Source organism: Pelophylax lessonae (genome assembly GCF_965119305.1).
Source record: "Pelophylax lessonae genome assembly, chromosome: 3".
NCBI classification, from domain to species: domain Eukaryota; kingdom Metazoa; phylum Chordata; class Amphibia; order Anura; family Ranidae; genus Pelophylax; species Pelophylax lessonae.
In genome coordinates this window covers 605,278,726-605,350,814 of record NC_138770.1, presented here as the reverse complement: position 1 = coordinate 605,350,814, position 72,089 = coordinate 605,278,726, and positions in this window count along the sequence as shown.

Below are 72,089 nucleotides of genomic sequence, written 5' to 3'. Positions count from 1 at the left end.
ATGTATGGAAAAAGCAAAGCGAATTTAACTAGAAAACAAATAAGAACATTAAATCCTATCTAATGACAGCTTTACAACAATATGAGGGATAAATGCTTGTTTAGGTTTAGGGGGGTCGCAAAAACAATTTTACTTACCTAATCATAAAAAGGAAGGAGGAAGGTACGTACAGTGTAAACCAGCTTGAGACACACGATCTCACTGCGCCTTTCTGACAGGAGAGCCACCTGCTTTGTTTACATAGGCAGGCAGCTCTCCTGTCAGTTTCCCAAAGAACGCGGGAGGCTGGCGGTGATCGAGCCCGCTCCTCCCGCGGTCTTACTCTCGCTATGTCTAATCACAGCGAAATCGCGGCTCCAGTGGCGTGCGCGCACCCCGAGATCTACGTGATTATGCACAGCTGAGCTGCCCTGTCGCAGTAAATCTGCGTAGGGCGGTCGGCAAGTGGTTAATCACTCTGTGTGAACTGTCCCTCAGGGTCCTCACATCCAATCCTGGGCTATGGACATTACATTATACTTGATAACATCAGAGGGCCTGCGACTGCTGGAGCATAGGGGGGTAGAGGCTGCAGGGACTGGTCTAGCAGCTAGAAGGAGCCTGTGGGATCAGGTAAGTGATGGTGGTTTTTTTTTTAGATCCCCGCCTAGACCTTAAGGTTGCAATGGGAAAGTCTGCATATACAAAGTCTTGACATATCACAATATATAACATTATCATTTTTAAAAATAAAACTTCATCTTTTACAATTAAAAAGCCATCCATGAGCCTAGGTGACTTTGCCTAATCTGAAATGATGTTATTAATCTGCTGCAGGCAGCAACAAGCATTTACTCAGTCTCTTTTTCTCCTGTGACCACACTGCATCATTGTAACTTTGTTACATGTCACACGATGAGAGGCTACAGCAGAGACTGCTCTGTGTCAAACATTTGCGAACAACAACTGCACAGGCACCAGGATATATATGAATGTGTCATGTCTGAGCTAGAATCTTATTCCAGAAATGGACATGGTGACCTGCATGCATTTTTATACGCCGCTAGTATTTTTACATGGAATATGTCTTTATATTTACTTTCTATATTTCTCTTTACAGCAATAGTCAGACTAGAAAAGGAAGGGTCAGCAGCGATTTCCACTTAACACTAAGGACTTGCTGAGCGGAGGAGAGTGCAGAGTGAGCATCCTGATGACCTCATAAGTGGCCTCCTGCTCTTTCATCATCCAATACCAAGCTGACCATGCTGTGTTACCTCATTTTAGTGGATACTCTAGAGCAGACTTCTTCAGCCAGGGTGCCCAGGCACCCTGGGGTTAGGGTTGCCACCTTATCCCTTTAAACCAGAACACACATTAATTACACAGGTTCTATGGCTGATTAACCACTTGCCACCCGCCCACCGTCAAAATGACGGCGGAGTGGTGCGGCTCTCATTCTGGGACACCGTTATATGACGGCGCACCAGAACGGCCTCTCTTGCACGCCCACGGGGGCGTGCAGTGCGGCGATCGTGCCGCGCCGTTTTGCTAGGACCAGGGCAGCCATCAGAAATTTTGGGGCCCCTTACACAGTTTTAGGCCTGGGCCCCTCCCATGGATCCGACCGCCTTTATTCCCTAAGGCCCACCTACTATGTCATCATCCTCCTCCAGTCGCATGTCCTCCTTCTCCTCCAGTCCCATTTCCTCCTTCATCCAATGTCCTCCTCCTCCTCCAGTCCCATCTTCTCCATCCCAGGAAAATAAAGGTGAACGGTTCTAGTAAATGCCAACCCTCCTGTCCAAGAGTGAACAGCTGGAGAACAGGGGAGGGCAGGGCCTATAGCTGTGTGTGAGGGCTAGTGGGGGGGGCAGGTTGCAACCCAACCCTGTTTGGGGCCCCTCGGGATTCCTGGGCCCCCTACATGTGTATGGGCTGTACCCCCCTGATGGCGGCCCTGGCTAGGACACACAATCCCGATCTTGGTAAAGAACCAATGACGTGGCTCTTTACCCATGTGATCGGCTGTGTCCAATCACAGCCAGTCACATGTAAATGAGGAAGGGCCGTGATTACTGGGAATTGAATCATCAGTGCCCTGATTAATGGGAAGTCAAAAAATGTGGCCATAAGTCCCCCCAACCAATGCCCATCAGTGCCCACAATCAGTGCCCATAGTGCTGCCAGTCAGTGCCTATCAGTGCCTGCTTATCTGTGCTGCCCATTAGTGTTCATCAGTGCCGCCCATCAGTGCCGCCCGTCAGTGCTGCCTATCAGTGCCCATCAGTGCCACCTCTCAGTGCTCATCAGTGCCGCCTATCAGTGCCACCTATCGGTGCCCATCAGTGCGGCATATTAGTACCTCCTCATCAGTGCCCATAAGTGCCACCTCATCAGTGCCCATTAGTGCAGCCTATCAGTGCCCATCAGTGCTGCCTTATCAGCGCACATCAGTGAAGGAGAATAACTACTTATTTTCAAAATTTACTCACAGAAAATAAGAAAAACTTTTTTTTTTCAAAATTTTCTGTCTTTTTTCTTTTTTTTTGTAATAAATAAAAAACCCAGTGTGGAAAAAAATGATAAAAATGTCATATGGGTACGGTGTAGCATGACCGCGCAATTGTCATTCAAAGTGTGATAGCACTGAAAGCTGAAAATTGGCCTGTGCAGGAAGGGGGTGAAAGGTCCCAGTATTGGGTATTAATAGGGTCCTGTATAAGTGGTTAAGGTGGTAATTAAACTCACTTGGTGCCTTATGTGCATTATATCAGCCTCAGAACCTGTGTAATTAACATGTGTCCTGGATTAAAGGGATGAGGTGGCAACCCTACCTAGGGTGCCTTGAGGTTTCTTCAGGGGTGCCTTGGCAAAATGCCTAAAAATTGCCCCAAAATTGTATACAAGGTGACTTTTAGTTAAACAAAGTCACAGGTTTTCATTGTACACCATTACATCCTTCAAGCTGCCAATCTCCTAATGACCAATGACATCATCAGTTGATAAGGAGGATGCCAGTCATCTGTATATCATTCTTGTTTGACCCTCCCCTGCTCCTCTCCATCAGCTTTTGGGTCTCATTAGCTAAGTGATGGAGAAAAACTGAGGGAGAAGAGAAAGGGAATACTAGTCAGCAGGGCCGCTGATAGGGGGGGACCACCAGCCCTCTTGTAGGGGGCCCGAGCACACAGGGGGGCCCACACAGAGAGGGGGATTAGTGATGGACAACAAATACAGAAATCTTCCTCCAGCACCTGAATCTGATCTGTCCCCCTCACTGCTACCAGCTTTTATCTGTTGAGAAAGTGACATTTGTCCCTCACTAATCCCCTCCCTTGTGTGGGCCCCCCTCCCAGCACTTATCTCAGCTCAGGAGTTTATTTGTAAATTGTAACTTTGTTTCTCTCTCTCTGTCTCTCTGATCACTGAGCTCCAACTGCTCAGCCTGTATATTTTTCGGGACATACTAAAACATTTAATGTGAAAATGGCTTAATGTAGCTTAATGTGTAATAAAGTGCCTAAACCATAACCAATTGCCCTGAAACTTTGCACAGACTAAGTTTTTAACTTTCCTAATATATCCTAGAAGTTTCATGTAGTTTGGTCTTCCAGGAGGCAAACAAGGGACATTAAGCTTGTTTTTTGGGGAGCTTAATGTGGCTTAACGTACAAAAAAGAGCTTAGATGTTAACCAATTTCCCCCAAACTTCACACAATAGAAGACTCTATTGATGCTAAGATAGTCTGAAAATTTCAGATCATTTGGTAAATCACACCAAAAGTTATTCACATTAAGCTCTTTTTGTACAATACTAAAACGTTTAATGTCCTTAGCTTAATGTGAAAAGAGCTTAATGTACCAAAATGTGCCTAAACCTCAACCAATTGTCTTGAAACTTTGCACAGCCCAAGTTCTGCACTTCCCAAAGCTATCCTGGAGGTTTCATCGATTTTGGTCTCCCACACGGAAAACTGGGGACATTAAGCTCTTTTTTTGGGGAGCTTAATGTGGCTTAACGTACAAAAAAGAGCTTAGATGTGAACCAATTTCCCCCAAACTTGGCACAATAGAATAGTTTATCAATTCCAACATATTCTGAAAATTTCAGATCATTTGGTAAATCACACCAAAAGTTATTCACATTAAGCTGTTTTTAGCAATCATAAAAACACGTGGCTTAATGTGAAAAGAGCTTAACGTACCAAAATGTGCCTAAACCTCAATCAATTGTCTTGAAACTTTGCACAGCCCAAGTTCTGCACTTCCATAATCTATCCTGGAGGTTTCATCGATTTAGGTCTCCCACATGGAAAACTGGGGACATTAAGCTCTTTTTTGGGGGAGCTTAATGTGGCTTAACGTACAAAAAAGAGCTTAGATGTGAACCAATTTCCCCCAAACTTGGCACAATAGAAGAGTCTATCTATTCCAACATATTCTGAAAATTCCAGATCATTTGATAAATTACAGTAAAAGTTATTCACATTAAGCTCTATTTTGCAATCATAAAAACGCATAGCTTAATGTGAAAAGAGCTTAACGTACCAAAATGTGCCTAAACCTCAACCAATTGTCTTGAAACTTTGCACAGCCCAAGTTCTGCACTTCCCTCAGCTATCCTGGAGGTTTCATCGATTTAGGTCTCCCACACGGAAAACTGGGGACATTAAGCTCTTTTTTTGGGGAGCTTAATGTGGCTTAACGTACAAAAAAGAGCCTAGATGTGAACCAATTTCCGTGTGGGAGACCAAAATCGATGAAACCTCCAGGATAGCTTTGGGAAGTGCAGAACTTGGGCTCTTTTCACATTAAGCTATGTGTTTTTATGATTGCAAAATAGAGCTTAATGCGAATAACTTTTGGTGTGATTTACCAAATGATCTGAAATTTTTAGAATATGTTGGAATTGATAGGCTCTTTTATTGCGCCAAGTTTGGGGGGAATTGGTTCATATCTAAGCTCTTTTTTGTACGTTAAGCCACATTAAGCTCCCCAAAAAAAGAGCTTAATGTCCCCAGTTTTCCAAGTGGGAGACCAAAATAGATGAAACCTCCAGGATAGCTTTGGGAAGTGCAGAACTTGGGCTGTGCAAAGTTTCAAGACAATTGGTTGAGGTTTAGGCACATTTTGGTACATTAAGCTCTTTTCACATTAAGCCATGCGTTTTTATGATTGCAAAAAAGAGCTTAATGTGAATAACTTTTGGTATGATTTACCAAATGATCTGAAATTTTCAGAATATGTTGGAATTGATAGGCACTTCTATTGTGCCAAGTTTGGGGGAAATTGGTTCACATCTAAGCTCTTTTTTGTACGTTAAGCCACATTAAGTGCCCCAAAAAAAGAGCTTAATGTCCCCAGTTTTCCACGTGGGAGACCAAAATCGATGAAACCTCCAGGATAGCTTTGGGAAGTGCAGAACTTGGGCTGTGCAAAGTTTCAAGACAATTGGTTGAGGTTTAGGCACATTTTGGTACATTAAGCTCTTTTCACATTAAGCCATGCGTTTTTATGATTGCAAAAAAGAGCTTAATGTGAATAACTTTTGGTGTGATTTACCAAATGATGTGAAATTTTCAGAATATGTTGGAATTGATAGACTCTTCTATTGTGCCAAGTTTGGGGGAAATTGGTTCACATCTAAGCTCTTTTTTGTACGTTAAGCCACATTAAGCTCCCCAAAAAAAGAGCTTAATGTCCCCAGTTTTCCACGTGGGAGACCAAAATCGATGAAACCTCCAGGATAGCTTTGGGAAGTGCAGAACTTGGGCTGCGCAAAGTTTCAAGACAATTGGTTGAGGTTTAGGCACATTTTGGTACATTAAGCTCTTTTCACATTAAGCTAAGGACAAATCAAACGTTTTAGTATTGTACAAAAAGAGCTTAATGTGAATAACTTTTGCTGTAATTTATCAAATGATCTGGAATTTTCAGAATATGTTGTAATAGATAGACTCTTCTATTGTGCCAAGTTTGGGGGAAATTGGTTCACATCTAAGCTCTTTTTTGTACGTTAAGCCACATTAAGCTCCCCAAAAAAAGAGCTTAATGTCCCCAGTTTTCCATGTGGGAGACCTAAATCGATGAAACCTCCAGGATAGCTTTGGGAAGTGCAGAACTTGGGCTGTGCAAAGTTTCAAGACAATTGGTTGAGGTTTAGGCACATTTTGGTACGTTAAGCTCTTTTCACATTAAGCCACGTGTTTTTATGATTGCTAAAAACAGCTTAATGTGAATAACTTTTGGTGTGATTTACCAAATGATCTGAAATTTTCAGAATATGTTGGAATTGATAAACTATTCTATTGTGCCAAGTTTGGGGGAAATTGGTTCACATCTAAGCTCTTTTTTGTACGTTAAGCCACATTAAGCTCCCCAAAAAAAGAGCTTAATGTCCCCAGTTTTCCGTGTGGGAGACCAAAATAGATGAAACCTCCAGGATAGCTTTGGGAAGTGCAGAACTTGGGCTGTGCAAAGTTTCAGGACAATTGGTTGAGGTTAAGGCACATTTTGGTACATTAAGCTCTTTTTACATTAAGCCGTGGACATTAAACGTTTTAGTATTGTAAAAAAATAGCTTAATGTGAATAACTTTTGGTGTGATTTACCAAATGAGCTAAAATTTTCAGACTATCTTAGCATCAATAGAGTCTTCTATTGTGTGAAGTTTGGGGGAAATTGGTTAACATCTAAGCTCTTTTTTGTACGTTAAGCCACATTAAGCTCCCCAAAAAACAAGCTTAATGTCCCTTGTTTGCCTCCCGGAAGACCAAACTACATGAAACTTCTAGGATATATTAGGAAAGTTAAAAACTTAGTCTGTGCAAAGTTTCAGGGCAATTGGTTATGGTTTAGGCACTTTATTACACATTAAGCTACATTAAGCCATTTTCACATTAAATGTTTTAGTATGTCCCATATTTTTCTCATCTCATCTTCTTTTTTATTTAACATAGTTTATTTTTTAGATTTAGCAGGAATGTTTTAGATTTAGCAGGAATTATGCGAGTTATGTTATATTTGTGTCTGATAATAGTGATTTTGTTGTAATTTTAGCTAAATATATCATTAATATTTTCTTGGGGGGGCCCTGCCAGGTAGTCTGTACGGGGCCCCGCGATTTCTAACAGCAGCCCTGCTAGTCAGTACCAGTTTGCAAAAGTGTTTTTGCTATGGAAAAATAAATCACCTTTAGAGCCCATTCAGACTAGCGCGACACGACTTTGGGGGGCGACCTGTGAAGTCGTGTGCACCGCTGTGCACCGCGACTTCGGCACGACTTGCAGAGACTTCACATAATGGAAGTCTATGCAAGTCGCCTCCAGGTCGCCCCAAAGTAGTACAGGACCCTTTTTCTAAGTCGGAGCGACTTGTGTCGCTCCTATTAGAACGGGTCCTGTGCTAATCAATGGACCGCGACCAAGCGCGACATGTCAGGCTGACAAGTCGCCTGACAAGTCGCGCTAATGTGAATGGGCTCTCAATGTTTGGTGTTCTACGTGTATTGATGTTGCTGCATTATGGAAAACTATCAGAATAGTTTTTACATTTTTGAATGGGGCGCCTTGAGATTGTCCATAATTTTAAAGTGTGCCTTAACTGACAAAAGGTTGAGAAACACTGATCTAGAGGTCTAGAGCTTCAGGTTCAGTAAAGACAAACTATAATGTTTTTTTTTATTTTTTTATTTAATGCTTCTAAGTTTTTAAATCCGTCATATGTGTGTGGAGAGATTCACTCTCTTTTTTGTCCTGGTGAGGCAGAGTGCTGGGATGTTTTGTGCAAGCCATGTACAGCATTCTGCCAGAGCCTTCCACCAGCCATGCTCTGCCTGCATTGCATAAAGAAGCCCAGAGACAGTGGTGTGTTTGGAATTTGTGCTGCCCTAGGCCTGAATAAACTTGTCCACCCCCTAATTTAAATATGACCCACCCTTTTCCCATAAAAAGCCACACCCTTCCTGTTTATGACCGGTCCGGTCATCTGTAAACCACAGACCACAATCACAGTCTATCAGTGCCCATCAGTGCAGCCTCATTTACTGCCCATCAGTGCAGCCTCAACAGTGAAGCCCCATCAATAGCCACCAATGCAGCCTATCAGTGTCCATTAGTGCAGCCTATCAGTGAATCATATCAATGCCCATCAGTGCTGCCTTATCAGTGTAGCCCCATCAGTGCAGCTTAGCAGTGCCACCTCATCAGTGGCAATCAGCGCAACCTCATCAGTGGCCATCAGTGCCCATTAGTACAGCCTTATGTCACTGGATTAGTAAGATTACTCCTTTCTTTTAGGATGTTTGCTGGCACTGATTGTAATCATAGGATTATTTCACTTATTTGTATAATAAATAGGATGTCCATAGTCATTATGCAAATCCATGAAATCATCCGTGGCAGCAAACACAAGTCCAAATATATTATAAGCTAGGAGTAATCTTACTAACCCAGCAGTGACATATTGCGATAGCAACTATGGAGGTGAGCAGGTCCAAAATATTATTGAAATCAAAATACAATTAAAAGTGTTAATTGTATATGATGCAATTCAATATGTTCGCTCAAGGACAAGGATGTTTAAAGAAATTAAATTACAGTAAAACCTTGGTTTGCGAGTAACTTTGTTTACGAGCGTTTTGAAAGACGAGCAACATTTTTTTTAAAAAATCTGTCTTGATATACGAGCACTGTCTTGATATACGAGCAGTTTAGTACACTATAAGCATGCCATCCCCTCTGTTAATGCCCTCTGTTACATACCATTATGTGTCCCAGTGCTTGTACTGTATATAAAGATGCAGATTTATACTGTTTCAGAGTGTTAAAAATGCAGATTTATACTGTTTCAGAGTGTCTCCCTGCGCTTACTGTATATGACTCCTTGTCCCTCTGTGTCTCTCTCTCGCCTTCTCTCTGCTCTCCCCGGCGGGAGGGGCCGATCACTCCTGCTGACGTCATCTGAGGAGGAGGGGAGGAGAGAAGCAGAGCAGGGCTGAGGAGTCACACAGTGCCAGACACGCTCTAATACAGTATAAATCGGCATCTGTTATATACAATACGGACACAGGGACACATAATGTTATTTAACCACCCCCCATCCGCGCTACAGCCTATATACGGCTGCAGCGCAGACTCACATTTTCGGGAGGCCGTCTTTATACGGCCTCCCAGTAACCCGCTCCCCGCGCGCTCCCGCGAGCGCGCATCGGGGAAAATCTGTGTCGGCCGTGTCCAAGGGACAAGCGGCCATTCACCACGTGATCGGACCATCCAATGAGAGATGATCTCATATGTAAACATATGAGATCATCTCTCATCGCCGGCGCTCCTTCCTCACACAGAGCCTGCAGTGTGAGGAAGGAGGGGGAGCCTCACAGCGCCGGGGACACAGGAGAATGTAATCAGGGCACTGATCACCAGTGCCCTGATTACTAAAGGTAAAAAAAATACGCAAATTGCCCCCCCATCAGTGCCCACAGTGCCCGCCATCAGTGCCCCCCATCAATGCCCACAATCAGTGCCCATAGTGCTGCCAGTCAGTGCCCATCAGTGCCTGCTCATCTAGGCACTGATGAGCACTGACTGACAGCACTATGGGCACTGAGTGTGGGCACTGATGGTGCTGCCCATCAGTGCCGCCCATCAGTGCTCATCAGTGCCACCCGTCAGTGTCCATCAGTGCCATCCGCCAGTGCCCATCAGTGCCGCCTATCAGTGCCCATCAGTGCCGCCCGTCAGTGCCGCCTCTCAGTGCCCAGCAGTGCCACCTCTCAGTGCCACCTCTCAGTGCCCAGCAGTGCCACCTTTCAGTGCCCAGCAGTGCCGCCTATCAGTGCTCATCAGTGCCGCCTATCACTGCCGCCTATCAGTGCCGCCTATCAATGCCGCCTATCAGTGCTCATTAGTGCGGCATATTAGTACCTCCTCATCAGTGCCCATAAGTGCCACCTCATCAGTGCCCATAAGTGCCACCTCATCAGTGCCCATCAGTGCAGCCTATCAGTGCCGCCTCATCAGCGCACATCAGTGAAGGAGAAAAATTTATTTTCAAAATTTACTCGCAGAAAATAAGAAAAATTTTTTTTTTTTCAAAATTTTCTGTCTTTATTCTTTTTTTTTGTAAAAAATAAAAAACCCAGAGGTGATTACATACCGCCAAAAGAAAGCTCTATTTGTGTGAAAAAAATGATAAAAATTTCATATGGGTACAGTGTAGCATGACCGCGCAATTGTCATTCAAAGTGTGACAGCGCTGAAAGCTGAAAATTGGCCTGGATGGGAAGGGGGTTTAAGTGCACAGTAGGCAAGTGGTTAACAGAGGAGATGGCATACTTTTACTGTACAGGAATGTACTTTATATATAATAACAGCATATCTTTATTTATACCATTAAATGCTTGTGGAACGAATCATCTGAGTTTCAATGCTTTCTTATGGGAAAACTTGCTTTGATATACGAGTGTTTTGGATTACAAGCAAGCTGCTGGAGCGAATTATACTCGCAAACCAAGGTATTACTGTATATTATTGACATAATGCCTGCCATACCTGGGGGTCGGAGGAGGGTAGGCGGAGCATTAGGCTGCAGTGCCACACTCATTAGCATTGGCGGCCATCGGGCCAGTTGTATTAGATGTGTTTGGCGGCCTGTGGTCTGTCCGAATGTCCTGACCAGCCGGTATTACCATACCGGCAGGTAGCAGTGTGACTGTTTTATGGAGGTGCCAGACTGATTTGCCTCCTGGACCCTGCCCTCTGGCCCAAATCACCCCATAAGACTGGCACGATACTAAAAGTGTAGCGCAAGCCAGCAGGGACCCTTTTCGTGCGGGAGCCGTGAAGAGGCTGTTTTTTTTTTTGTGTTTGGGTACAGCTTTTTTGCTGCCCCCCTGCAAAGTGCCGCCCTAGGCCTGGGCCTTGTCAGCCTTGGCCAAGATACAGCACTGCCCAGAGACCCAGCGAGCATGAGTATTTTTTTATTGTCCTGTTAAAGCATTTGTAAAGTCAAATCTTTTTTCTTTTAAAATAAGAAACATGTTACACTTACCTGCTCTGTGCAATGATATTACACAGATCGGCCCCAAACGTTCCCTTCTGGAGCCCCCACATGTGCTTCTGGCTCCCGCTTTTCTTGGTGTACCTCCAAAGAAAGCCGCTTCCTATTGTGGCACACCTGCGGGCTCGATCCCAAACCACGCTGCCTGCATCTATAGACACAGACAGCGAGGCTCGACCCTGTCTTCTGCGTCACAGGAGTTGACTGACAGCAGAACGGCTCCCACTGCTCTCAGCAAAGCCTGTTAGATCAGGAAGAAGAGAAGAGAGCCACTAAGGATGGGCACAGCGTTGGATTGAGTGAGGACCTAGGTAAGTATAAGGGGGGTTTGGGGGGGGGGGTGATACACATACTGAAACATTTTTTACCTTAAAGTCTAACTAAAGGCAAAATCTTTTTTCTTTTGGATAGAAACCTGTCAGTTTTTATAGCTGTCTGTGCTCCCGTTTAGGAGATTCACCCTCTCTATTTGTACTGTTTACCATTATCATTAAAAGTGAAAGTAAAAGAAAATCACAAATGTTGGGTTGTCCCTGGAACTGTAATAGAGGCAAATCCCCCAATGAGGACACAAGTTCTGGTGAGCTGGGGGGTCCCTGAAGGAATTTCCTTAATTTGCAGGGATTTCCTCTCACTTCCTGTTTGGCTATGGGACAGGAAGTGAAGGGAAATCTCTGAAATGGGACACAGATGGCGAAAAAAGAAAATCTGACACCGGTAATAACTCTCACTTGCTCTATCCAATATGAAAAAAAAAAATTGCCTATAGTTCTACTTTAACCACTTTACCGCTGAGTACCGTAGTACTACTGCGGCAAAGTGGCTCGTTATCGTCTGACGACATAGACCTACGTCGCCAGACTCCTCCCCCTGTAGGCGGCGCTCGCGCGCCGCCGGAGGCGCGCTCCCGCTGTTTTCATTCACAGCGGGAGTCGGGCCAGGGGAGGAGCGGCGGCGATCGCCGCTGCTCTGCCCCGATCGTCGGGGAATCCAGTTTGGAGATCCGCCCGCCTGTGTAAACAGAGCGGGCGGATCTCCTAAGTGACAGGGAGTGACAGATCGGAGTGTTCAGCATAGCTGGACATCCGATCTGTCCCTGTCTCACACAGTCACCTCCCCCCCCCCCCACACGTCAGTAAGCACCAGGCATACATTAACCCCTCCCTCTCCAATAAAATTAACCCCTTCCCTGCCAGTGTCATTTTTACAGTAACAGTGCATATATATAGCACTGATTACTGCAGTAATGTCACTGGTACCCCCAAAAGTGTCAAAAATGTCAGTCAAGGGTCCGATCTGTCCGCCGCAATGTCGCAGTCCCGCAAAAAAAAATCGCAGATCGCCGCCATTACGCATTAAAAAAAAAAACACCAAAAATGACAGAAATCTTTCTCTTTGTTAGTAAACACAATAACTTTTGCGCAAACCAATCAAAATACGCTTATTGTGATTTTTTTTACCAAACATAGGAAGCAGAAAACAAATTGGCCAAAAATGTAAAAAAATTTTGATTTTTACATTTTTTTGGGGGGAATTTCATATAAAAAAATGTGAAAAATATTGTTGTTTTTTCAAAATTTACGCTTTTTTTTTGTTTATAGCGCAAAAAGTAAAAATCGCACAGGTGATCAAATACCACCAAAGGAAAGCTCTGTTTGTGGGAAAAAAAGGACGTAAATTTCGTTTGGGTACGGCGTCGCACGACCGCGCAATTGTCAGTTAAATTCGCACAGCGCCGAATCGCAAAAAGTGGCCCAGACGTAAGACAGCAAAATGCTCTAGTGGTAAAGTGGTTAACCACTTGCCGACCGCTCACGTTGAGGGTACTGCGGCAAAGTGGCTCGTTATCGTGTGCGCGCCACCGGAGGCTCGCTCCCGCTGTATTCAGACACAGCGGAAGTCTGGCCAGGGGAGGAGAGCCGGTGATCACCGCCGCTCTTCCTCGATCGTCGGGGATCGAGTGAGGAAATCCACCCACTTGTGTTCACAAAGTGGGCGGATCTCCTAAGTGACAGACAGTCACAGATTACAGGATTCAGCATAGCTGAACCTGCGATCTGTGTCTCTGTCACACAGTCCCCTCCTCCCACACATGTCAGTGAGCATGAGGCATACATTTATCCCCTTGAGCACCAATAAAGTTAACCCCTTCCCTGCCAGTGTCATTATTACAATAACAGTGCATATTTAAAGCACTGATTACTGTAGTAATGTCACTGGTACCCCCAAAAGTGTCAAAAATGTCAGTTAGGGGTCCGATCTGTCCGCCGCAATGTCACAGTCCCGCAAAAAAAATCGCAGATTGCCGCCATTACTAGTAAAAAAATAAACAATAAAAATGACAAATCTTTCCCGTAGTTAGTAAACGCGATAACTTTTGCGCAAACCAATCAAAATATGCTTATTGTGATTTTTTTTTTTTACCAAAAATGTGTAGCAGAAAACAAATTGGCCTAAAATGTTACAAAATTTTGATTTTTAAATTTTTTTGGGAATGTTATATATCAGAATGTAAAAAATATTGTTTTTTTTTTTCAAAAGTGTCGCTCTTTTTTTCAAAAATTTTAAATTGTACAGGTGATCAAATACCACCAAAAGAAAGCTCTATTTGTGGGGAAAAAAAGGACATAAATTTAATTTGGGTACAGCATCGCATGACCGCGCAATTGTCCGTTAAAATAACGCAGTGCCGAATCGCAATATATAGCCTGGTCAGGAAGGGGGTAAAATCTTCCGGTCTTAAATCGATTAAAAATACGGTCATTGAGGATTTTTTGTCAAAGACATGTAGCTAAATACATTTTGGCCTAAATATATGACAAAAATTTAATATATTGGATATTTTTCAACTTTCAAGTAGAAAATGTCAATTTTTTTCGCAAAATTTTCGCTCTTTTTTTATTAATATTGCAAAAAATGAAAAGCGCAGAGGTGATCAAATACCACCAAAAAAAAGCTCTGTTTGTGGGAAAAAAAGGACGTAAATTTAGTTTGGGTACAGGGTTGCATGACCGCACAATTGTCAGTTAAATTCGCGCAGTGCCGAGTTGCAAAAAGTGGCCTGGACGTAAAGCAGGAAAATCCTCCGGTGGTAAGGTGGTTAATATAGAGAATGCATTAAGGTAAAAAATATTTAGGCTTTACAACCACTTTAATCAGAAGGGAGAACAAAGGAACCAGGGAAGGCAAAATGTAAGCAGAATAAACTTCAACTGTAACTCTTTTTATACTATATCCAAAATGTTTTTAAAAAATTGTTCCCCAATTAATGATAGTTACAAACTAGGCCATAAACTTCAGCTGTCATTGGTGACACAAATTTACATTCCTAACAGCAAATGGAAGGTCAGCACCGTATGACATGGGGTAATGATATGGCCCCGTAGAATACACTTCAACCCAAACAACATATGGAAAACACAGCAATGTTCATTTTTTCCCCCAGAATTATCTGGACATTATCCATCATTCCTCATCACTAAGGTATATGGGCTCTACGTCAGAAATATAGTGACGGCTTCTCATTACACAGGTAATAAAGCAGACACCACATATGAGAATCATAACCATACAAACAACAGATCCCTTTGAAGATGTAAGGGAATGTGCCAACAGATGTTAAACAGCTTTAGGTGAAAGCCAAAGATCCAGTTTCTCCTAATCATTGACTCTCATAGAGAACACTTGGTTTACAATATCTGCGGGAGAAAGAGTCAAGACAGATCCACTTAATTATCTTGTCAGTGGGAAAGCCGGTATTAGAATGAGAAGAAAAATGAAGCTGCTCAAGCAGGAATTTGCAAAGAGGAAGAGCACAAACCAAAATATAAATGACAAATCTGGTTTAAAGTGATTGTAAAGGTATTTTTTATTTATTTTTTTTATAAATAACAAACATTTTACTTACTACATTTAGTTACTTTTTACTTTAAAGTATAACTAAAGGCAAGATAGGGTGTAGAGGGATTAGAACACCTGTCAGTTTTTTTTTTTTTTTTTTTGCTGTATACTTACTAGCTCTGTGCATTGGTTTTGCACAGAGCAGCCCTGATCCTCCTCTTTTGGGGTCCCCCGCTGGCGCTCCTGGCTCCTTTCCCTTTTTGAGTGCCCCATAGTATGTCAGAGTAAGACTGCATTGCCGCATTCACCCAGAGGCTGCTGCTGTCAAAGAGATCCAGCAAGCTGGAGGAGAGGGGCATCACTGGCTTCGTAAGAGATCGCCACTACAGCGTCCTGGGGTTCGAAGCAGGAAGCACCTCTTGAACGGCCAGGGTTCCAGGTACTAAAGAATGGGAGGAACTTTCAAAATGGACAAAATAGTGGTGAGAGGCTGCTGGCTGTGACTTTACTACATTCCTCTTAAAGAGACAGTGCCATGTTAACTTGGAACTTAGTTTGGGGACTTGCATTCTTTACCATTGGAATTAAACTTTTACTGATCACTCAGGACTCTGGGCCCCAAAGTTTAGGACCACACTGGCCAGTGGGAGGGATTTTGGAGAGACTCTAGGACATTTAATCCTTTAGGAAAGCATTGCCACACTACATTGGGGGGGGGGATTGGGTCCTGAAATTCTTGGTCCTTGCATTGTCTTTTTTGTATTGTACAAACTTGTTTTACTTTGTGACTCTTTATTGTTGTTGCCTTTTTTTGTTGTTTTTGCTTCGATGGGTGTGTAGCCCAAATAAATCTTCCTTCTTCCGCCTTGGTGTGTCATAGGGTGAGGCATTGCCAGAAGGGGCCATTGCTATCCAGAATCAGGTATGCAGTGATCTAAAGAAATTCAAGAAAAAGATGAGAAACAAAGTAACTGACATGTATCAGTCTGGAAAGGGACTCCAACAAACCATGGTGAGAGCCATTATCCAGAAATGAGGAAAACTTAGAACAGTGGTGAACCTTCCCAGGAGTGGCCGGCCTACCAAAATTACTCCATGAGCACGGCAATGACTCATCCAGGAGGTCATAAAAGAACCCAGAACAACATCTAAAGAACTTCAGACCTCACTTGCTCCATTTAAAGTCAGTGTTCATGATTCAACAATAAGAAAGAGACTAGGCAAAAATAGTGTCCATGGGAGATTTCCAAGGCAAAAAGAATACAAAGGCTCATCTCACATTTGCCAAAAAACATCTTGATTATCCAAGACTTTTGGGCAAATATTCTGTCGACCAACAAAATAAGACAAAAGTTGAACTTTTTGGAAGGTGTACATCCCGTTACATCTGGAATAAAACTACAACACAGCATTTCATAAAAAGAACATCATACCAACAAACATGGTGGTGGTAGTGTGATGGTCTGGGGCTTCTTTGCAGCTTCAGAACCTGGATGACTTGCCACAATAGATGGAACCATGAATTCTGCGCTCTACCATAAAATCCTAAAGAAGAATGCCCAGGCCATCAGTTCGGGACCTCAAGCTCCAGCACACATGTTAAGCAGCAGGACAATGATTCGAAACACATCAGCAAGCAAGTTCACCTCTGAATGGCTCAACAAAAAAGCAAAATTAAGGTTTTTGAGTGGCCTAGTCAAAGTCCAGACTTAAATCCGATTGAGATGCTGTGGTATGACCTTAAACAGGCTGTTCATGCTCTAAAACCCTCCAATGTGGCTGAATTTAAACAATTCTGCAAAGAAGAGTGGACCAAGATTCCTCCACAGTGATATAAAAGACTTATTGCCAGTTATCACAAATGCTTGATTGCGGTTGTTGCTGCCAAGAGTGGCGCAACCAGTTATTAGGTGTAGGGGGCAATTATTTTTCTTTATATAGGACCAGGCAGGTTTGGACAGTTTTTTTCCCCTTAATAAATGAAATAATCAATTAAATACTGCATTTTGAATTTACTCAGGTTATCTTTGTGTAATAATAAAATTTGACGATCTAAATCATTTAAGGCTGACAAACATGCAAACAAATAAAAAATTAGGAAGGGGGCAAATACTTTTGCAGAGCACTGTGTATTTTGTGAACTTACAATTGACCAGCTTGGCCCCATGTAAGTATTAATATGTGATACCTAGTTGGCCTCGGTGGAATCTGCAAATCACTGTAGCAGCCTGAGCTACTACAGCAATGACAGCGATTTTCTGGGTGCTGTGCCAAGACCTTGCCCTTCTATCACTGCCCCTCGTCTCCATCTCATCCATTTAGAGAATGCTTTACATTCACTGAGAAAGATTTAAGGTGTTCTCTGAATGGCCATCATGCCATTCAAGAAACCCCCTGTGGTTACTATACGGAAGAGCATCAGCATGACATCCAGACATTTTCGACCATCACTGCACTAGCTCGGGCTACTGCCACGATTTATAGGTTCCATAGTGACCAATCAGGTCTCACAATTGCATACTTACGTTGGGCCAAACTGGTGCTGGATTTATTTGGGAGCAAAAAGGGCAATTGCCCCAGCCCACACCCCCCTCCACCATAGGGAGCCCCAGGCTTACTTAAAAATGTAACTATAAAATTGGTGTTAATGTAGTTCTTAGAATATATTTGAGCATGATGGTCATTAGTTCTGGAGAAAGGTCCTTTATGCAAATCGGCACTAATAAGTATTGTCTGAGAACCACGATGACCCATGAAAGACTAAGTGGTCTGAGCCCACTGGCTGTCGAAAGCAGTGTCTTCAAGACAATAGAGTTTTATGAGTTAGGTAAAGATTTTGCAGGTGCTAGGTGCAGGAAGAAATACTTTTTGTAATTATTGTAGTGTAAAGCATTACTGTGAAGTATGACTTGCCAATTCCAATTACAGTGTACCTGTGTAATGTGTATTCTTACAGTCAATAATTTGTAGAAAAAAAACATCAGACAAGTGTCATCTTTGGAACCTAATGTATATTTTTTTTAGAACAAATGCGGATTATCATTCATTTAAGTTCACTTTGTTATTTGTCATTTAATTTAATTTCTATGTTGAGGGACCCCTGAACTTGAAGTGCCCCTGACCCCCCCAGGTTTAAGTCTGGCACTAGGCTCAATGGAAGTATGCAAAAATCTATCACTGTTCACCTTTAAGTATCTTCCCCCTATTAGCTTACAGAGCAGACACTCCCACTAGAAGCCTGATTACACCTAGTGTGTGGAAATCAGGTGAAGTGCAACCTGAAAACAAGTTCATGACTACTTCACAAGTGAACTAAATGGTGCTTTGTTTTATGGAGTAAAACAAGCCTTGACACTGAGCGGAGGGTCAAAGGTCACACCTGCTATCATTAAATATTTTTGCTTCAAAAAGCGTGTGTAACAATGTGCGTTCACCAAAGGCATTCCAACCGTGTAAGCCACACCACGCAGCTGTTCCCGTGATGTCTTTATTATGCTGCTCAATACGGAATATTATCCCCAGAAACCAATGGCAGAAATTACTTTGCCATGCTACTAAGATGAGAAATGCATAGCCGTCCCGTCTTCCCATTCAATGGGAGAACCGCACGACTGGAGATTAGGAGGGAGCCTCCAGCTCAGCAGAAGTACCGGCACCCGGCAATTAGGACACAGGGCTGTAATTTTGGCATTAGCACCTCTGCGTCGACTTGTTCAGGGAGATCCATTTCAGACACAGCGGAGACGGGAAGACACAGAGACGTTTCAAAGGAATACCAGAAAATGTTTTTTAACAATCAGGAAGGAAATGTATTAGTGGATAAGTCAGTTACTGGAGAGAAAGAAATATTTATTAGATCCAGTACATCTGTGATGTAGAGAGATGTCTATTATCCAGATGGCGGGATTTACAGATTCTAGGAGACAGGAACTTCTGACTACTAAGGACCTCAGGACTTGAGTTTGAGTCATATGACTTACTGTATATACCATGTGATTCATCTAACCATGGCAGCTCAGAAAGGTAGCAGCTGTCCTAATAGATAAGTTCCTATATTGGGAGAAAGGAGATTACAACCATTAAGTAGAGAGGCTGGATTTATACTTCTCACACCATGATGTACTGCACAGTGACGCACACTCTGTGTAAGTGCATAAAGGAGCCATTGGTGCACTGCAACGCACCATCATGCACAAGGTGACACTTAAGGCATGCTAAGGTTATAGCGGAAGAGGCTACAAGAGATGGTCTGCCCACTCTGCGCTAGGACTATCTTTTTCAGCCTTTCCACCCAAGAGGTGGAGCAATGGGTTGGGCAAATAGTTACGCTATTCTGCTAGCATTTTGGCTCAAGGTCTGTGCACCACTCTGCTGTACTGTAAGTACCCAGTACACTATTCCAAAAACAAAAATGCCTCAAAAGAGGAAAGATCTGAACTTTCCATGCAGAAAGATTTCCATTCAAGTAGATCAAAGATGACCAGCTCCAAACAGGTTGGGGACTAACATGCTAAAATTTGCAAACAAAATTTCCAATAAAAAAAAATTTAGTATCAAATTTAATGGGCTATTTACACGTCTCTTTATCTAGATTCAAATAGATATCATCTGACCTCATTACACTCAAGCTTAAGTGTCAGACTTAAAAAAATAAAACAAAAAAAAAAAAATCCAGTTTCATTACATACCTTATTTTAGATCCAGTGACGCATGTGTGTTTTTGCCTTTATTTACGGCATGCTTCGTGCACTGTCAGTCTATTCCTCTTGTGCCATGCCTGCATCATCAGCAGGTAATCTCGCAAGATTATGGACCCATTGAGATATTCTTGATACACCCCATGTGACTAGCTACATCACAGGGGGTGTAACATCGGCGCTCAGCATTATCGGAGCGAGCAGGTCCACTGCACATGCACGAGACACAGAGGAAGGGCGGAGGTATGCTGAGGGCAGGAAGTAGACAGGAGCTAAAATGGCGCAGGCTTCAGCTGGGATACGTAGAAATGAAACTACACTGGAAAAGAAGCAATGGGCATGGTAGATGGTTAAAGCGGATTGAAATGTGTTTTAAAAAGTTAATAAATTGGTGGCCTTATAGTTGCGAATGATTTGTGCACTGAAGTTTAATTCCGCTTTAATATTTTAATCACAATAATTATTTCACTGTCGGATTAATGGTTATTGAATTGTTTATATCACATTTTCAACTAGCGCTGCTTTTTTTTTAGCATAATGGATTTTGAACTGTGGATATATCACATAGTTTAGCCACTGCTGTCACTTTTATATTGAACTTTTATAGTTACCAAAACAGAAAGTGATGGGAAATCCAACATTTTAGAATTGTGTTCCGAACAAGAGATGAGGCAAAATCTTTAAATAGGGACACTTGTTCCAGTGACAGCTAAGTCCCAGTTCACACTGGGGCAACTTGTCAGGCGACTTAGCCGCCTGACAAGTCACGCTCCATTCAGTGCAATGGAACCGTTCTAATCTGAGCAGCTCAAGTCACTCCAACTTAGAAAAAGGTTCCTGCACTACTATGGGGGCAACTTGCATTGACTTCTATTAGAGAACTTGTTTGCAAGCCATGCTGAAGTCATGCTGCACGGGGCGGCTTCAGAGTTGTACGACTTTGAAGCCGCCCCAGTGTGAACCCAGTCTAAGAGTATAGGAGGGGAATTCCTCTAACTTTGGAGAGATATTGTCTCAATTCTGGTTGCATCTCCCAGACAGGCCATAAAGGGAAATAGTGAGTAGAAAATAAACTGAGAGGGCTATAACCCTTCCCTTCTTTATCCAAAACTGAAAATAAAAGTTTTGGCTTTATTAAGACTGAATGTTTACATTCTTGCATGACCCCAGCTGTGACTGGTTCTCTTTAAATAGTCTGCATTTATTTTGTTAATGGACTGTCCATAAATTTGTGGACAATTGGCAAGCCAGTTTCTCTTGACTACTATGTTCCGTTCTCACTCTCCTGTAATTCGGCTTTCTGCATTGTAAGTCCCTTGGAGAGTGAGTAATGGGATGATTTCATATCGGATAATGCACAGCTAGTAGGATAGGAATGATGTCATCTGGGGCTGCAGTGCCAAGTCCCCGCCACCTCCTGTGAAAGATTGCAGTGCGACATCTCACACATTTTTATGAGCTGTGAACGCTCCACATAAACCCAAGTTTTAACATCTCGCATAACATGACATTGTCCCAGAAACTGGAGACTGCTCACACAGTCCTCCACCTGTCCGGACATTTATTAAAGTCATGGGAACGCCTAAGGTTTAGGCTGAACTCCAGGGAAATTTAAAAACTACCCATGAAGAGGATTGTATGTACTGCAAGGGTTAAATAATATTTTTTTATTTAGGAGAGAATTAATGACCTGATCATCATATGGTGGTGCGATAACAGGTAGTAACATATAGTTGGTGCATTGGTGTAATGATGGTAGCACGCAGCAGCATGTGGTTAGTGCATTGGTGCAATGGGGTGCCATTCATTTTGAATGGCATCCCATTGCATTTTGCAGCACACCGCATGTTAGTGCATTGCTGTGTGTTGCGGTACACTTCAGCACACTTCTATCGACAAGGTGCGTTGCCCTGCATCGCTCCAATGCATTTACTGTGCATGGCCACGTGTTGCGGCAAAGTACTTTTTTCCGCAATGCCATAGTGTGTACTGATCCTTTAAAGTAGTTTACCTTACCTTATGGATGCGCCTTTAGCATCCTAACCTACAATGCAGGACTGCTAGTCCTGCACTGTACGCAATGACATCAGAGGGCAACTGCCAGATGGAGCATTGAGGAGAAGTGCCTTCAGGGAACTGATCGCAGGGAAGGAGGAATCTGTGGAAAAAAGGGATAGGGTAAATAAAACAGCTTTTTATGTTTCCCTAGATAAAAAAAAAAAAAGAAACATTTAAACCAGTGCAGTAAGGGGGAGCCTCACTGCAAGGGTAGTATTTAAATGCTATGTATGCTATGTACTGTATTTAAAGAGTTCAGCTTCAACGAGAACTTGTCACAATGTGACTTTTCAAGAATTTAAAAACTTGTTAATTTATTAAAATATTTACCTGCAGGTTTAGGGCCATGTAACACAGGTGATCTTGACGATGGCTGGCGACAATTCACTGGCATCCAGATCACTAAGAGACCTCTTGTCATTCTCTATGGAATTGTCCCTTCACTAGATGGGCCAGTGAGATATTGCTGCCATGCTGGCGCTGCCCCTTATTCGCAAAGGAGATTCAGCAGCATTCGGGGCCAGCAAGGGAGCAGTTCCACAGAGGTAAAAAGAAGGCTGTGCCATATGGCTTTGCTGTAGCAATGACTTCCTAGGGTGCTGCTGGAATGTTGGGTTCTTTTGCCCTTACCAGTGGTGACCCACCCTTAACTGGACCCAATAACTCACCAATACATCAGCATAGCTCCCAACTGTCCCTCATTTGAAGAACTGTTGCTCTTTTGAGACCAAATCCCTCTGTCCCTCATGCAGCCTCAGTTGTCTCTCTTTTTGGTCTGATGTGTAAATCTCTATACAAAATGCATTATTTTACTACCAAAAGTGTTACTCTTTACTAAATGTTTTATCCAACCTTTACATTACTGCATTTGTTATTTTCAAAAGCCAATATAAAGGAAAAATAGAGGGGGTTTAGCCAAACATTTTCTGCATATTAGATTCTTGTATGACAAGAATGACATGCCCATGACATGGACCTTTCCTCTGCCTACATACTACTGTATCTGCTACAAGTTGTCTCTCTTTACCATTATAAAAATGTGAAAGGTATGCACCAGTTATGATACAGTGGGCTTTATTTTTGCAGAAATAAAACATTTAAGGGAAATGCTGATTAAATAGTTTTAACAATGACAGGTTGAAGCTATTAGCAACCACAGACACAGCAAAGTTAAAGTTTTCTAACCTGATAGTAAAGGCCTTCCCATCACGTTGTCTCCAGTATAGGGCAAGTGGTGCCAGTGACTGGTATGGTGGCTTGATGCACTTAGGGCTCATTTACACTTGCTTCAACTTCAAAACACATTAAAGCGCCTACTACTTCAACATGCTTTTTTGATGCTTCAATTATGCTTTTTGAATGATGCTTCAATTATGTTTTTTTAAGCTTTAATGAAGCTTGGCAAATGCCCTGTATTTGTTTTAAAGGGGCCCAGTAGTACCCCCAGTCAGTAGATCCCCATTTTATTAGTACCCCTGTTCAGCAGATCCACAGCCGATTGGTACCCTCGTTTAGCAGACTCACAGCCTATTAGTACCCTTGTTGAGAAGATCACCTGCTCAGCAGTACTCCCAGCTCTACTGATGCCCCACTCAGTAGTAACCCCCAGCTTTACTGATCCCCAGTTCAGTAGTAATCTCCAGCTCTGCCGGTCCCCCCACTCAATAGTAACCCCCAGGTCTGCTGATCCTCTGGTTTGCTGCTCCTCCTCTCTCTCTGGTCCCTGCTAACCTCCTGCTAGATTGCTCCCACTATGCGAAGCACATGTGACATAGTTTCTCCTGCTCTGCTGATCCTCTGGTGCTCAGTCCTCTCTCTCTGGTCCCTGCTCACCTTCTGCTATAGAATTCCCATGTTGCACACCATGTGTGCCACCTGCTCTGCTCTGGTCTGGACCCCGCTCACCTTCGTGCTGCTCCACGTTGCACATCAGATGTGATATCTGCACCAGACACTCCCAGAATATATATACACATGAATACAGGTGACTGCTGATGACATTTTTCTGAGAGCCAGCTATTGTTGTACAATATTAGAAACACTTTAAAATCTCATGGAAAGCCTTCCCAGGAAAATGAAGGCTGTTATAGCCACTAAAAGGAGGGGGGCGGGGGTGGGAGGTGGGACGGATTAGTGGCAACATGCTTAAAATTTTAAATGGGTTGTTTAAAAAGCCCATCTAGTTTTTATAGTCGGGTGTCTACACACCTTTAACTATATAGTATATGAGCTAGAAATAAATGTTATGTTGCTTCTGAAAGCATAACCTGTTATCCAGTGAAAAGGGAGACAGAATAGCCTTTTATATACCATATATAAATATTGCATTTATTTCCAATAACGTTTTTTCCTCAGTAGCACATATATTTTGAAATTAAAAGTCCATCAGTGGCTCTATTAGCTACAAAGCAAAGCATTACAAAGCAAAGCTAAAGCTGAATAAAAGCCTCTCAAAAGCTGTTGGTGCTTCAAGTGAGCTTAGCCATAGACTTCTATGAAGGCTTCGGAGACACTTTGAAGCACCAAAATTATGACACAGGGTATAATTTGTGAAGCAAAGCATAAGCAACATGTAAATGGGACTGTAAGCTTACCATTTTATTTAGTGACAAGGGCTTTGTTCAGCCTTCAGAGCGCTTCAAAAAAGCATGTCTAATGCCACATTTTGAAGCACGTGTGAACAAGCCCTTAAGCAGCAGTGAACCTGTATGTAGTGGTGATAGCTTCTTCTTCAGAGCATTTCACTCTAGAATCTCATGGGTGCTAGAATCAGTTGCTTTACTCTTTGCTCCAGAGACTCAAGTGGTTCTCTAAATAAAGTATGATAGTCAATACACATTCTGATAGAGCTGTTTTTCTTCCAAACCACCATGATTAGAGATGTTTACAGGCTCCAAGACTCCAGTGCTCTTCTGCAATTTCCGCTCTCAGATCTTACAGATCTCCCTGCGGAATTCATCAAGATCTCTCTCTGAAATAGCTGTCTTTCTGTAGGTGTATGAAATTCTGAGTACTTAATGCAGACCCCACGTCAAACTAATTCTTCGAAAACTGTTTTCGCCATCTCAAAAGCTGGTCTTGGAGTTTGTTTTTCCACTCTGGGGATCATCTGGTGATCAGCTGGGTAGAAATGTCCGCATTTTCTGTTCCCCCCACTGAAATAGAGGTAGTTTCACAGGGGAGTCAATGGTGTTCTGAACATTTACTGAACCCCTCCTTATGCTCTTTATAATGCTATAGTCACAATCACTTCAGGGATCAGATTTTTACTGAAGTCTCTCTCTCCTTCCAGATCTGCTTCTAATTTGACATTAGGGTTAGGTTCTTTCCAGCTTAACTCCACTGAGGCCCAATAACAGACCCCGTTTCCTGGCTTTACCACTTTCTATGTCTTCCCTAGCCTTTATAATATTCCCATTCCCACTGTTGGCACCTTCTACTATTGGTCCAAGTGCTGGCACACCAGCTGCAGCATGCTGTGCACACCCTCTAATGAAGACTTATATTTAGAGGTAATGGGAACCAGGACCCACTTTAGCAGATCTGTGTTGGTCCCCACCATTAAATAACGTTTAGACACCAGGGGTTATTATGAACACACAATGGTGAGTGTGTCAATGGTACCTGCAATTAACCATCATATGGGAACTTCTCTGCCTAGAATTACCAAATCTTTAAGTCTTTTAGTCCTCTTAGGGACAGGTGCTTCAGGTGCATATCAGAGAAATTTCAGTACAGCAAAGTTACATGGACACCTGAATTCAGCAGAGCCTCCATGTAAATGCTACATGAACAGGAACTGCAGGAGAGGCTTTCTGGAAGCAGTGAAGGTTGCAGACTTAGCTGACTGGACTTGTACTCTTTTGCAACATTTGTAGCAATGCTGCAGAAAAAAATTTGAGAGGTTGATATACGTTTCCAGGTATTTTTGACTATTGATTTAGGGTAAAATGCATGCCACACCTGAGGCAAGCTGAATACCATATCTTGGGCACCGTGGGACACTTGAAAACAAGATAAGTGGATCAGGTGGCCTGCTCTGCCACCAACTCTGAGAGTGTACTTGGCAACACCCCACCCACTCACCCTGAAGTGCACCATGGACATACCCAGGAAGGTGGCAACACAGCAGGGTTGGTCACAATATACCTATCATATGTCCGCAATAGGTGAATTGCCAACGCCCACTCAGCGCTGTCCAAAACTAACATTAAAAAAAAGTTTTGACTTTAATGGTTATTAAACCCTTTAAAGTCTGACGTCACCTACAAGCAAATATTTTCATTTTACATCTAATTACATTTGAGAATATTAGCTCTTTGGCTTGGATTGCAGTGTTTGAGGTGATAGAAGGCTATGTGTCACTACCTATGAAATTAGATATTCTGTTTTAAACAGTGAGTTGGCAGGACATTTTTTGGCATCTTTTGAAAATCTCCAATTTAAGAGAGTGAATGCTCTGGGATATGCCAAAAATCCCCTGCAATGCAGCAAGCACAATGCCAAGCAAAGGCAAAATCACAATGTGCAGACATTGAATAATGGGTAATATGTTACCACATAACCTGGGCAAATGTAACGCTTTATAGAATGTTTTTAAAGTAGATGGAAACCCTATCAGGATGGCATTTACTTTGCAAGGCACTGTGTAAATACAATCTCAGTTCTTCTCATCATTTTTCTATTTACATGCACCTCATGTAACAATGCAGGATTAGTATTATTTTAACCACTTGCCGACCGCCGCACGACTATTTACTGCGGTGGTCAGCCCCTCACAGGCAAAGCGACGTAGGACTACGTCGCTAGCCTGTGAGGCTCTAGGGAGCGAGCGCGCGCCGCCAGAGGCGCACTCTCGCTCGCTCACGGACCCCCCCACGCGTGTGCCCGGCGGACCCGATGTCCGCCGGGCACTCGCCCGTTACAGCGGGAGAAAGGCAGGCGGCTAATGTAAACAAAGCCGCCTTTCATTCTCCCCTGTGTAAGAATGGAGATCATACGGTTCTGCTATATAGGACCGTTGATCTCTGTTCTTACACCTCAAGCCACATCCAATCACAGTTAGAATCACGCCCCTAGGGACACACTTAACCCCTCCCTCTCAAAAAAAGTTAACCTCTTCACTGCCAGTGTCATTTTTACAGTAACAGTGCATATGTATAGCACTGATTACTGTAATAATGTCACTGGTAACCCCAAAAGTGTCAAAATTGTCAGTCAAGGATCCGATCTGTCCGCCGCAATGTCGCAGTCCCGCAAAAAAAATCGCAGATCGCCGCCATTACTTGTAAAAAAAAAGACAACAAAAATGACAAAAATCTTTCCCTTAGTTAGTAAACGCAATAACTTTTGCGCAAACCAATCAAAATACGCTTTTTGCGATTTTTTTTTACCAAACATATGTATCAGAAAACAAATTGGCCAAAAATGTTAAAAAATTTAGATTTTTACATTTTTTTGGGGAATTTCATATAAAAAAATTTGAAAAATATTGTTATTTTTGCAAAATTGACGCTATTTTTTTTGTTTATAGTGCATGATCAAAACATTGCACAGGTGATCAAATACCACCAAAAGAAAGCTCTGTTTGTGGGAAAAAAAGGACGTCAAAATTCGTTTAGGTACAGCGTCGCACGACCGCGCAATTGTCCATTAAAGTCACACAGTGCCGAATCGCAAAATAGGCCCTGGTCAGGAAGGGGGTAAAATCTTCCCGGGCTTAAGTGGTTAATAGAGTCTTACATGTTTTGGATTCTCCATAAGCGAGGTCTCCTTGCCATCATTAATTTTCCAATAGCTTTTACAGAATTTTTAGAAAAGTGTACAGAGACAACTGAGCAAAATACAACATGGTAGAATCAATGCAGTGGTCCCCCGCAATCAATAGATACATACAAGATAAAGGGGAACAGTGTATGAATTCACATTATCAGGTACATAACAATAATATAAGTGACGTAAACATAATAAACAGCCAACGAACGACCATCCAATTAACCGTGAGAACATCCCTGCCTTAATATCTGACTGCTGCCGCATACCTGTCCTAGCTCCTCCTGTTACATTCTTTATAAAATGACTAAAAATAGAGTAGGATCTATTCACATTGGGCACTGCAGGTGTGCAGACCTGGAAAACCAGAATACAGATCTCACCAACAGATTCTCCAGGATATAAAAGAAAATTGTCAAACAGTTTAAAGCAGGACTGAGACATGATCATGATGCAGGCTAGGCTCACAGTATTCCAGGACTGAGCTGCACTTGCATGTAATTACATGAGTGCCTCTCAGTCCAGGAAGAATGCCAACCCCCCACCACCAATGGAGGAAGCAGAGGAAGCTTTTATATTTTAATAAAATATCCTGAGTGGGGGCTTTGGGGTAGGGGGCAGGTAGCAGGAGGAATAGGAAAATCCTGGAGTTTCACTTTAAGGGCCGGTTCACATTTCTGCGAGTGCGCCGATCGCATGTAATTCGGAGCGCACTGCTCCTTCATTACATGCGATCGGAGGTGCGGATGCAAATTCAGCCATACACTCACACGCACATGACCTTTTTTTCCAGCCGCATCAGGATCGGATCGCACAGTGGTTCACACTTGTGCGATCCGATCCTGTGCGAACTGTCAGATCGCACTGCGATATGCGATCAAACTGGGGGTGTCGTTAACATTTAATTGACACCCCCTGCGTATCGCATATGGCAGTGTGAACTGCCAGGGGTGCGTTTGCGATGCGGGAACACGTGTGAACCGGGACTAAACATCATCAAAAAGTTGTTTTGCTCTTTCTGAACTCATCTGCTATTAAGGCTCGGTTCACACTAAGGCGACACGACTCCTTACTACTTCGGGGGCGACTTGTGCATTACCATGCACCACGACTTCGGATCGACTTGCAGGGACTTCACATAATAAAAGTCTATGCAAGTCGCTCCGAGGTCGCCCCGAAGTAGTACAGGACCCTTTTTGTAAGTCGGAGCGACCTGTGTCGCTCCTATTAGAACGGGTCCTGTAGCGGTCAATGGACCGCGAGGGAGCGCGACGTGTCAGGCTGACAAGTCGCCTGACAAGTCGCACTAGTGTGGATCGGCTCTTAATGATACTAAAGTCTTGTTTTTGTATTATTTTTTTTTTTGCTTAAAAATAACAAAACATGTTATACTTACCTGCTCTGTGCAGTAGTTTTGCACAGAGCAGCCCAGATCCTCCTCTTCTCGGGGCCCTCGCTGGCACTCCAAGTCCCTCCCTCCTTCCGAGTGCCCCCACAGCAAGCAGCTTGCTATGCGGGTACCCGAACCTAGCCGCTGCTCTCTGTGTCCATCAGACAAGGAGCAGCAGTTTGGCCCCGCCCCCTCTCTCTCCTCACTGGCTCACTGACTTTGATTTACAGAAGCTGGAGCCAATGGTGCTTGCTGCTGTGTCTTAGCCAATCAGAAGGGAGAGTCCCTGGCAGCAGAGTCTCTCGTGCAACATCGCTGGATCAAGATGGGCTCAGGTAAGTATTAGGGGGGCTGAGGGGGGCTGCTGAACACATAAGTTTTTTTTATCTTAATGCATAGATAAATGCATTGAGATAAAAAAATGCATTAAGATAAAAAATGCATTAAGATAAAAAATCTACAACAAATACTGCCCTCCATAGAAAGAGATTTTGGCACCGACAGGAGAAAGTACAGAAAACAGAAGAACTGACAGTTGCTTCATGTCACCCTCCAAATGTCACAGCATTCATCAGACGTCCGTGCAGGAATGTTACTCTCCTAATATCACTCAGAGAGCTGCCTGCTGCTCAAAGCTTTTCATGTAACAACAATGTTAAAATGCCTCTTTTAGAGGTTCTGAAAACATGTCAGACTATGAGGACAGGACAGTGAAAGATGAGAAGGATATGTCTTCACACAACAAAAATGTACTTTTTATTTAGAAAAAAAGAAAGAGAAATTGTCCGGTACTCTCGATGAGAATTTATTCAAAGTATATCTAAAGCTAAAACTTTTTTTCATTTTTGAATAGAGTAGGGAATGGTTAAAGCTTAGGTTTAATCTGCTTATATTAGGCCTTCCTTGGTGCCTCCTTTCCCACTAAAACCTTGTTTTCATTACAAACCTTATTTCAGACCCAGCAGTGTCCTCGCTGGGTCTATGTGCTTCTCTATGCAGTGCAAGCAGATGATGGCTAGTGGGAGGGGCCAGCAGGGTCCTGAAAACATCACTTTCCGCTGCCTCAGCACTCCTCTCAAAAGCCTTCAGTCATGATGCAAGCAATTAGCTGGCTTTAGGGAGGAGTTACGCAAATATTAAAAATGCCTTGATGGGTGGATGTCAGTCTAGAGCAGGGGTCTCCAAACTTTCTAAACAAAGGACCGGTTCATTGTCCTTCAGACCTTCGGAGGGATTGACTGGATTTTTTCCTGACATCATTGGGAGCAGTGGCGGCTGGTGCTCCATCAGTCGGACCTGCCCCCCCCGCCCCATATCACTCCAGCCTGCACCACCACATCACTCTCTCGCCAGCCAGTTTACTTACCTTGTTCCTCCGGAATGACAGGCGGCGACTTCCCCCTCAGGCTCCTTCATGTCCCTTCTTGGCGGCCGTCTACCCCCCCCCTTCTTGGCCAATAGCATGCCTTCTCCTTTCGGCCAATCAGGAAACAGGTCTCAGGACATGCTTCCTGATTGGCCGGGAGGAGAATCAGTGTGGCAATAGCGAATATTCATTCGCTATTGTCACACAACTGGCTGGGCTCAGGGCGCAGTTTTCTGCGCCCCAAGCCCGTCCTTTTTTTAAGCCTGTTAGAGCCTCTGGCTCTAATCAGGTGCTTAAAAAAAACCCATTGGAATCCATGCGTCCGGCGCTCTGCATGTAGATTAGGAGGCCGGATGTATGGATGGGGGGGCGGCATCCCTGCGCCCGCAATGGACGGTCTGCCACTGATTGGGAGTAAACATCACTGAATTTGATAATAAGGAGAAGAATAGTGCCCCATCATTGCTAGCATAGGGAGGAATAGTGCCCCATTATTGGTGTCAGTGGGAGAAATGGTGCCCTATTGTTGGTATCGGAAGGCAGAAGAATAGTCTTTCATATAAGTGGGAGGAATAGTGCCCCAAGGCCAGATAAAAACAAGCAAAGAGCTGCATCTGGCCCTCAGGCCGCAGTTTGAAGATCACTGGTCTAGAGGTGTGGGCATTCCTATTGTAGCACCCTGTAGTGTGTGTTAGAATTTAGAGTAGGTAGAACATAGTTTAACTCAGGGCTAAGTCTGAGCTATGGAACCTGGGTCAGGGTTTACTAAACTTCAGGGCTGGGTGACTCATCCTGGCAGCTCTCTGGTGCCTCAAGGTTGGAGAATCTTCTAGAGTTAGTGGGTTGAGGCAAGGTGGAGCTGCCTTGAATATTTGTGTATCCTCAGCCAATTACCATCAGTGGGCCGGCAGGGGACTGAGACCACTCAGTCAGGTGGAATATTGAGATACAGTGTTGAGGAGGCTGTTGATGGCCCTTGAGGCAAACCCCCTAGTCTGGGAGGGGGGGGGGGGGGTCCTGCCTTGGGCCAGGGTTCAGGTGCTGGAAGGATCCTGCCATAACACACAGGGGCAAGAGAGGATAGTGTGAGTAGATGTTTGGGACTGACAAGGGGGAGACTGGCCACATGTAGCCAGTCTCCCTGAACACAGCGGTGTGCTTATGTCTTCATCCTTCCCTGAGAGATCTTCTTAGAGTCAGCTGGGTGGGCTGGTGAAGAGTCAGTCTGGAGAACTAATGTGGAGAGTTAGCCTGAAGGGCTAGTGAAAGGGGCATCTGCTGCCAGGTGGGTTGGCAGTGCCTGAAGAGGTGGTGCTGGCAGGAATGGCCACAGTGGAGAAGTACAATCGTTTTCACTATAATTTTGCTACACAACAAGGGGCTTCGAGTTCCTGCCTGTAAAGGACTATGTAAAGTCTGAATGGGAGTCCGTCAGATTATTCCACAGTGATTCAGCTTGAGCCAAGCAAGTGTGTGCAAGAGGCAAGTGAAGGAGACTGTATATAGACTGTATATAGGTAGATGTCCCTGAAGTTGTTGTTGAAGTTCTGCTAAAGTCAGGTGGGCATCCCAGGGCCTCCAATCCCTATCCAAGTTATTAACCCTCAATAAATAACAAAAACAAAGTCACGGACTGTTGTCTGTCCCTGGGATGCTTGTGAGGGTTGGGTGTGCCTGGCTGTGCAGGAGTGGGGGAACCCAGTTCATCTGCAGCTCCTGTGGGGGTGCACTACACTAGGCAGGCTGTATTTGCATGCAGATCACTCTAGGTAATGCCCACATGTGATGTGAAGACTCCATGATTAATACATTTGAAATCCAGTAAATGAAAGGGGTGGGCCAGGGACAGTCAAGCTGGGGAGAAAAGAGTTAGATGATGCTGGACATACGTCGGTCAGGAAATGGAAGGGGTTGTATCTGACTTACTGCAGCATCCAATGCACACAGCAGAAGCTCAAAGTGTGCAGAAAAATCTGAATAAGCAATTTAAATATAGGCGAAGAGTGTACAACAGTACAAGATTGAAATGAAGGCCAACATTTTTTTGTTTAATCTGTCTGTGTCCCTTCTGGGCAGATTCATCTTATCTATGTGCCCTGGTGGCCCCTGTGAGAAGGGCAGAAAGTGTAAGAATCCAAAATCTTAAAGTTGTCACCAGATCAGGAGGATATACTTTCCAGTGGGGACACCTGTTCTGGTGACAACTGTTTAAGAGGTAATTCCCCTCAATTTAAAAAAGATTTCTTCTCACTAAGGCCCCTTTCACACACTCCGTCCGCCGGAAGGAGTCCGTTTATCTCAGCGGGGGATCGATCCACCGATCCCCCGCTGAGCAGCAGGAGGACAGCTGTGTCTCCGCGCTGTGTGCTGAGACACAGCTGTCAGTTCCCCATGCATCTCTATGGGGGAAATCGGATGGGAACGGACCGTCGGTCCGTTCTCATCCGATCCCATCCGATTCGATCCGCTGGACGGATGGAAAATAGGGTTTTCATCCGTCCAGATTTGACGGATCGGATCGGGTCGGATGCCAGCGGACATGTTTCCGCTGCCATCCGATGCCCCATAGGAATGCATGGGGGGACCGTTCAGAACAGGCGGATCTGAACAGTCCGCCTGTGTGAAAGGGGCCTTAGGGGGAGATTTACTAAAACTGGCGCACACAGAATCTCATGCAGCTGTGCATAGTAACCAATCAGATTCCAGGTGTTATTGTCAAAGTTTAATTGAACAAGCAGTTATAAGCCGATTGGTTACTATGCACTGATGCACCAGATTCTGCGTGCACCAGTTTTAGTAAATATTCCTCTTAGCCTCCATTCACTCTTGTGTGACTCGAAAGTCGCGTGATTTCGATGCGACTTTTATGTTACTTTTACACTCTCTGGCACCCAAGTTGCAAAGATTTGAATGGGTTCCATTACAATTAGTAGGCTGTGACTTGTCATGTGACTTTATGTGCCAAAGTGTAAATGGAGCCTAACTCTCTCCAGTACAGGAAGTAAAGTAAAATCTTCTCAACAGGACATAGATGGCAGATCCCTACTCTACCCAAAACAAAAACTACACACACACCTTAATCGTAGCCAGTTGTAGAGAGTAAGGCCAGCCATAGAGGGTTTGAATCTCGGGCGGTTCAGCAGTGGACAATTGCAATTCATTTCCCTCCAGGCAAGTTTTTGGTTATTCTGAGAATTGGATGTATCCAAATTTCCAAATGAAATAGCAACAAATTTAGTTGAAATTTGTTTAATTTTGTTTCGTATATTCGTTTTCCAAGGAATTCCAAATTTTTGGAACAATTCGAATGATAAAAAATGATCGACAAATTCGAATTCTGTGTGACAAATAGCTGGTTGTTAAGGAGAGGGTCGGGAAGCCAGCCGCCCCATCCTTAACAACCGATGACTCATCAGCTGTCAGGGGGCTTCCCCACTGACGGGTGAATGTAAACAAAAGAATGCCGACAATGAAAAATGCAGAAAAAAACAGCCCCCCCCCCCCAAAATCATACCAGGCCCTTCAGGTCTGGTATGGATTTTAATGGGAACCCCACACCAAAATTTCTTTAAAAAATGGCGTGGGGGTGCCCCAAAAATCCATACTAGACCCTTATTTAAGCATGCAACACAGCAGGCCAAGAAAGGGGGTGGGGACGAGCGAGCACGTGCCCCCTTATCCTGAACCATACCAGGCCAAATTCCCTCAACATAGCGGGGTTCTTTGGGAGAGGGGGGTTTTCCGGCTCCCCTACCAAGCATGTTGATGGGGACAAGGGCCTCTTCCCCACAACCTAGGCTGGTGGTTGTGGGGGCCTGCAAGCAGGGGGCTTATCGGAATCTGGAAGCCCCTTTTAACAAGGGGGCCCCCAGATCCAGCCCCCCATGGTGAATGAGTAGGGGTACACTGTACCCCTATTCATTCACCAAAAAAGTGTAAGAAGTAAATAAAAACAGTTTTTTACTTATTCACATGGGGGGCCTGGATGTGGGGGCCATCTTCTTAAAGGGGGCTTCCAGATTCAAATAAGTCACCCTCACAACCACTGGGCCATGGTTGTGGGGAAGAGGCCCTTGTCCTCATTAACATGTCGAGGGCATGTGCATTTTAATGGTTCAGGAGGGGGGGCGCTCGCTCATTCCCCCCCCTTTTCCTGGCCTGCCAGGCTGCATGCTTGGATAGGGGTCTGGTACAGATTTTGGGGGGGGTCCCACTGAGCTGTTTTTTTTTTTTGGCGTGGTATGGATTGGGGGGAGGCGAGCACTCTGTTTTTTTCTGCATTTTTCATTGCCTGCATTCTTTTGTTTACATTTCAACCCCACTGATAGCTGATGAGTCATCGGTTGTTAAGGATTCCCTGCCTGCTCCTTAACAACCAGCTATTCCTCACACAGAATTCAAACTTGTAGATAGTTTTTCAACTGTCCTGAATTTGAATTGTTCCAGAGAATTCCCCCGCTGAACAGGTAAATCTATTTGGAGGGGTTCCGCTCCGTCTGAAAGGGGCCTTAAGCCGGCCATACATGGATTGAAATTTGGCTGATTTAGCAAGGATCGGATCAATTTCAAGAAGTCGATCTACAGATCGGCTTCTGAACAAACATCTTGTTGGGTTTCCCTGTATGATCAGCACTGCAGACTATAGCCCGCAGTACTGTTCAGTGTATTCTGATGGCCAGAGATGTACAGTAACTAAGTAGAACTACTTCACTACTGTACTAAAGTACCGAAAGGCGGTATCCGTACTTTCCTAGAGTAGAATTTTTTTTCTCCTACTTCCACTTTTACTTCACTACATTTTTTCAATGATTTCAATACTTCTACTCCAATATGTTTTTTTTGTGCTGCATAGTTACTCGTTACTATTATAAAAATTACCACTGCCAGAACAGTAGATGGCAGGTTTCATGAAGCTCAAAACATGTGTATTATCAGCGCATACAAAAATAAATGCTACTGTATGTATAAATAAAAGCTGCATTTGAAATAATAAAAAACAATATGATGTTTAAACTTTTGACTTCTTTCTTTAATAACTACATAACACAGTACTTGTACTTTTACTTTCAGTACTTCAGTAGCAATTTTTTTTTCAAAACTACTGGTACTTTTACTTTCAGTACTTGAGTAGCAAATTTTTTTAAAAAACTACTTGCAATACTTAAGTACAATAAATGTTGAATACTTTAGTACTTCTACTCAAGTCACTTTTTGATCGAGCACTTCCACTTCTACTTAAGTCACTTTTTGATCGAGCACTTGTACTTTTACTCAAGTATGGGTTTTGAGTACTTTATACAACTCTGCTGATGGCAGAGAAGTCTCCCCGCTGTCAGAAAACATGGCTCCCCCATTCACATTGAGTTTGTAGATGGGGCAATCAAGTGATTTTTTTTTAGTTTAACCCACTGGTTGAACAAAGAAAATGACTAATCTATGGGCTGTGTTAGGGCCAATTCAACCCTCTGCGACAGTGTATTGTATTAGCATGCTTTTTTTTCACATGTTAACATGTATTGGTTTTAACGAAGCCTATTGAAATAAATGAGCTGACATTACATCAAAATGTCCACAAAAAAAAAAAAAAAGACATTTTTAGCATCACACCGCACTAGAAAGGCGTGAATGGGCCTTTCACCCCCTAACAGTCTCTTCTATCTCCTATGGACTCTATTGGTGAGACCTCTGCTCTGGGTTCCTGACTCTGCAAGCCCACTGTGCCCATCATGAGGGTCTTCTACCATCTCTGTTGGGGAGTTATGGCAGTGAGATCTCACTACTGGAGTTTCCAGGACACAAACGATACCAGGGCTGATTCAGTCCACCGGCCTCCACTTGTAACTGAAATATTATTTTACGGACTCTTTAAATAAAAACATAAAGTTACAGTGCTTTCTATACCCCACTAAAAAAATAGTACGAAAACATCCAATGGAAGCAGGAAAACACTAACCGCCCCAGACGTATATTAGTTCCCGGGCAGTGGAACCCTTGTTCAGCTTAACTGTAAGTTATAAGCTTGTTCTGGAACTATATGCAGGTAGGATAGAATCACTGTATATAGAGTCCTATCAGCCAGGTAAGAAAGAATGCTCCCTTCAGCTGTGGAACTTCAAATGACCCATTATGATTGACAGCTGAATGACAGCAAAATACCTTGTACTCCACATCAAATTTTTAATCCGATAAGTATTAAAGCCTTTCCGCAGGCTTCCCTCTCTGTATCTGCAACTGAGAGAACCCCCGGGGTAACTGATGGCTTTAGTAGGAAACTTTAAAATCTGGATTATTATTATTAAGATGTCAAATACTATACCTGATACCAGGAAACATGAAATGATTTGGATGCTTGGGGCACAACACAACAAAGAGGGAAGATGGGGAAGGCCCAGCAACCACTGGGAAGCAAAAACAAAATAAAAACAAGTTGTCATACAAAGCTTTCATCTGTACAAGCTAAGCTGAGTTTTAATCTAGATCTAAACCCTCTACATGAGTGACTAAAGGTGGCTGGGTTGCAGCATTTAGATGCAGCTAAATGCCACTCCTCGACAGTCGACACAGTTGCACTCTGTGCTATGATCGCGTAGTAAATTTACAAATAGCTGTGTCCACAAATTGTCTGTTTTCAGGGACAGAAAGGGGACAGAGGGCTGAGGTGAGCTGCAGAGAGGATTCGGTGTGCAGAGGACCAGCGGAGCAGAGAGGGGTCAAGTTTCAGGAAAGCATTCCCAGTTCGTGAGTACTGCAAACTGCCCCTGGGGGTCTGCCTAGAAAGAGGGGATCACTCCGGTGAAGGTCAGAGGGATCCAGGAGCTAGCTAGCCGGTGCAGGAGCAAGTGTAAAGGGGGTGCCAGTGTTGACCCAGAAGAGCAAAGGGGGTGCCAGTGTGTGGACCCTGAAGCGTAGAGGGGGTGTCTAGTGAGAGGATCATGGAGTGTAGAGGGGGTGCCTAGTGAGAGAACCCTGAAGCGTAGAGGGGGTGCCTAGTGAGAGGACCCTGAAGCGTAGAGGGGGTGCCTAGTGAGAGGACCCTGAAGCATAGAGGGGGTGCCTAGTGAGAGGACCCTGAAGTACAGAGGGGGCAACCAGCGGTTGGGCCCTGAAGTGTTAAAGTGTGCAGTGTGCAGTGTACACTGTTGAGAGTTGCAGCAGCAGAAGCAGTATACAGAAGCTACTTCAGTCAGGAAGGACTGGAGGGAGCAGTGTTTGGGACTTTTGAGCTAACCAGAGCGTCAGGAGTCAGTTCTCAGTACAGTCCGGGACATTTGAGCTAACCAGAGTGTCAGAAGTCAAGTTCAAGTACAGTACAGCAAGTCACTGTTTTCAAGCGCTAGCAAGCATTGGTCGGCATCAAGATAGCGCTGAAAGGCATTTTTTTCCAAGGTGTCTCATTTGTAACTAGTTGAGCCAGAGGAGTATCCCACTCATTCCCTTTTCCCATCCCCAATATCAAATAAACAAAACAAACCAAAGATGCCGGATTGGTCCTTAATTTAAATCTCACACTTGGGTATTCAGCTTAAATGGGCTGAAGGTGTCACCGGTAACCATGGCAGACCCACATAAAGTCCAATGCCTGGAAATCCTGCTACACTTTCATTTACCTATATTACCACTAATACCCTCCTTTGTGCCCCTTTCTGAAATGAGTTTCACCATATAACAAAAGACTCCACTTTTCTTATTTTGGGACTGAACCATTTTGACTTCCTGTCCATGTTTCCAATGACAGTAGCTCGGTGGCCAGTAATGGTGTTCCCATTGGACAGGATGATGCAGGGTGTGTCAGTTTTAGCCCTGAAGTCTGGAATGTTCAGCCCATAATATAGATGAAAAAACAGTATCAGGGGGGTGCACAGAAGATCATTTTCTGGATTTTAAAGGTCATAGTTGGCATTTTTTCTGTCTGCTTTTAGACAGAACTTTTTTAAGGCTAGGTTCACACTTATGCGAATTGGAGGCAGGTTTCCCCGCATTTAATTCACATATCAGGAGCCGGTGACCGGCTCTCAATGGAGCCGGTTCACACAGCTCCGGGACGGATGCGGAGTGACTTGCACAGGAGTCCTGTATGTCTTCTAGTCCGTTTAAGGTGTGAACCCAGTCTAAAGATTTAAAATGGCTGCCATGTTAGCTGTGAAGTAAAAGCACTTCTGTATGTGTTGATGTATTGAAAGACCCTAAAGATATCACACTATAGAACACAATATAAAATACAGCGGGTTTCAACTTTGAGGGACAACAGAGAAACATTCAGAGCATAGCCCGCATTCCTCCCAAATGCTAGAATGACCACTGTCTACCGCTAAGCCAGCGCCAAACACCAGACGCCACCTGTTACCCCATTAACTTCAACAGGAGATGAGGAAGAAATGATTTTATGGAAAATAAAATAAGATTTATGGAATCTGCTACCCAGAATAGGACACCAGTATGGGATCTATTATGGATATAAGGATCTATTATCTATAGCAGCCTTTCTCAACCTTTTAACCTCAGAGGAAACCCTAAAATGATTTTCACCTCTCAGGGGACTCTTGCTAAAACTGATTCATCAACGGTCAGTGGCAAAAATACATCTTACATAGTGGTCAGAAGGAATAACGACCACTTTACAGTGGTGATCAGAATGCCACTCTTTCAAATAGCGAAAAAGATCGTAATTTTCAGGCCGCTGACTCTCCCAAGTGTCACTGGACCTGGAATTAATGCCAGAACTGTCAGGTTTGAGGTTGATCAGCCACAGCTCAAGGAACCCCTAGCAACATCTAGAGCAGGGTTGTCCAACCTTTTCACCTTCCTGTGCCACATTGGAATAAGAGGAATTGTCTTGGGCCGCACACAAAATGCACTAAAGCCCCGTACACGCAATCAGATTATCGAACGATCTGTCGTCCATTTTTTGTGGCATGCTAGTCTGATGTGGAAAGTGAAGAGGTTATTTTCATACGAATTTTCCCGTACGACAGAATTCTACTTCAGAAGTGATGTCATGTGTTGGATTGTTTTGTATGTGTTCTTTCGTCTCTGAGCATGCCTAGTCTTGTTCTTAAGATTTTTTTCCGTCAAAATCTGTACTAATCAGAGGAAAATCGTACGTTGTTTTGACGGACGACAAAAATTATATAGCCTGCACATCAGGATTTTGTCAGCCGAAAAGTCGGAGTCGGCTGTCGAAAGCACCATACTAACAATCCGAAAATCGACATATCGGTCGCCGGACGAATTTTCCCTACAGATTTTCTTATCGCGTGTACGGGCCTTAACAATGCTGATGAGCAGAAAAAGTCGGGCAGATCAAAAGTTAACAATCACTGATATATAGATAATGTACCTATCTGAGTAAAAAAACTTCATTTATTTGTAACATTTTTTATTATAAATGTAAAAGAGGGCAATAAAAACTAGTGCAATATTTGACACTGTTTTTGATAAAGAAACACATCAATATCTGATTGGATGGACATAGTAGCAATTTTCAATGAATTCTCAAGGTGCTCATCGGATATTTTGTTCTAAATTTGCCCTTTATGCCCTTCATCCCTAAAAACGGTTGCTCACAAATATAGATGCTGCCAAAAACTGATGACCTGAATAAGGCGTGATTGTGAAGAGTGGGAGATTTATTTATTTATTTATTTGTGAAGATAAAACTTAAGTTCAGTAGAGACACTGTCAACTTTTCTTTGGCTGCATGTGTTTGCTAAGTGTAAACATATTTGTTCAAAAAATTCCCCAAAAAACAACATTTTTAAGTAAGTTTACGATTTTGTGTTGGTCCACATTCATAGCCATATGGGGCCGCAGGTTGGACACCCCTACTCTAAAGGAACCCCAGCGTTTCAAGAAACCCTGGTAGAGATTAGCTGATCTACAGTGAACTTCCAGTACGGGATCTATTACCTACAATGAAGTTCAGTTCTAGGGATCTATTTATTATGGTGAGCAACCGGTATGGGATCTATTACCCACAGTAAAGTTCAGTTATGGAATCTGTTTCTAAAATGAAGTTTAATTTGGGATCTATTTTCCACATTAAAATGTGTACTCATCAAAAAAAGATAACTACGTTATCCATTATCAGGATTAGGAGCAGATATATAAGCTACTAGTCACAGTAAAATTTAGGTACTGGATCTGTTATATATGCCTGCCATTGCTGACCTCATTACAAGAGTTCTAGTTGTTTGGCTTCCATGCTGATTCAATGGCTTTAACCCTTGAGTCTTTCACACAGAGCAAACAGGCAAACGAGCACTTCTAATTTTGGCTGCATGCTTGCTAAAGGACTGGAACCTCAAAATCATGAAAACTAGGGTAGCACCCTCCTAGGTAGGTGCTAGGAAAAATAATAGTTTGCTCTGCCTGCTTCACAGGGGAGCCTGGTCAGTAGTTAGGCCTGTTGCATGTATTCATGTGTGATTCATCTGGTCTGAGGGAGTGTCCCCACTGTATCCAATAGGGGAGCCTGTTGGACAGTGGAGGAAACCCAGCCAGTGACACACAGGCTTTTATGACTATCCCAGTGTGTAGGCACAACAGTGCTGCATCCTGGGATATGATATAAAAGCCATGGGCACATGTGACAGGGTGTCTTTGGGCAGGAAGCCAGGTCCCAGGAGGAGGGTGACGGCTGTCTCTCCTCCTGCTGCTGAGGAAAGTGGTCACAGGCAGTCGGCCTTGTGGACCCGAAGTGTGATGCTGAGCCAGGAGGTCCAGTGGATGCTGACAAGGGAGTTGGAGGAAGAGCGACCCAGGGAAAACAGTGTCCGTGAGTACTGGGAAGCTTGCCAGGGGTCTGCCCAGGATGGGGACCACTCCAGTAGGGTGTCAGTGGACAGAAGGTCAGCGCACACAGTCAGTGAGAAAGGGGGTGCCAAGTTAGACCCTGAAGAGGAACCTAAACGATAGTACATGTTCTTTATCTTCACTTCAGTGGCAAGGTGAAGCACCGGCTTTGCCGCATTCTACAGTACGTTATCCTCAGGAATTGTGCATAGTTTAAGTTGGAGTATCCCACTCATCTCTTCTCCCATCCAAGTTACAAATAAAGCACAAAAAAACAAATCCCCTGGACTGTTCATTGTCTGAGCCATGAACTTTTAACCACTTGCCGACCGCCGCAAGTACATATACTGCAGCGGTCAGCCCCTCACAGGCAAAGTGACGTATATTTATGTCACTAGCCTGTGAGGCTCTGGGGAGCGAGCGCGCGCCGCCGGAGGCGCGCTCCCGCGCTGTCACGGACCCCCCCGCGCGTGTGACCGGTGGACCCGATGTCCGCCGGTGACTCGGCGATCGTCCGTGCAGAGGGAGAAAGGCAGGCGGCTGATGTAAACAAGCCGCCTGTCATTTTCCCCTGTGTAGAAACAGTGATCATATGGTTCTACTATGTAGGACTGTTGATCACTGTTCCTACACCTCAAGCCACAGCCAATCACAGTTAGAATCACGCCCCTAGGGACACACACCACCCCTCCCTCTCAAAAAAAAGGTAACCCCTTCACTGCCAGAGTAATTTTACAGTAACAGTGCATATGTATAGCACTGATTACTGTAGAAATGTCACTGGTAACTCCAAAAGTGTCAAAAATGTCAGTCAAGGGTCCGATCTGTCCGCCGCAATGTCGCAGTACTGCACAAAAAATCGCAGATCGCCGCCATTACGCGTTAAAAAAAAACAACAAAAATGACAAAAATCTTTCCCTTTGTTAGTAAACGCGATAACTTTTGCGCAAACCAATCAAAATACGCTTTTTGCGATTTTTTTTACCAAACATATGTAGCATAAAACAAATTGGCCGAAAATGTTGATTTTTTAATTTTTTTTTGGGGAATTCCATATAAAAAAAATGTGAAAAATATTGTTATTTTTGCAAAATTGACGCTCTTTTTTTGTTTATAGCGCATGATCAAAAAATCGCACAGGTGATCAAATACCACCAAAAGAAAGCTCTGTTTGTGGGAAAAAAAAGGACGTCAAATTCGTTTAGGCACAGCATCGCACAACCGCGCAATTGTCCGTTAAAGTCACGCAGTGCCGAATCGCAAAATAGGCCCTGGTCAGGAAGGGGGTAAAATCTTCCGGTACTTAAGTGGTTAATGCCGTGTATCTCCAGTCCGTTGCTAATGGTAACCCAGGGGAACCCAAGAAGTGTAATTTTCAGCAGCTCCCTAGGGGGCAGTGCTACACTTAGAAAAAACTCCCCCTCCTGTATTTCTTCCCAGCTCAGAATTCCTGTAACTCCCATCTTATTTCTCATTTTGATCAGGAACATTGCAACAATCAACAATGGATCTGCCATAGAGAACAATGTACAAAGTGTGGGATCTGCTATCCAGGATTAAGTAAAGGATAGGATCCAATATAACATGTGCTTGTATATGCCATCCTTATCCTGGGCAGACTTTTCCTACCCAGTGCCTCTGGGCTCAGCATGAACTGCCAAAATGTATACACCCTACTATGTGTCAGTGGCAGGTCCTCTTTTAATGCATTTGAATGTCAAGTTTCAGTGTGACATTCACAATTATTTAATAACGATAAAGGTCAGACATGACATGCTCCTCTCATTTATATTCTGTTTATTCCTAGCAGAGCCAGGAAACAATTTTGTTAAATGACTGTCTCTGGCGTGGCTAAAAATATTTCCTCCTTGCCTCAGATGACATTAAACGCACAACTTGCAAACAATTTCACATCAGTGTTTGTACAGTACATGGGACCACCGGGGCTGATCCATGAAAACTTTGAGCAAAAATTGGACCATTGCCTACAACGTCTAATCAGATCCCTTCCTTAATATATCCATGCAGTCTGGTTCCTATAGATAACTGCTTCTGTTAAATTTCAGCTCAATTAGACAGGACCCTCTTGCCTTTATTATTTATTTAGTTAACCACTCCTGGACTGCCCCATAGCTGATATACTGCTACAGGGAGGCCCCCTGTGGAGAATTACGTACATATAGGTGATTCTGCACTTCCGCCTAGGGGGGTGCACACGTACACCATCGGCGGGCTGTTTCTGATGTGATTACTCACAGCACAGGCCAATCTGCAAGTGCTGGGCACTGGATGTCCGCCGACACACACCGATCATCGGGCAGAGACACAGAACGGAGCTCTGCCTGTGTAAACAAGGCAGGGCTTTGTTCTGACAGGGGGGAAGTGATGGATTTTGTGTCCCTGCATAGCAGGGAATAAAATCCATCACTTCCCTTTGTAAAAGCACCTAACACAGTAGACAAAAACAAAACACAGGGTAGGCACACAGTTAACCCTTTGATTGCCCTGGATGTTTAATCCCTTCTTAGCCGGTGTCATTATAACAGTGAGAGTGCATATTTTTAGCATTGAATATTGTTTTAGTGTCACTAGTTCCCATGAAGTGTCAAAATGTCAGTTAGTGTCCGATGATCGCTGCCATTACTAGCATAAAAAAAATAAATAAAAATTCCAATATATACTGAACAAAATTATAAATGCAAAACTTTTGTTATTACCCCCATTTTTCATGAGTTGAACTCAAAGATCTAAGACTTTTTCTATGTACACAAAAGGGCTATTTCTCTCAAATATTGTTCACAAATCTGTCTAAATCTGTGTTAGTGAGCACTTCTCCTTTGCCGGGATAATCCATCCACCTCACAGGTGTGGCAAATCAAGATGCTGATTAGACAGCGTGATTATTGCACAGGTGTGCCTAAGGCTGGCCATAATAAAAGGCCACTCTAAAATGTGCAGTTTTACTGTATTGGGGAGGTCCGGGGGGGGTCTGAAAACCAGTCAGTATCTGGTGTGACCACCATTTGCCTCACACAGTGCAACATAGCTACTTTGCATAGAGTTGGTCAGGTTATTAATTGTGGTCTGTGGAATGTTGGTCCACTCCTCTTCAATGGCTGTGTGAACTTGCTGGATATTGGCAGGACCTGGAACACAATTTTGTATACGCCGATCCAGAGCATCCCAAACATGCTCAATGGGTGACATGTCCGGTGAGTATGCTGGCCATGCAAGAACTGGGATGTTTTCAGCTTCCAGGAATTGTATACAGATCCTTGGTACATGGGGCTGTACATTATCATGCTGTCACATGAGGTGATGGTCGTGGATGAATGGCACAACAATAGGCCTCAGGATCTCGTCACGGTATCTCTGTGCATTCAAAATGCCATTATTAAAATGGAGGGGATAGGAGGGGGTGACTTCCCCTCCCACTACTTGTAAAAACAATCAAGCGGCTGAACTGCAGCTATGATTGTTTTTACTGTGCAGGTAATCACCGGAACAAAAAAGGTATTTAAATGATACCTGCAGCTGCAGGCATCATTCAGATATCCCCACTGAAATCCCAGGACCTCATATGACATTCAGCAGTATAGAAGTGGTTAAAATCCTTGCAATGTACATAAATCATTGAAAGGGGAATGTTAGTTACACTTGAAGGCAGCCCATTCAATTTGATTGGGCTGCCAACCTACCCTAGCACGGTTAAAACTGCACCTGACCCTTATTTAGAAACATAAAGTAAAACACACGATAACGCATGATAGTAAGTTGCAGTGCAATGCAGCGCACGTTCGCTGTCTTAGTGCCCTGGGGTGTCATTCCAAATAGATAACACCAGAGAACAACAAAGCACAACATGCCGCAACGTGGAGATGTGAACCTGATCTTATAATAAAGAATTCTTTACTGAATCAGGTTGTATCCCTGGTTGCTATAGGTTACTGCCCTTTGCACATCCTTGTTGCTTTATCGACTAAGCCCCAGTGGTAAATGAGGCCTAATATAGCTGCCCTCGGTGTCTTTGAATGACAAGTCCTTTTAAGTTTGTTTCCCCGTGCGCTGTGTGTTTGTCTGAGGAGCGTGTGTTTGTTCTGTGCACAGAGAGGCCTGAATACCAGGCCCGGCCATGAATGGGCCTTTCTGTCAGGAAATGTATGAGTGAACTCTAGCCGAGAGTCGGGCCTCTTTCATCCCGTAGAATCCGCGCGCAGAACACGGCCAGGACAGACGTATAGAAAAGTTACCTCAGAGCTCACATCTCCAGGCGGCAACCCGCCAGCAGCTCTCACACTTTAAAATGATTTAATTTCCTTCACAAGCAGCCAAAAAAGAGAGCCAAATTCTGTGACAGGAGGTTTCCGTGCCTCAGACGGGGGAGAGACGAAAAAATCTCGGGTGACGCTGTGCGCAAATGAACTATTCCATATGCCCCGACCTCACCTTATTACTAATCATAATATGTGTTTTGGTAACCGCACAGGCCACAGATAAAAAAGCAGTACATAACAAGGGTCCTTCATTTTCAAAATAGCCCTGTGCCCCCCCATTTACAACAAAATCTACACCTGGCAGGCAGTACTGTGGGCCTGTTCACACCATGCTACAACACACAATCACACTGTACTGTGCATGAAGACTACTTACCATTATAATCTATGAAGCTGTTCGCATTAGAGCCTTGCATTAGGTCTACCAACATTCTAAACAAAGGGCCAGTTTACTGTCCTTCAGATCTTAGGGTGGCAAGGTTGTGGCCAGTGGGAGAAGAAAATGTCTTGGCATCAATGGGAATTAACAATGCATCATCGTTGGTATTAGGGGGAGGCACAGTGCCCCATTGTTGGTGTCAGTGTAAGGAATAGTGCCCCATTGTTGGTGTCAGTGGGAGGATTAGTGCCCCATTGTTTGTGTCAGTGGAGGAATAGTTCCCCATTGGTGTCAGTAAAAGGAATCATGCCCCATTGTTGGTGTCAATGGAAGGAATAGTGCTCCATTGTTCCTTACAGTGGAAGGAACAGTGGTGCCATCATTGGTATCAGTGAAAGAAATAGTGCCCCATGATTAGTGTCAATGGGAGGAAAAAGGTCTCATTGTTGGTGTCAGTGGGAGGAATAATGTCCAATTGTTGGTGTCAGTGGGAGGAATATGGTTTAATTGTTGGTGCCAGTGGGAAAAATAGTGCCCCATTGTTTGTGCTAGTGGGAGGAATAATACCTTATCGATTGTGTCAGTGGAAGGAATAGTGCCCACTGGTGTCAGTGGAAGGGAAAGTTCCCCATTGTTGGTGTCAGTGGAAGGAATAGTGCTTTGTTTTTGGATACAGTGGAAGGAACAGTGCTGCCATCATTGGTATTAGTGCCCCATAAGTGCCCCAACATTTATATAGAGCACAGTGTCATTTTTATTTCTGCATTCTGTAACAGTCCTGTACCTGACCAGTGAAATCTCAGCATTTACAGGGCTGTTACAGAATGCAGTTGTAGCACCCTACAGGTAGGTGCTAGGTAAATGTATAGTGGGCTTTGTCTGCCTAACAGCAGGGCCATGATTTCTTTTTTGTAGGGTGTCATGGTTTCCAGGTGTTTCTGCTGAAAGGGGAGTTTCCCCACTGGCTCTGTGAGAGGCTTCTCATAGGGCAGTGAAGGAATCTCAGTCAGGGATACATTCAGTTTTGTAACTACCCCAGAAGGCAGATAGTGCCGCAAAGGATTCTGGGAGCGGGTATAAGTTTGAGGGAGAGCATGACACATTGTCTTTGGTGGGAAGCAGAGTCCCAGGAGGGAGAGTACGGCTGTCTCTCCTCCTGTCAGAGAAAGCGGATGTCTCAGGTGCTGTCTGACAATCCGATGAGTGCTGAGTTGAGCAGAGGGGGATCCAGCGTGCTGAGAACCAGCGGAGAGCGAGAGGGGTCCAATCCCAGGAAGCCTACACAGGTCGTGAGTACTGAGGATTTCCCCTGGGGGTCTGCCTAGTGTCAGAGGGGCCCACTCCGGTGAAGGTTCTGGGATCCAAGTGTCAGCTAGTGATAAAGGGGGTACCTAGTCAGAGGACCCTGAAGTGATAGAGGGGGTACCTAGGTTGAGGACCCTGAAGTGGTAAAAGGGGCGCCTGCAGTTTGGGCCCTGAAGAGTTAATGCACTGTGTGAGTGCATCAGTTGAGAGTTGCAGCCATACAGGAATACAGAGCAAGCTACCTCAATCCAGGGCAAGTCTGGAGGGAGTAGTCCGTGACTTTGCAGTGCAAGCAGTGTCAGATGTTCTATGTTCTACAGTCCTGGATCTGCTAGACTTAAGTACAGCTTTCAGAGATACAGTATGTTCAAAGCGCCAGTAAGCGTTGGCTAGCGTCAGCTGGCATCAAGACAGCACTAACGGGCATTTTTATTACAAAAGTCCCAGAATTGTACATAGTTGAGCCAAAGGAGTATCCCATTCATTCCCTTCTCCCATCCCCTAAACTACAATAAAACAACCAAACAAAGATGCCGGAGTTGTCAATGTGTCAGTTCCCACACCCAGGGCCGCAGCTCACATGGGCTGGAGAGGTAACCGGTAACAATGGCAGACCCACATCAGGCTACAGGCCTGGAAACCTTGCTACACAGAAATTAAAAAAAAAAAAAAAAAATCTGCTGTCCAATAGATTCCTTTCACCAGACACTTTTTTGTCTGGGGGAATCTGATTGAATGTCTGCGTCCTGATGCATTGGTTTTTAAGCGTAAACCAGTTGGCTGAAGATAAAATTTTTCATCTCACATCGCTCGACTACGCTGTGGGGGTTTATTCACTAAATAGTGATGTGGGGTTTATTCACTAAATAATGTGGGGGTTGTATCTGGCTCTGATACTAGCCAGTTCCTCACCAGTCACTGACCTCACCGCACGTCCCTGGTGTCCAATTGTTGGTGTCAGTGGGAGAAGTGCCTGACTGTAGGTGACAGTGGAAGGAATAGTGCCACAGTGCTGGTGTCATTGAGAGAAACAATACCTTATAATTTGTGTCAGTAGAAGGAATACTTTCCCAATGGTGTCAATGAAGGAATAGTGTCCCATTGTTGGTGTCAGTAAAAGGAATAGTGGCCCATTGTTGGTGTCAGTAAAAGAAATCGTGGCCCATTGTTGGTTACAGTGGAAGGAACAGTGCTGCCGTCGTTGGTATCCGTGGAACGAATTGTTAGTGTCAGTGGGAGGAAGAGTGTCACATAATTTGTGTCATTGGAATGAATAGTGCCCCGTATATGGTGTCAGTGAAAGGAATAGTGCCTTATCGTTGGCATCAGTGACAGAAATAGTGCCACATTGTTGGTGACTGTGGAAGGAATGGTAGACCATTGTTGGTGTCAGTGCAGGAATTATTGCCCCATTGTTGGTGTCATAATAATGTCCCATCATTGGTGTCAGTGGAAGGAATAGTGCCACATCGTTGGTGTCAGTAGAAGGGAAAGTGCACCTTTGTTGGTGTCAGTGCAGGAATTTTTCCCCATTGTTAGTGGAAGGAATATTACCCCATTGTTGTGCAACTTTGATGCTTTTTTTTTAATACACTGAAAAAAACACATTAGAAATACTATATGCATTTTAATTAGTGTGTTGTTCAAGTCACATGTCAATATTTCCCATGAAATGTTCTAAAAATAAAAGAAAGAAAACATACAACAACTTCTGCATACCCCCAACCGTCTTGGATATGCAGGGACCGTCCCAGGATTGCAAGTAAATCCTGGCATCCCGTGGAACCCGGCTGGAGTCCCGGAGACCAGTGCCGACTCCTTTATTATATGCGCACTGTAGCCGAATATTAGGGAACCTCCCCCACGCCTCCCACACACTAGCCTCCTAGAGGGATCCCAGGTATGCCACAGCCCCGCCCCGCGCCACCCCTACAGAACATGTCACCAATGCGGCCTGGAAAACATCACAGGAGATGGACAAACTTTGAGATCTGCCCACCTGTTGCTGATTGGAGGCAAGGACTGGAGGTGGGGACTGGCCTTTCAACCCAGGCAGCAAAACATAATTCCGGTCCCGCCCACCTGCTGCCGATCTGAGAGCAGGGAACTGAGTCCCAGCAACTTTCCAGTGACGGGATTGGAGAGGAGTGGGGGTTGGGAGGGCCCATTTATCACCCTTCAAGCAGAGGAAGTGTGTGAGTATGGGAGTGTGTATATATATATATATATGTGTGTGTATGCATATGTGTGTGTGTATATACAATATCTCACAAAAGTGAGTACACCCCTCACATTTTTGTAAATATTTTATTATATCTTTTCATGTGACAACACTGAAGAAATGACACTTCGCTACAATGTAAAGTAGTGAGTGTACAGCTTGTATAACAGTGTAAATTTGCTGTCCCCTCAAAATAACGCAACACACAGCCAATAATGTCTAACCCGCTGGAAACAAAAGTGAGTACACCTCTAAGTGAAAATGTCCAAATTGGGCCAAATTAGCCATTTTCCCTCTTCGGTGTCATGTGGCTCGTTAGTGTTACATGGTCTCAGGTGTGAATGGGGAGCAGGTGTGTTAAATTAGGTGATATCGCTCTCACTCTCTCATACTGGTCACTGGAAGTTCAACATCCACCTCATGGCAAAGAACTCTCTGAGAATCTAAAAAAATAATTTTTGCTCTACTTAAAGATGCCCTAGGCTATAAGAAGAATGCCAAAACCCTAAAACTGAGCTGCAGCACAGTGGCCAAGACCATACAGCGGTTTACCAGGACAGGTTCCACTTAGAACAGGCCTCACCATGGTCGACCAAAGAAGTTGAGTGCACATGCTCAGTGTCATATCCAGAGGTTGTCTTTGGGAAATAGACGTATGAGCAGTGGCGGCCAGTCGATAGGGGGCGCAGGGGCGCCGCCCCCCCAATCATAAAAAAAAAAATCATCTTCAAAGAAAAAAAAATTACCATTTAGTCCACTATGGGGCGCCGGACTTATTGCTGGCTATGGGGGGGTTTGGCATCCCACGTGGGCCCAGGCAGAGGCGCCGATTGGTGGCTTTTCTGGGTGTCACCGCTGGGTGCTGGGTGCTGGCTTGCGCCCCGACACTCCCCACTAGTCCTGTCCTGGCTATGATTGGTCCAGACTCCAGCCTGGACCAATCATGATTCAGGACATCCCTGCTGACGTTGTTGGGGGCGGTGCGTATGTTGGGCGGCGGGAAGGTGACGGAGATCGGGCAGTGATGGTGCGTGACTGACGCACGCACCGTCACTGCCCGATCTCCGTCACCTTCCCGCCGGTTCCCGCCGCCGCAGAACGAAGAGGACTCGAGGAGAGGAGCTGCGCTCACCTTCCCGCCGGTTCCCGCCGCCATCAGCCATCAGAAGAACGAAGAGGACTCGAGGAGAGGAGCAGCGCTCACCTTCCCGCCGGTTCCCGCCGCCGTCAGCTGTCAGAACGAAGAGCACTCGAGGAGAGGAGGAGAGGAGCAGCGCGCCGTGGACGTCTCGCAGGCAGTGTGAGTGTGGAGTGACTGTCACAGTCGAGTCAGCGAGCTAGCCCAGGAGAGCAGATAAGTGATTGAAGCCGCTGCAGCGCGATGCCATGACCTGTGACATGACCTGTGACATGATCTGTGACATGCCTGTGACATGACCTGTGACATGCCTGTGACATGCCTGTGACATGACCTGTGACATGACCTGTGACATGCAGGTCATGTTAAGGGCATGGCACAGGTCATGGTACAGGCATGTCACAGGTCATGGCACAGGCATGTCACAGGTCATATCACAGGTCATGGCACAGGTCATGGTTCAGGCATGTCACAGGTCATGGCACAGGTCATGGTGCAGGTATGGCACAGGTCATGGTAAGGGCACGGCACAGGTCATGGTACAGGCATGGCACAGGTCATGGTAAGGGCATGGCACAGGTCATGGTACAGGCATGTCACAGGTCATGGTAAGGGCATGGCACAGGTCATGGTACAGGCATGTCACAGGTCATGTTAAAGGCATGGCACAGGTCATGGTACAGGCATGTCACAGTTCATTGTAAGTGCATGGCACGGGTCATGATAAGGGCATGGCACAGGTCATGATAAGGGCATGGCACAGGTCATGGTACAGGCATGTCACAGGTATGGGCACAGGTCATGGCACAGGCATGTCACAGGTCATGGCACAGGTCATGGCACAGGCATGTCACAGGTCATGGCACAGGTCATGGTACAGGCATGTCACAGGTCATGGCACAGGTATGTCACAGGTATGTCACAGGTCATGTCACAGGTCATGGTACAGGCATGGCACAGGTCATGGCACAGGTCATGGTACAGGCATGGCACATGTCATGGTAAGGGTATGGCACAGGTCATGTCACAGGTCATGGCACAGGTCATGGTACAGGCATGTCGCAGGTCATGTCACAGGCATGTCACAGGTTATGTCACAGGCATGAAAAGCAGGAAAATGTAGCCGCTCAGGTGTATGTCTAAGAGCCTGGTGCAGGTCGGAGCCGTAATCCGGAAGCATGCAAAGTATGAAAGGATTGACCGCACTCTGGTAGATATATTTCTTGAAATCAAAGATGTTTCCTTTATTGTTCCGATAAAATCAAATGACAGACAGTGTACAAGCAGACAAAGGTTGACGCGTTTCCCCAACAACGTCAGACATGACCTGTGACATGCCTGTGCCATGACCTGTGACATGCCTGTACCATGACCTGTGACATGCCTGTACCATGACCTGTGAGATGACCTGTGACATGCCTGTGCCATGACCTGTGACATGCCTGTACCATGACCTGTGCCATGCCCTTTCCATGTCCTGTGACATGCCCTTACCATGACCTGTGCCGTGCCCTTACCATGACCTGTGCCATGCCCTTACAATGACCTGTGCCATGCCTGTACCATGACCTGTGCCATGCCCTTACCATGACCTGTGACATGCTTGTGCCATAACCTGTGACATACCTGTACCATGACCTGTGACATGCCTGTGACATGACCTGTGAGATGACCTGTGACATGCCTGTGCCATGACCTGTGACATGCCTGTACCATGACCTGTGCCATGCCCTTTCCATGACCTGTGACATGCCCTTACCGTGACCTGTGACATGCCCTTACCATGACCTGTGCCGTGCCCTTACCATGACCTGTGCCATGCCCTTACCATGACCTGTGCCATGCCTGTACCATGACCTGTGCCATGCCCTTACCATGACTTGTGCCATGCCTGTACCATGACCTGTGCCATGCCTGTACCATGACCTGTGACATGACCTGTGACATACCTGTGACATGCCTGTGCCATGACCTGTGACATGACCTGGGACATGCCTGTGCCATGACCTGTGACATCCCTGTGCCATGACCTGTGACATGCCTGTACCATGACCTGTGCCATGCCCTTACCATGACCTGTGCCATGCCCTTACCATGACCCGTGCCATGCACTTACCATGACCTGTGACATGCCTGTACCATGACCTGTGCCATGCCTATACCATCACCTGTGACATGCCTGTACCATGACCTGTGCCATGCCCTTACCATGACCTGTGACATGCCTGTACCATGACCTGTGCCATGACCTGTGACATGCCCTTACCATGACCTGTGACATGCCTATACCATCACCTGTTACATGCCTGTACCATCACCTGTGCCATGCCCCTACCATGACCTCTGACATGCCTGTACCATGACCTGTGCCATGCCTATACCATCATCTGTGCCATGCCTGTACCATCACCTGTGCCATGACCTATGCCATGCCTATACCATCTCCTGTACCATGACCTGTGACATGCCTGTACCATCACCTGTGCCATGCCTATACCATCTCTGTCTCCCTCAAGTGTCCCTTATTCCCAAGTTTGAAAGTTGGGAGGTATGCTTCTGCTGTGCTAATTTTAACACAATGCATTAAAAACATGCAAAAAAATAAATCATATTGCACTTTGAGAAAACAAGTGTAAACGGGCCCTAATTGTGACACCAATTTTTCTTTAGGAGGAAAGTGTTTTTGCTAATTTTTATAGTGTAGCACTGTCCCTGTAGGGCTTGCTGTGTGATGACTTCTCAGGCCTCCCTCTGATTACCTGCAGAGAGCTGCTGGGGGTTTTTCACACAGCCATCCTTACTCCAGTTTGCTCGTTACTCAATAAACAGCCCAGGGGTATTTGGTTTTGTATTTATTGTGGAACTTGGATGGGAGAAGGGAATAGTGAGATACTCCACCTGAACTATTCACAGTAGATATGGACAACTCTCGCGTGGCCTCACCAGGCCCTTTGTGGAAGCAGACACACTGCTATTACCATACTGCCACTTGTATGGAAGAATTAAGTCTTCTTGCTCTCTTTAGCAGCAGACCTGATACAATTACTTTATCTTCAGGACACTCTCTAGCTTCCCCTTGACTGACACCCGTCCACTGACTCTTCTAGCAGAGGGGGTGGCCTGTCCTGTACTCACTGTAGGCAGAATCAGATCCTTACTGGTGTCTCCCTTCCAGTCAGCTCTGCAGGACTTCTGGGTTCAGCTTCTCTTTGACTTTTTGGTCCTCAGGTCGACTACCCAAGGCCACATGGCAGCTTCTACAGAGGAGGGGCAGCCGCCCCCTCCCTCCAGGACCCCGCTCTCCAATGGAAGACCCCGAGCACATAGGCCCCAGGCATTTTACAGTCACCAAGCTTGCAATGAGGCACTTTCCTCTGCCAATCGCCAGGGCTGTAACAATGCCGGTGCCCTTAAATGTCAGGCTTCCTCCCACTGTCCAATATGCCTCCCTAATAGACCAGTGTGGAACATTCAGACAAGCTGAGCTGCACCTGAGCACCATGAGCAGACCCTATCAATAGATCCTGCTCCCTGGTAGGCAGAAAGCACTCTAAATGTGCCTGGCAATCTTCCTGGTATGCAGAAAGACCCAAAAAATGTATTCTCTTCTAGCACCTACCTAGGAGGGTGCTACAGTAGGAACATATAATAAAGTAGTAAATAAGAACAGTGTTGCCCATAGCAACAAATCATTTGTTACTTTTAAATTCCCAATCCGTGCTAGAAGAGTGGTAGCTGAAATTTGATTGGTAGAAATATAATGGTGTCTTGGTTGTTCTACAGTTTATTTTTACCTGCAGGTCAAAGTATGTAAGAGAAATGTCATTGGTTGCTGTAGGCAACATAAAGCAACTTTATTGTGTGGTGTTCCACCCCTGGGGCCATGGGCTTGCACAGCAAGAGCTCCTGTGAGAGACCAAAATCATATTTCATTTTTGGTGGATGCTGGAGAGTTAAAACCCCTAAAAGCCTCTTCCCTCCCTCAGGGTCTTTATTGGCGAGATCTTTGCACACCCACTGTGCCCATTATAACAGGCTTCCACCATCCCTGCTGAATTTTATATCTATTTTATATTATTGAGAATGTAAAGGGAGGAGCTGGCACACACAAGGGTGGTAGGAATACCCAAAAAACTGAGTTGGAAATTTTAGCAGGGAGATCTCTCTGTTGAAGCTCAGGAGTCATTTCAAACCTTGGCATCCTAGTTTGTTGTATTAATGCACATGCGTTACATGCATTTTTTCCACAATTTAACTCTCCATGCAAAACGCCTAAGAAAGCAGACATGCATCATTTAATGAAAACTCAGCTCATCACAATACATAGCAGTGTGTTGCTATATGTACTGTATATGCTATACCAGGTGAGAATGATGTTGTGCTCTGGATTCCACGTGTGTGCAATGTGCCACAGGGCTTTGGGACTTGCTGGAGACCAGTGGCACATTTGCGCATGCATAGGGGGTTTTCTGACCACGTGTAAAAACTATACAGGTATAAGGTCCACAACACATTGAACCTTGAGGCAGATGGGCTACAGCAGCAGAAGACCACACGCAGTGCCACTCCTGACAGCTAAGAACAGGAAACGGAGGCTACAATTCGCACAGGCTCATCAAAATTGGACAATAGAAGATTGGAAAAACGTCGCCTGGTCTGATGAGTCCCGATTTCAGCTGCGACATTCAGATGGTAGGGTCAGAATTTGGCGTAAATAACATGAAAGTATGGATCCATCCTGCCTTGTATCAATGGTTCAGGCTGGTGGTAGTGGTGTAATGGTGTGGGGGATAATTTCTTGGCACACTTTGGACCCCTTAGTACCAACACCACGGCCTACTTGAGTATTCTTGCTGACCATGTCCATCCCTTTATGACTACAGTGTATCAGGGCTGGACTGGGAATAAAAACCAGCCCTGGAAATAATTTCATACCAACCCCATAGCATTATTACACCAGCCCAACAGCATAACTTCATTATTTTCTTGTGCATAAAAGGGAAAACCATGCATTTGAAGAGTGTACTATATTTAGATAAGACAGATATGAAAGCATATAGGGCTTTATAAGAGCAAATGCTGGTTAAAAGTGGTAAAATGTGGACATGGTACAGGAGGTGGTCAAAGGCTGTGCGGACATGGTACAGGAGGACGTGTGAGAGGCTGTGGACATGGTACAGGAGGACGTGTCTAAAGATACGGACATGGTACAGGAGGACATGTCAGAGACTGCAGACACAGTACAGGAGGAGATGCTCAGAGGCTGCAGACACGGTACAGGAGGAGATGGTCAGAGGCGTCAGATGTGGTACAGGAGGAGATGGTCAGAGGCTGCGGACACGGTGCAAGAGGAGATGGTCAGAGGCTGCGGACACAGTATAGGAGGAGATGGTCAGAGGCTGCGGACACAGTATAGGAGGAGATGGTCAGAGGCTGCGGACATGGTACAGGAGGAGATGTCAGAGGCTGCGGACATGGTGCAGGAGATGCAGAGGCTACAGCCATAGTACAGGAGATGCAGGGGCTGCAGACTTGGTACAGGAGATGCAGGGGCTGCAGTCTTGGTACAGGAGGAGATGTCAGAGGCTGCAGGCAAGGTACAGGAAATGCAGGGGCTGTGGACATGGTACAGGAGGAGGCAATGGGCAAGGTACAGGAAATTCGGGGGCTGTGGGCATGGTACAGGAGATGCAGAGGCTGCGGGCATGGTACAGGAGATGCAGAGGCTGCAGACATGGTACAGGAGGAGGAAGCCGGCATGGTACAGGAGATGCAGGGGCTGCAGGCATAGTACAGGAGATGCAGGGGCTGTGGGCATGGAACAGGAGATGCAGGGGCTGCGGGCATGGTACAGGAGATGCAGGGGCTGTGGGCATGGTACAGGAGATGCAGGGGCTGAGGGCATGGTACAAGAGATGCAGGGGCTGCGAAAATGGTACAGGAGATGCAGGGTCTGCAGACATGATACAGGAGGAGGCAGCGGGCATGGTACATGAGCTGAAGAGGCTGCGGACATGGTACAGGAGGAGGTAGCGGGTATGGTACAGGAGATGCAGGGGCTGCAGGCATGGTACAGGAGATGCAGGGGCAGCAGGCATGGTACAGGAGGAGGCAAAGGCTGCGGACATGGTACAGGAGGAGACAAGGGGCATAGTACAGGAGATGCAGGGGCTGCGGGCATGGTACAGGGGATGCAGGGGCTGTGGGTATAGTACAGGAGATGCAAGGGCTGCAGGCATGGTACAGGCGATGCAAGGGCTGCAGACATGGTACAGGAGGAGGCAAAGGCTGCGGACATGGTACAGGAGGAGGCAATGCAAATGGTACAGGGGATGCATGGGCTGCGGGCATGGTACATGAGATGCAGGGGCTGCGGGCATGGTACAGGAGATTCAAGGGCTGCAGGCATGGTACAGGAGATGCAGGGGCTGTGGACATCATACAGGAGATGCAGGGGATGCAGGCATGGTACAGGAGGAGGCAGAGGTAGCAGGCATGGTACAGGAGGAGGCAGCAGGCATGGTACAGGAGGAGGCAGCGGGCATGGTACAGGAGATGCCGGGGCTGCGGGCATGGTACAGGAGATGAAGAGGCTGCAGAGGGGTCCTACTGGGCTGTGATGAGGCGTCGACACCACTGCTGCCTTACATTTAAAAATGGTGCCGCCCAGCACCATTACATCACTGCACATGCTTGGTTAAAAGTGGTAAAAGTGTGGACATGGTACAGGAGGTGGTCAAAGGCTGTGCGGACATGGTACAGAAGGACGTGTCAGAGGCTGTGGACATGGTACAGGAGGACATGTCTGAAGATAGGGACATGGTACAGGAGGACATGTCAGAAGCTCTGTGGACATGGTACAGGAGGAGGCAGCGGGCATGGTACATGAGATGAAGAGGCTGCGGACATGGTACAGGAGAAGGCAGCGGGCATGGTACAGGAGATGCAGGGGCTGCGGGCATGGTACAGGAGATTCAAGGGCTTCAGGCATGGTACAGGAGATGCAGGGGCTGTGGACATCATACAGGAGATGCAGGGGATGCAGGCATGGTACAGGTGGAGGCAGAGGTTGCAGGCATGGTACAGGAGGAGGCAGCAGGCATGGTACAGGAGGAGGCAGCGGGCATGGTACAGGAGATGCCGGGGCTGCAGGCATGGTACAGGAGATGAAGAGGCTGCAGAGGGGCCCTACTGGGCTGTGATGAGGCGTCAACACCACTGCTGCCTTACTTTTAAAAATGGTGCCGCCCAGCACCATTACATCACTGCACATGCTTGGTTAAAAGTGGTAAAAGTGTGGACATGGTACATGAGGTGGTCAAAGGCTGTGCGGACATGGTACAGAAGGACGTGTCAGAGGCTGTGGACATGGTACAGAGGACATGTCTGAAGATAGGGACATGGCACAGGAGGACATGTCAGAAGCTCTGTGGACATGGTACAGGAGGAGGCAGCGGGCATGGTACATGAGATGAAGAGGCTGTGGACATGGTACAGGAGAAGGCAGCGGGCATGGTACAGGAGATGCAGGGGCTGCGGGCATGGTACAGGAGATGCAAGGGCTGCAGGCATGGTACAGGAGATGCAGGGGCTGCAGGCATGGTACAGGAGTAGGTAAAGGCTGCAGACATGGTACAGGAGGAGGCAATGGGAATGGTATAGGGGATGCAGGGGCTGCGGGCATGGTACAGGAGATGCAGGGGCTGCGGGCATGGTACAGGAGATGCAAAGGCTGCAGGCATGGTACAGCAGATGCAGGGGCTGTGTACATGGTACAGGAGATGCAGGGGCTGTGTGCATGGTATAGGAGATGCAGGGGATGCGGGCATGGTACAGGAGGATGCAGAGGTTGCAGGCATGGTACAGGAGGAGACAGCAGGCATGGTACAGGAGGAGGCAGCGGGCATGGTACAGGAGATGCAGGTGCCGCGGACATGGTATAGGAGAAGGCAGTGGGCATGGTACAGGAGATGCAGGGGCTGCAGGCATGGTACAGGAGATGAAGAGGCTGCAGAGGGGTCCTACTGGGCTGTGATGAGGCGTCAACACCACTGCTGCCTTACATTTAAAAATGGTGCCACCCAGCACCATTACATCACTGCACATGCTTGGTTAAAAGTGGTAAAAGTGTGGACATGGTACAGGAGGCGGTCAAAGGCTGTGCGGACATGGTACAGGAGGACGTGTCAGAGGCTGTGGACATGGTACAGGAGGACGTGTCAGAGGCTGTGGACATGGTACAGGAGGACTTGTCTGAAGATACGGACATGGTACAGGAGATCATGTCAGAAGCTCTGTGGACATGGTACAGGAGGACATGTCAGAGACTGCAGACACAGTACAGGAGGAGATGGTCACAGGCTGCAGACACGGTACAGGAGGAGATGGTCAGAGGCTGCAGACACGGTACAGGAGGAGATGGTCAGAGGCTGCGGACACGGTACAGGAGGAGATGGTCAGAGGCTGCGGACACGGTATAGGAGGAGATGGTCAGAGGCTGCGGACATGGTACAGGAGGAGATGTCAGAGGCTGTGGACATGGTACAGGAGATGCAGAGGCTACGGACATAGTACAGCAAAGGCAGGGGCTGCAGACTTGGTACAGGAGACGCAGGGGCTGTGGTCTTGGTACAGGAGGAGATGTCAGAGGCTGCAGGCAAGGTACAGGAGATGCAGGGGCTGTGGACATGGTACAGGAGGACGCAACGGGCAAGGTACAGGAGATTCGGGGCTGCGGGCATGGTACAGGAGATGCAGAGGCTGCAGACAGGAGGAGGAAGCGGGCATGGTACAGGAGATGCAGGGACTAAGGGCATGGTAAAGAAGATGCAGGGGCTAAGGGCATGGTACAGGAGATGCAGGGGTTGCGGGCATGGTACAGGAGATGCAGGGGCTAAGGACATGGTACAGGAGATGCAGAAGGGTGTGTGCATGGTACAGGAGATGCAGGAACTGTGGGCATGGCACAGGAGATGCAGGGGCCAAGGGCATGGTACAGGAGATGCAGGGGCTGAGGGCATGGTACAGGAGATGCAGGGGCTACGAACATGGTACAGGAGATACAGGGGCTGCAGACATGGTACAGGAGGAGGCAGCGGGCATGGTACAGGAGATGAAGAGGCTGCAGACATGGTACATGAGGAGGCAAGGGGCATGGTACAGGAGATGCAGGGGCTGCGGGCATGGTACAGGAGATGCAAAGGCTGCGAGAATGGTACAGCAGATGCAGGGGCTGTGTACATGGTACAGGAGATGCAGGGGCTGTGTACATGGTATAGGAGATGCAGGGGATGCGGGCATGGTACAGGAGGAGGCAGAGGTTGCAGGCATGGTACAGGAGGAGGCAGCAGGCATGGTACAGGAGGAGGCAGCGGGCATGGTACAGGAGATGCAGGCGCCACGGACATGGTATAGGAGAAGGCAGTGGGCATGGTACAGGAGATGCAGGGGCTGCAGGCATGGTACAGGAGATGAAGAGGCTGCAGAGGGGTCCTACTGGGCTGTGATGAGGCGTCAACACCACCTTACATTTAAAAATGGTGCCGCCCAGCACCATTACATCACTGCACATGCTTGGTTAAAAGTGGTAAAAGTGTGGACATGGTACAGGAGGTGGTCAAAGGCTGTGCGGACATGGTACAAGAGGACGTGTCAGAGGCTGTGGACATGGTACAGGAGGACGTGTCTGAAGATACGGACATGGTACAGGAGGACATGTCAGAAGCTCTGCGGACATGGTACAGGAGGACATGTCAGAGACTGCAGACACAGTACAGGAGGAGATGGTCACAGGCTGCAGACACGGTACAGGAGGAGATGGTCAGAGGCTGCAGACACGGTACAGGAGGAGATGGTCAGAGGCTGCGGACACGGTACAGGAGGAGATGGTCAGAGGCTGCGGACACGGTATAGGAGGAGATGGTCAGAGGCTGCGGACATGGTACAGGAGGAGATGTCAGAGGCTGCGGAGAAATTGGATGAAAGGCTACTCCACTGACATCTGATCACAAAATCACCAAAGAGAGCCAAAAAACATGTTGGAATAGTAATTTTGTCCTGTATTGCCACCTTTTGGCCATTGGTCAGTAGATACGAAAGAAAATGTGCCATGGTAATAGTAGCCTGTATTGGTATCAGTACAGTTAATAAAAGACACCAACCCCTAATAACGACTCCCACCCAAGTCCTTTACCTACCCGTCCTTGGGGATCTCTGCTGCGATCTGTGGAATCCACCTGGTTGGATTCTTCTTCCCCTGTTGGACACTCGGTAGAAAAGAATGGAATCGAATGAGACCAAACAAACCTCCATTCTCCTCTCTGGAGTTGCGGGTTTGTTTACACCTGCCTACATCCAATCTGATCCAATCTGCTAAAAACAGACGGATGGGGATCTGTTCTTCCATCCAGCAGAGGCTACGGACATAGTACAGCAAAGGCAGGGGCTGCAGACTTGGTACAGGAGACGCAGGGGCTGTGGTCTTGGTACAGGAGGAGATGTCAGAGGCTGCAGGCAAGGTACAGGAGATGCAGGGGCTGTGGACATGGTACAGGAGGACGCAACGGGCAAGGTACAGGAGATTCGGGGGCTGCAGGCATGGTACAGGAGATGCAGAGGCTGCAGACAGGAGGAGGAAGCGGGCATGGTAAAGGAGATGCAGGGACTAAGGGCATGGTACAGGAGATGCAGGGGTTGTGGGCATGGTACAGGAGATGCAGGGGCTAAGGGCATGGCACAGGAGATGCAGAAGGGTGTAAGCATGGTACAGGAGATGCAGGAACTGCGGGCATGGCACAGGAGATGCAGGGGCCAAGGGCATGGTACAAGAGATGCAGGGGCTGAGGGCATGGTACAGGAGATGCAGGGGCTACGAATATGGTACAGGAGATGCAGGGGCTGCAGACATGGTACAGGAGGAGGCAGCGGGCATGGTACAGGAGATGAAGAGGCTGCAGACGTGGTACATGAGGAGGCAAGGGGCATGGTACAGGAGACGCAGGGGCTGCGGGCATGGTATAGGAGATGCAGGGGCTGCGGGCATGGTACAGGATGAGGCAATGGGAATGGTACAGGGGATGCAGGGGCTGCGGGCCTAATACAGGAGATGCAAGGGCTGCGGGCATGGTACAGGAGATGCAGGGGCTGCAGACATGGTACAGGAGATGCAGGGGCTGCGGGCATGGTACAGGAGGAGGCAATGGGAATGGTACAGGGGATGCAGGGGCTGCGGGCCTAATACAGGAGATGCAGGGGCTGCGGGCATGGTACAGGAGATGCAGGGGCTGTGGGCATGGTACAGGAGATGCAGGGGCTGCGGGCATGGTACAGGAGATGCAGGGGCTGCGGGCATGGTATAGGAGGAGGCAGAGGTTGCACGTATGGTACAGGAGGAGGCAGCAGGGATGGTAAAGGAGAAGGCAGCGGGGCATGGTACAGGAGATGCGGGGACTGCGGGCATGGTACAGGAGATGCAGAGGGGTCCTACTGGGCTGTGATAAGGCGTCGACACCACTGCTGCCTTACATTTAAATATGGTGCCACCCAGCACCATTACGTCACTGCATATGCGCCCGCCTGCCCGAGAATGGCCCAGCATGTACGGGTTTTCCCGAGCGGCGGCGCATGTGCAGTTGATATGTCGGCCCAGGACCAGCCACAGACATATTTTTTACGGGCGCTGCTCAGTGGTGTATTTTGGTTTTGTGCTGCCCTAGGCAAGACTAAAATTGGGCACCCCCCCCCCTTCTTATGTAAATTTGCCCCACTCCTTTTTTAACGGATGTAACTCCCTCCAAAATTTAAAGACTACAAGTCCCAGCATGAACCCCTGAGATCTCACCAGAGGGGGGGGGGGTGAGAGGGAGTGGGAGAGAGAGAAGGGTGAGGGAGAGAGAGAGGGGGGATGAGAGAGAGAGAGGGGGGGTAAAAGAGGGGGGGTGAGAGAGAGGGGGGATTAAAGAGTGAGAGAGAGAGGGGATGAAAGAGAGGGGTGGATGAGAGAGAGGGGGGATGAGAGAGAGGGGGTGGAGAGAGGGGAGTGAAAGAGAGAGAGAGGGTGAGTGTGAGAGAGAGAGGGGGGTGAGAGAGGTGGCTCTAGCAGCCAGTGGCCAATAGAGTCTCAGGTGGAGGGGGGTGGCTTTGTTGCTGCCCCCCTGCAAAGTGCCGCCGTAGGCCTGGGCTTTGTTGGCCCAGGCCAAAATACAGCACTGCCGCTGCTGCCCTCAAAGTGCTGGACTACCGGCAAATTTCCTGGTATTCCGGTAGCCCAGTCCGGCCCTGCAGTGTACCTTCTTCTGATAGCGACTTCAAGCAGCATAATCCACCATGTCACAAAGCTCAAATCATCTCAAACTGCTTTCTTGAACATGACAATGATCTCAATCCAATAGAGCACCTTTGGGATGTGGTGGAACTGGAGATTCGCATCATGGCCAGTGGCCGGTGAGTGTGTCTGTCTGTCTGTCTGTCTAAATATTTCCCTAGTCTCTTTAGCTATCTATTTGCGTCAATACTGTCTGTATTAAAAACATACACAGCTACTACAAAGAACTACATCCTATTAGTATCTACTACTGCTACATACCCATACGTCCCAACTTTCTGGGATGGGAATAAGGGACACTTGTTAGCAAAGTTAGTGTGTAGGCATAGGACACACACCATGCCACCCCCCCCCCCCCCCCCCCCCGCAAAGGAGAGTTGTACAAAAAAAATGATTGGTTAAATCTACAAGTCCTTTTTTTTTTTTTACCACTACTATTCCTTTATATTCGCTTTTGGAATTTACAAATGCAGCAATTTAGAAATTGGATGAAAGGTTTCGCAATGGGAAACACTTTTTAAAAGCTAAATAGTGCATTTTATATACAACTATATATATCAGACCGAAATGAGGGACAAATGAGGAGGAAAGAGGGACAGAGGGACTTTGTTCCAAATCAGGGACAGTTGGGAGCTATTCATACACAGAGTTATCTATTTCCACCAGCAACATAAAAACATCATGCAATAAACTATATACTGTATATTAGTGTGCGTATACATTGCAAACCGAGGAACAATACACAAGTTCCAGGCTACTCCACTGACATCTGATCACAAAATCACCAAAGAGAGCCAAAAAACATGTTGGAATAGTAATTTTGTCCTGTATTGCCACCTTTTGGCCATTGGTCAGTAGATACGAAAGAAAATGTGCCATGGTAATAGTAGCCTGTATTGGTATCAGTACAGTTAATAAAAGACACCAACCCCTAATAACGACTCCCACCCAAGTCCTTTACCTACCCGTCCTTGGGGATCTCTGCTGCGATCTGTGGAATCCACCTGGTTGGATTCTTCTTCCCCTGTTGGACACTCGGTAGAAAAGAATGGAATCGAATGAGACCAAACAAACCTCCATTCTCCTCTCTGGAGTTGCGGGTTTGTTTACACCTGCCTACATCCAATCTGATCCAATCTGCTAAAAACAGACGGATGGGGATCTGTTCTTCCATCCAGCAGATCGGATCCGATGGCAGTCAGATGTGGTTGGACAGGCAGTCTGTTTACATCCAACAGCCCATAGAGGAGAATGGACTGTGTCCATGTCCGCTCTGCATAAGGGGAGTGCACACAGACCTGTCATCCGCCTGCTCAGCGAGGATCAACGGATAGATCCCCTGCTGAGCACGTGAATCGCAGGCAGAGCCCGCTCTGTGTGAAAGGACCCTAAAGTTGGCAGTGCCCCCACCCAGGAGAGGGCCTCTATGAACATAGGGGATTCCTCTCCTGGGAAATTAACCAGTAATCTAATCAAAGTAAGAGGAACTACTGTATTTACAGAATATAACATTATCCATAAGCATATACTGTAGATGCACACCAGTAAAGAAATAAGACAAACTCTAAATAAAGATATATTACCATTACATACATCCAACGTACAAAGTACTATCAGCAGAGTGCCCAACAAGAGTTCTGGTAAAAATGCAGAATGTTGCAGCAAAGTCCAGTTGCAGGGGCCTCTGAGGATGATGTGGAGTCTGTCTTTCTGTCAAAGACCTAAAGACCAGATCAATGGTCATAGGGAGATCCTCCAACTGTTGTCCAACCAGCCTAGAATGGAGCTTCTCAATGACACGAACTGTGGTGTGGCACTGGCACTGGAACTTGGAGTCAGCCTATCTACTCCATGCTGTAACTGAGACCTCTAATTACTGGAACTCTAACTACCAAAAGTGACCATCGGATGCCTAACCTGGTTTTAGCTTATGCTTTTTATTTTGCCTAAGCTAAAACTAGAATCCCAGACCAGAAAGGACAGGGATGGTTAACTAAAACAACAGGCGCTCTATACGTATAACTAAAATAACAGGAGCTGCATACAAACCCTATTGCAATAAACAGGTTCACCTACTAATATACCGGAAGGTGAGCACTACACACATACAGTAGCATAAACCTAGCTATCTGGCACTGTGCATGTGAGATAATAACAAAAGAACAGAGATTAGTCTCCCAAAAGGGTTTAGATATGCACTCAAGAAGCTATGGGCAGCTGCAATTAAAGTGGTTGTAAAGGCTCAAGGTTTATTTACCTTTATACATTCTATGCATGCAGGTAAAAAACCTTTTGTGTGTAGCAGCCCCCCTAATACTTATCTGAGCCTCATCTCAATCCAGTGATGTGCATGAGAGCAGCGGCTCCTGCTACTGTCAATCACTGCCAGTGAGCCAATGAGGAGAGAGCGGAGGTAGGGCTGAGCCGCACTCCAAATGCAAATGGGCACACAGATCAGTGGCTTGGGAGTGAGCCTGCTCGGATGCCTCCATAGCTGAGGGAGGAGCCAGGAGAACTGAGAAGAGGAGGATCAGGGCTGCTGTGTGCAAAATCACTGCACAGAGCAGGTACATATTACATGTTTGTTATGTATTAAAAAGAAAATTTTGCCTTTAATATCACTTTAAACTATTAGAGCATAGGAATACTTGCTTGATAGTCTCTGCTTCTGATCTGGGTGAAAATACAGCAGCAGTAGCAGCCCCTGTGTGTATAACGCAGTGTTTCTCAACCTTTTTTCAGTTTAAAATTATGGACAATCTCGAGGCACCCCAATAAAAAATGTAAAAACTATCCTGATAGTTTTAAATAATGCAGAAACATCAATACACGTAGGACACCCAACATTTACCACGGGATTTAGTGCAGGGGTTCTCGGGGGCATGCGCGCACTACTCCCACTGTGTCTAAACTAGCCGCGATGACCACTGGCCACCCACGATGGTGCAGGAGAATGACAGCAGACAATGACAACAGCCATCTGCCTATGTAAACAAGGCAGGCGGCTGACGGCTGTTCTGTCACAGAGGAAGAGTGAGATCTTGTCTGAAACACAGATCTCTCTTTTCCTCTAGCACATCCATCCCCCACACAGTTAGAAATCACTCCCTAGGAGCACACTTAACTCCTTGATCACCCCTTGTGTTAACCCCTTCCCTGCCATTGTCATTTATACAGTAACAGCACTTTTTTTTTTTAGCACTGATCACTGTATTGGTGTCACTGGTCCCCAAAAAGTGTCACTTAGTGTTAGATTTGTCTGCCGCGATGTCGCAGTCCTGCTAAAAATCACTGATCACCGCCATTACTAGTAAAAACAATTAAAAAAAATGCCATAAATCTATCCCATAGCTTGTATTAGTGATCGACCGATATCGTTTTTTTAGTGCCGATACCAATACCGATATTTTCATCATCGGTTATCGGTATCGGCCGATCTTGGCCGATATTTTCGGACATTTAAAAAGAATTTTTTTTTCATTTTTTATTTTTCACAGGTACTCTGGTGGAGGGATCTGGGGGTCTAAAAGACCCCAAACCCCTCCCTGCACTTAAAAGCATTCAAAACGTCAAGTTTGGCTGTTTTGAATGCTCGCATTGTTTTTGAATTTGCCGCTGAGTACCAGGAAGTTATGTCATGACATCACTTCCGGGTTTTTTACATGGAGACCCAATCAGAGCCAAATGCGGCTTTGATCGGGTCTTCTCTTCGGCGGCCGTGCAGGTAGGATGCCCGTGTCTCCCGGTGTGACGGGAGACCCGGGCGAGCGGCGGGAGGGGGGGGGTAATGACAGTCGAGTGGCTTCTCAGCCGCATCGGTTGTCATTACAAGACAACCTACCGTCGGCTATGGACGCCGATACCGGGGTGATGCCTCTAGCTGCAGGCATCACTCCGGTACAAGCACTTTCCCGAAATATTGGCAATATTGGTAACCTCTGGGGGCGATTCCGATATATCGGGGAAAGTGCATATCGTCCCCCAATATATAGGCATTGCCGATAATCGGTCGATCCCTAGTTTGTATACGCTATATCTTTTGCTCAAACCAATCAAAATACAAAAAATACGTAGCTAAAATACATATTGGCCAAAATTTATGAAAAAATTTGATTTTTAAAATTTTTTATATTGGAAATGTTTTATAGCAGAAAGTAACAAAATACTGTATAGTCTATTTTTTTTTTTTTTCAAAATTGTCAGCATTTTTTTGTTTATAACGCAAAAAATAAAAACCGCAGAGGTGATCAAATACCACCAAAAGAAAGCTCTATTTGTGGGGAAATAAAGACATCAATTGCATTTGGGTATAGCGTTGCAGGACCGCGCAATAGTCAGTTAAAATAAGACAGTGCCGAAACGCAAAAAATGGCCTGGTCATTAAGGGGGTAAAACTTACTGGAGCTGAAGTAGTTAAAGGTGATTTATTTTTCCAAAGCAAAAACCCTTTTGCAAACTGGTACTGACTAGTATTCCCTTTCTCTTCTCCCTCAATTTTTCTCCAACACTTGGTGTAAGAATAGTGAGGTAATTGGCGCTGCCTATGCTGGATTGTAAATACGGGTAGATCAGTCTCTCATGTATATAGTTCAACTTAGATATATGTGTATATATGCATAAAGACAGTATTGTGCAATGATAAACAATATGTGAAATCACAGTCTCTAAACAAATACAGCTGAATAAATATAAAGTGACTTAGTGCAATGCATCAGTGCGCATGGTTTCCAATGATGTCACTAAATATATGTGCACGTGTGTGCATGGTGATAAATTGGCCAAATATGGCTGGTAATAGTGACGGGAAACCCTCAAACAGTTAATAGGTTAGTTAAACATAGGCTATTAATCAGAATAAATAGTGACATATAAGCCACTAAAATAGTGAACAGAAAGTAAATATGTTATAGAAAAGTGAAAAAAGTGAAAAAATTGTAGTGCATTTAAGTGCTAAGAAATAATTTATCTATAAAAGTATATGCATTATATATACAATAAATAGTAGAGAAAAAAGATCTGTGGCGGTTTTTTTGCAAATCAATATATGAAAAATATAAAAAAGAGGCAAGTTCATGTGAAGTTCATAAAAAGGTATATATAAAAAATTATATATAAAAAATATATATAAAAAATGGGCTGCAACGGTGTCCGGTTCAATGGGCGATTCTCGTGGTGCTCCAGTTAAAAAGTGCTGGGTGTGGAAACAGTGCTCCCCTGGTCCCAACTGATCCCGCACTCACCAGAAGTTATCACCCCTACAGGGGTAATCAGCGTGTAGGATTTATATCCACTATTCGCTCCAGAATAATATCGTAGGCTGATCCCTCTCTTGTGGCCGTATATACCGGTTAATTCTTATGCCCGTCATGCCCATGAAATAAGGATCCAAGGTTCTGTATGCAGAATCAGATCCTTTCCAGTGTCTCCCTTCCAGCCAGCTTTGCAGGACCTCCGGGTTCAGCTCCTTTCTGACTCTCAGGCCCTTGTAGCTGGAGAGCAGAGTTCTGGCTGTGTATAAGTTGCAATGCGACCTGAGGGCCTGAGAGTCAGAAATGAGCTGAACCCGGAGGTCCTGCAAAGCTGGCTGGAAGGGAGACACTGGAAAGGATCTGATTTCTATAGACCTTTGGTCTATATTTCTGGGGTAGGCAGCAGCCGCTTCTTCAGTTTTTTCCTATTATAATCTCTAGAAATAGAGTATTTCTCCATAGCGCGGATAATACTATCAAATAACTTTCTCCAACACTTAGCTAGCGAGACCCAAAATATGATGGAGAGGGACAAGGGAAGGTCAAACAAGGATGATATGCAGATAACTGACTTTCTTCTTATCAAATGATGATGTCATTGGTCATTAGGAGGTTGGCAGCTAATAGGTTGTAATGGTGTACAATGAAAACCTGTGGCTTTGTGTAACTAAAAGGAAGGTTTCATCCACCCACCGGCTTGTACAGTATACAATTTTGGGGCATTTTTTAGGCATTTTGCCAAGGCACCCTGAAGAAACCTCAAGGCACCCCAGGATGCACTGCCGATGAATCCGCTGATCCCCGCTGAGCAGGTGGATGACAGCTCCGTCTCCGCTCTGTGTGCTGAGACAGAGCTGTCAGATCCCCGCTGTCCTTTATGGGGAGATCGGATGATCCTGTCCATTCTCATCCGATCCCATCCGATCTGATCCTCCAGACAAATGGAAAATAGGGTTTCCATCCATCCAGATTTCATGGACAGGATCGGATCAGAGAGCAGCGAGTGTCAGCAGACATGTCTCCGCTGACATCCGCCGCTCCATAGGGATGCATGGAGCATCCGATTCGGTCCACCTGAAAAACTGACAGGCGGATCGGATCAGAAAGCTCATGTGAAAGGGGCCTTAGTCTGGTTTAAAAAAGACACAAGTTCATCGAGTTCAAACAAATACAGCTGGCATAAGTTCCCAGCTCTGTAGTTGTATCAGCTTCCTGTAATCACCTGCACAGCAGGACAAAGAGAAGGGAGGGAAGCGCAGCAGTTGGAGCCAATCAATTTGTCCTGCATTGCGGAGTGCTTTTTATCCTTATACTGAGAGTTTGCTGACAATAGGAGATGGTAAAGTGCACAGAGGGATGAGATTATCAGTGTGATGCTGCTCCCAAATTGTCCAATCAGCAGGCCAGAAAGGGGGCAGGTCGGTGACCAAGCTGTATTGTTCCACTTTACTGAAGATAAGTCAGGTCATCCACCTGACTATGCTGTCTGGCAGGCTGAAAGAATCACAAAATTCAATGAACAGAATCACAAATCTTTTAGGAAGTTGGAGGCCTCCATGACTTTCAGCTGTGTTAGTTATATACTATATTTTGTTAGAAGTGCAGCTTTAAATAGAGTCCAAATTCCTTTTAGTATTATAAGGCAGCTACTGTATAGCTGTGTTCAATAAAGCAAATGAAAAAGAAACCCTGGGACTGCATTGACTGGAGCAAAAAAAACCCAACAACAATCTTTTAAGTTGTGAAACATTCCCTCGGCACCCAGCGTTAGCCTCCAATTACCAGCAATTAATCCAGAGAGATTCATTGACTTTACTTTACACAGACTTCAACGTGGGAGGCGATGTTTTCCCTGCAACATGAAAACATGAAATCACTATTTTCCAAGAGAGGTGCCCAAACATTTAGCTAACATGTTTTTCCTCACGCCTGTTCCTGACTCCTAACAGCTCTCAGACATTAAACAAAGCACTTTAATCCCGGGCAGCCAATGTCAACAGATACTGCCGTGGTGTTTGAAATAAGAAAAAAAAAACTGAAGAAGGCTCCCTGGATAAAATATTTTACATAAAAGCCCCAAGCAATTCTCATCTTAAAGCGGAGTTCCGGGCACAAAAACGATATTTTTTTTTGTGCCCGTCCGCTAGTTCAGCCTAACCTGAAAAGGAATTGGATAGTTAGATTTTTTTTTTTTTAAAACTCACCTTGTAATTGACGATCGTAAATACTCACCTATGACAGCTTCCTCCCTCGGAGCCGCGGCTCACCCCGTCACTTCCTGTCTCGCTATGATTCCTGGGAGCTGAACGTCATAGCTCCCAGGAATCAATGCGCCGCACCGGCCCCGCTCGTCATTTCCGGGCGACGCCGCATTCCCCTGCTAAACAGCTTCTGGGCATGCCCAGAAGCTGTTTAGGAATGCGGCGCCGCACCGGAAGTGACGAGAGGGGCCGGTGCAGCGCATTCTGGGACACGAAGACGCGGAAGAAGACAGAGAAGAGGACCGCGCCGGCTTCAGCTGCCCACAAGAGAGATGGAAACGCTGTGGAAGAAAACTTCTAAGTAAGTATTTCTTCTAAAAGGTAAGTGCGAACCGGGACAGATCAGAGGCTAGCCATTGTGGAATGTGCTAGCCCTGACTGTCCCGGGGGTATGTTCAAAAAAAAAAACGTTTCTCTGCCCGGAACTCCGCTTTAACCACTTCTGGACCGGGAGATTTTCCCCCGTAATGACCAGGACATTTTTTGCGATTCGGCACTGCGTTACTTTAATGGATAATTGCGCGGTCATGCGACTCCGTACCCAAATGTAGCACTCTACAAGGTAGGTGCTAGGTAAAGTATAGTGCAGCCCTCAAATTTTCCACTCGCCTGCTCGCATTTTGGATATATATATATATATATATATAATATTTGGGGGTTCTAAGTAATTTTCTAGCAAAAAATACTGATTTTAACTTGTAAGCAATACATGTCAGAAAAGGCTTAGGCTCCAAGGGGTTAAGGAGGGGTGGGCTCCTTCCGGGCTCCCCTGCCCTCTGACTATCCATTATAAAACATGTGCTTTTGCTATGCAGGCTCTCAAAATTGTATATAGTTAGGACTGCAGATAATATTGGGTTGCCTTGTTGTGGCCTCCGCAGCTTATGCATGTATTTGCAAATGTGTGCTAACTAAACCCCTGCTTTTAATGCAAACTGTTAGACAGGATAATTCAGTTAGTAGCAGGCTGGCTGATGAGTTTAACTGGAAATTTTCCTTGGTTTTATTGTTTATTTATAATGTGTTGCCCTTCCATGTGACGCTTACTGTGAAGGACAGTTATAGGTGGGGGTTAGTGGCCATTTGTATGTATTGATAACAAAAGTGTTCAGATTTCAATCGCAATGTGAGTTTAAACAGCCGCTGCGTTCCCCATCAACACAGACAGTGGTAATGCAGGAATTCCTCCTGCCGGGCACAAAGACATTGATTATTGCTAGCGGCTATAGCAGCTGCTAGCTATATTCTCAGTCAAAACCAGGCATGCTGGTTGTACCCAAGTTTATTGATCGATCATCTTGGTACATTCAGCCTGCCCATACACAGTTTGAATCTCGGTCAATACACAATACACATCTGTCAGATTGGTATACTGATCTATTTTGACCTAAAACTGAATTCTCAGAGCCAAGCCTTATTCACATTCCATAATGCCTATGGTGATTGAGTTACATACCTAAAAAGTTGTTACACTAATGTATTGGAAGATACCAATCAGTTAGAAACCAAACAGTTAGAAGGCTAATAATACATGTTGGAGCTCCTAAAAGAAATATACTAAGAGCTACAGCTTTTTTGGTATCTAGCAAATCGGAATTTCATTATGCTAACTATGTTAAACTTTGGATTTTGAAACCTTACATATTGGAATATAGATGTACCAAGGATATATAAAGTGTTCTCTAAATGGACATGGTGGAGAGGCAAGGTCGTGAGGTCATGCTCTCCATTTCGTTCACTCGTTCAGAGAATGTTTTGCATTTGTTCAGAAAATGCAAAGCAATCTTTGAATGGCTCCCATCCTGAGCGACCGACCTCCTGTGTGCACAATGCATCAAGCTGACCCGGGACCCGGAAGCAAGTGGGGATCACTGAAGTAGTGGTGTCTACTAATTACCACCTTCCATGGGGATCGGCCAGGTATGGTATATACACAAGGCCGGTGCTAGACTATTTTACGCCCTAGGCAAGACCAGCTACTTGCGC